The following is a 62,305-nucleotide window of genomic DNA, read 5'->3' as shown; positions in this document are numbered from 1 at the left end:
CTGTAGTTTCAAAGTACACGGTTTTATTACATAAATATCAGGAGTCATCATACAACATTCCACTTTAAAACAGTTGTGTGTGTATTGCACACATACACACATACAAATATATTTTAAAGTTTCCAATAAGTGACTTCTGCTTTTTGTATGTAAAACATACTCCACACCAATTTCACATTTATTTCCTAATTTAGTATCACATTACGTTTCCTCAAGGGTAGGTATGTGCTAAAACTATGATATAGGCACTAATGTTTTTGATTCCTTATTTGTTGTCAAAATTAAAATTTCATTTACTTGCATAATTTTTTAACTTCTCCATTTCTCTCAAGAATAAATCACTCTAATTTGAGTCAAGAAAACACTGGGTTGAAATAATTACAGTTAAAGATGTGTTCAGATTGATTACATACATACTGTAAACTATTTAGATAACTGAAGGGATTGCATCTCTTTTTAACTGTGTTTCAAAGCACTGATAGCCTCCTTTTGTCTTTTAATCTGTGCTTTTAAAAATAAATTCAAAAGGCATTAAATGTGTCAATGTATTTTAATTCTGTATTTTACAACATGTCTACAGAGAAATGCCACCAAAAATTTGAGTCAGTGGTTTCTTCTTTGACAATGAAGCTACTTCCTGCATTAATTTGTTACAACTGTATGTACACGAGATTTCTACATTTTACAGTTTAGATATTTAGTGGCAAATATCATGCCTATGTGTGGCATGAGTGAATAGTGATGATGCTTATTCATTATTTGAGATTGAATCTATGGACACTACTTGTAATATATCAGACAATGAAGTATTCAAACAAGTGGAGAAGGGTCAAAACTTATACCAAAACCAAGTAGGGGCCAGCTATTTCTGTTCAGCCATAATTTTCTAAGGAGTTTATCTCAGCAGATTGAATGATGACTTTGTCAAAGGCTCGTGGTACCCTTAGGCCAAATTATTGCTGTTTTGTTAGCACAATGAAAAATGTCTTGCTTGTGATTATAATGTGTTCTCATACTGAGCACTAAAGATATTAATTTACCTGTGATTGAATAACTCATAAAAATGACTTGAAATTTTTTTTAGTTTTGGGAAGTAATAAAAATATATAATATAGTGTTACTTATTTAAAATATTACTTTATATGTTGTCAGAGATTAATTTTCAGAAATATCTCAAAGTCCATGCTATTTACTCATTTATACATATTGTTAGCTTCTATTTTAATATTCCATTGTGGAAGAGACGGATTGAATCTAGCTATATGAATGTCAGCTTATCTTTCAATTTCTTCTACTGAGAACTCCTTCAGATGTTTTGAATATATACTTTCCCAAACATGACCATTCTGTATTATTTCATGTTAATCATTAAAGGACATAAGACATTGAAATAAAATATAGCAAAGCTATTGATAATTTCACTTAGAGTGGTATGTAGTTGGAGAGCTTCTCTTCAGCCCCTGCCAAGCCCTGTTAGTCCAACAACCCACTTATAAAATAAACACACAGACATTCATATTATTTAAACTGCTTGGCCATTAGTTCAGGCCTACCATTGTCTAGCTCTTACTCTTCTATTTAGCCCATTCTTATTAATCTATACTTTGCCACATGGCTCGTGGCTTACCATTACCTTACATCTTTCTTGTCATGGCGGCGGCTGGCAGTCTCTCTGCCCCAGCCTTCACTTCCTGCCTGGCCATTGGCCAAAAAGCATTTTATTTATACAGAGCGATATCCACAGCAGTGGTAAATCATCTTCCTTTCTATACAATTTAATTTGGATGAAAGTTATTTGAAATAATCATATCCAGAATAATCCTAAATAATATTTTTTGTTTATAGAGACTTACATGACTGAAGTGATATTTATAAATCAATATTAACAATTACTTTTACAAAAATAGCATAATCACAGTAAAATACCCAACAACTAAATAATTTATATTTATACTTCAGTATTCATGACACTTGGTTCTATACATGTAAGTCATAATACTATCTACACACAATAGATTTAAGAAAAAAGAAGGAAATGGACAGATAGAATAGAAATTAACTATGTGACTTTGTAGGCTTAGAAATCTTTGAGCAATGGCCTTCCCATAACTGATAGAATACCCATACCATCATAATTTTTTCCTATTATCTACTTACATTCATGTAGCTATAAATATATGCTGTGTGTATTTTCTATATACAGTATATATACATCTATGTATAAACACATACTTTATTCTTAGATTCATTCATGGACATGCAGATCAATCTGCACAGCATAATGAAAACATTTATTTTCCTTACATAATATCACTTATAATTTTTCACTTGTGGAAAAGTGCAAAAATATCATACAGAATCATATTTTTCACTAAAAAATCACATTTGATGATGCATTTTGTAATTTACAAATAAACTATGAAATATAGTTCATTCACAAATTGAAATTAATTGCAATGTTGTTACAAGGCATTACTGAGGTTTTGATTTTTAGCATACTTGAAGTCATTTGTCTTTCAAAAAAAGACATCGATATGTTATTGTTAGCTTTTGATGTGTTTACCTTTGAACTATTAATTAAATATGCAATTACAATTCTAAAGTTCATGCTAGTCAAATGTTGTTTGTATACAGTATTTATCACTGCTATTCTTTATTGTTCTGAAAGAGTTTTCTTTAGAAAAATGTTTCAGTCTGCTAAGAAGACTAACCTATGATGTTCCTGGAAAGTTTTCACCCTATAGAAAAGGCTGGAGGATAAATGAGGCAAAAATTGAGAAGGGAAAATTTTAGTGGATTCTCAGGAGAAATAACAGCAAATCCAAGAAACATTTTAACTGCAGCTCTCAGGCCTTCAGCCTCTCCTGCCCCATAAACAACCTGAAAAATGTTCAGTTCTTTAAAACATTGATTGTACTCTTCCATTAATTATCAGCTGTGGTCCTCCATTGCTCATGTTGTCTGTCATTTCCTGTTATCAAAATAATATGAATTAATTAAAACTCACTTTCAGAATAAGACATTGATATGCTTCCATAGAAAAACAGAGATTACAAGCCATTGAAGAACATTTTGGGGTAAAGGACAGCGATTGATACTGTGGCTGTGATTTAGGAAATGAAATTTCATAGCATTTTGAATCACATGAAAATGTTGAAGTGGCAGCCCAGGATTCCATATACAAATCAGTTCACTCTCTTTCCACATGCCCAAATTTCCCCCTTTTTCTTCAACTCATTTTTGGAAGGAACTAACCTAGAAAGAAGATACCTAAGTGACCAGGTTTTGCCAATATACAGCTCTTCTGCCAAGAACATCAACAAAATGCCAACATATTCTACAGATGTTTACAGAAAAATGAAAAATGTGTGGCCTTTTACTTATGAATTTAAAATGTTCACAGTGAGAAAGATATCTGTTGTGTTTAGGTTTTATTTTGTTTTGAAAAGGACTTGGAAATGTAGCCCGGACTCACATACAACTCAAGTGTAGCTCAGAGTTACTTCAAACTTGCAGTCCTTCTGCCCAGCCTTCTGAGTGTTGAGATTCTAGGTGTAAACCATCATGCTTAGCTAGGAAAATTTTTTATAGTAACACTATCATTTAGTCAGTAAAAAAGCAGCTGGGGCAATGAAAACTTGGGGCATATTTTTAACATATTCATTACTAAGAAAGGACCAGGGAATTATGCTTATAAAGACATGAATATAGATACATGAAAAATAGAGCGACATAAAGACTTGCAATTGTAGAAAATATTTACATAAATTTTAGATAATTTGAATTCACATTGTTTATTGACTGCTTTTTGTTTGTTTGTTATGTTGGTTGGTTCATTTTGAGACAAGGTGTCATGTAGCCCAGGCTTGCTAGACATTACTCTGTACCTGGGGATGGCCTTGATCTTCTAACCTATTGTTTCCACCTTTGGAGTTGTAGAAACCCAGGCATATGTCACTTGCCTGGTCTACAACATGCTCGAGATGCTAGGCAACCACTCAACAGCTAGGCCTCGTTCCCAGCCCCTGTTTATTAGCTGTTAAGCCTTACCATTACACGACAAGAAGTCACGAGATCAGAGGCCCATTCTCATTTATCATAGTGCACTGCACAGTATTATATATAAATATAATGTATTAGTAAAATTGTTTATTATCTAAGATTGACAATTCTATACTTCAACAAGGTGACTTTCTTAAGGGCAGCAAAACCATTTCAAGAGAAAACTACTGTTTTTGTAGTCTTCTGCTTGCTACCCATTTCTATTATGTTTCTTTTGGAGAGGCTTATAAGGATGAGTACAGTGAAAGCAGGTCTGGAAATGTGGGGGTCATTGGGCTGGTGTTAAGTTTATGATGATGAAAACTGATTAATGGAAAGATTAATCAAACTCAATTCCCAAAGTTATCATTATAAAACGAAGCACATTTTCTTCTCTGCTAGAAGAGAAAGAAAACTTCCTAGTAAATGCATAGACATAAGAATTTCAGCTGCATTTCCCATTCCCTAAAAAGATTTCAAATTAAAAACAAAACAAAATAAAAACAACAAAAATTTCCTAAATCCCATAAAATTAGAGTATCAATCTTTTAGTATAAGATTTAAAAAATTTTCTGAAATCTTATAAATTCAAGAATTTTTTTAACTAAAGCCACTCAAAATTCAGACACAGTAAAATTACTGATAGAAGGTAATAGTGAAAGTTAGTTTTAAATGTATGAGTCTAATCATTTCATTTGCAATTTGGTATTTCCAATTTAATAAGACCACACTCCTAATTTAGGCAAGAACAGACTTGATATTTATAAATAAATGTACTTCCTTCTAAAGGACTGCAAATGTAACTTTCTGCATTTCCAGTTAGGCTCTTTGGCCAAACCAGAGTCTTGACTATTATTAATAACTGGAAATATGATAAATGTTGTATATCAGAAAATTTTACCAATAGAAACACTACATGTAAACATTTTACTATATTAATATCAAACTTTGGTTATCTGTTCATGCGATTTTGTCATGACAGAAATATACAGTTTGTCTTTATCCAGACTCACTTATCTACTATTAAAGCAAACGTCTCATCTGTGAATTATGATACTGAGTCAGAATTGTGATGCAGCAGAGAATAAAGGGCATTATGAATCATCCAAGCAGAACTGTTCTTGGATGCTTAGAGGCAGGCTGAATATTTGAAATACTTAACCAACTCTGAAGCTGTAAGGTTCTGCCATGTAGGTAATGTCTGTTCCTCAGAGTAGTCCTTCTAAAAGTGATACTTTGAGGAACATACAGCATCAGTCCAGACTGATCTACTGACATCATGGCTTTCTAATAGAGCAACATTACAACATGGTAACTCCCTAGAGTCAGCGTACCTTGTAGGTAACTCTGGTGTCAGGGGCACCACCGGGCAGCTGGGCAAGTCGGTTATTTCAATAGCCCTCAATCTCTAATGTAAATATAACAATTATACAATAAATATTGAACAAACATATACAAAGAAAAGCTAAATAACACTAGCATAAAATAGAGCATAAAGGAGACACTATCACAATATGAAATTACTTTAAAGACCTATTTTAAAGTGAATCAGTTCTATTTATAATGTCAACGTTTTTTTTATTTTAAATGACATGTACAGGTATGTCTACAATTACTTCCTAGGGACAGTTAATGAGGATCTATTCTCCTTATGTATAAGTAGTATATGGAATGAAGACAGATAAACTACAAAATAAATATTTCTTAACGTTAACATTATGAAGAAATATGCATAACTCTTGCTACTATTTCTTTTATGCTACAATTGTATAATTTTATTTTCAAAAAACAAATCAAAATATAATTTGTCCATTATCTTTGTGAGTTGATTTTTACAGATGTTTATCTTTTCCTCAATAGATGAAGTAACAGGAATGGAATTTAGAAATGTATATCAAATGTAATTGGAACACACACAGCTCTTTCTATATTTGTTCCTTAATGCAACTAATATAACTTTCTGTTTGAATAGCCTTCATAAAACAATTATACAAGCAGTATTGTGTAAAATACAGGCAAAGCTAGCCAAATATGCATGAAGTTTAAATGAGTACTCAGTGAAACTTTATATGGATTGCAATATCTGCACTGATAGGCAAGGCTTTTTGTCGCCTTACTAAAGAGCCTCTTTTATGCTTGAGGATCAAATTTACATAATCAAATGCATCTACTTATAAGCACAAAGGATATACTGGAAAAGGGAATTCATGTGATTTCTAAAGATGGCATTATTAAGTAGAGGCTGTATTTAGTTTGTTTTTCCTCACTATAATACATGAAAATCCATATTTATAAGGTGATTAATATTTTATGAAAAGCTATTTTGGGAGCTATGGTTTCGAATAGACAGAGGCTACAAAATTCTGCTGAAAATGGCTGTGCTTATGAATTGCCAAGAAAAACTAATTAAAAAAACCTTTTATTAATCTAATAGGGTCAAACTTACAAAATGTGATTTCCAAATTGCCATCTAAGTATGTAAATTGATTCACCTAGATTGTACTGATCAACCCATGGCAGCAGTGTGAGGCAAAATGACAAAACTCACTTTCTCAGCCATTTCATGAGAGTGGTGCAGGGAATGTTCCCTTTCCGAGAACATTCTCCTTTGCTCATAGCTGGCTAGACGACAAGTTAGCCAGGAGGACAAAGTACAGCCCCCAATGCCAATACACGCCAAAGACATGGAAGCAAGGTGCAGTGGGTACATGGATGAGGTCTTCTTTGTGACTGCCCGAAGAAACTGAAAATTCAGGATGCCTCCAATGAGTCCACAGATACAACAGGCTGAAAAGAGGATCATCTGAGAAAAACAAAGAAGGTATTAAAGTTGACATGGCTGAGATTTCCAGAACATAGAGCCTCATGATGCTGCAGGCCAAGGATGGTAAACCTACAGTGAAGAGGATGTGTTTTTATTTTATTTTTTTATTTTTTATCTTTTTTATTATGAGAAGGTAGGATAGGTATGCCTGTCAGTGGAAACTCCACTCAGTCTGACTCACTGCAGAGGAAGTATATCATAGAACTTCTAAAATGGAATCAATGATATATATTTTATGAAAATCTGAAGGAAACCAAATTTAGTTTTTGGCTAGATCCAGATGAAAATAATAATCATCTCTGATATGCACGCTTTTGTGCAAGGAATGGATGTCACCTGCCTGATTCCTCCCAGAGGTCCTCTGCAAGAAACACTCATACAATTTAGAAGAATGAATGGTGATCAGGTCAGATTTTCTAACTTAAATTCAGTTTCATTCTGTTGTCTTCTCTAAGTATCCAAGTATCTATAATTTTCTATTTAGATGAACTTAGGGAATTTAGCTCAGTCTTCTTTTTTTATCATTACTTTATTGTATGTTTCCCCAAGTGAGTTTTTTTTTATTATTATTATTTTATTTGTTTCCCCAAATGAGGTTCTTAGGGACTTGCCTATACCTGGCCCAGCATCATTCAAATCTTTTGTTGACCTGTGGCACCAAAGTGAACTATTACAGAGCAGCTGTTTCAAAAGTGTTGTTTGATGGTTTTGAAGGAACATGTAGTGTGACTTTTTTTGTTGATCTTACTACTGGCTTAACATGGGTCTCTATTCATAGGGATAAGATGTTAACTCAATCTAAAGCAGACCCTTGGGAGCAGTAAGTAATGTGCTTTCTGTGTAGTAAATATTCTGTGAATACTTAATAAATTTAATTGACTCTTTAAAGAACATAATAACTATATTTGCTTTGGGGAACTCATCTAAATTACCCTATGGGGTTTAATGGATCTTTTGTAGGGTGATACTAACTTATTATCCATTCATATTTCCATTTTCTGGAACACAGTATCCAATTACACTTTTCTCCCTAGTTCTTAGGACCAAACAGGACCTCTCATATGCTAGGCAATCACTCTACAACTGTGCTATACCCACAACAAACTTTTATTGCCCATTGAGATGCCACGCACATTTCATAACAAGGAGATTTATAGTTTCCTGGAAATAATTTTGCTTTTTCTTGGATACCTAGTAAAAAAAAATCTTAACTTTTACAGAAGTCCTTTCTGGACATTACTGATCTCATCTGTTGTGTTAATTCTTTATTACAAATAGCTTTATAACTTACTTTAGTGTTTATTTTTACATTATAAGATATTGTATGCTGTCAACAGTTAGCTGAGCTCAACAAGTATTTTTTGAGTAATGGCCATCAGTGAGGCAGCTTTTGGCATTAGAAGGAATTGTTCATTAATACCCTTGAGTATCATGAGGTTTAACATATTAAGCATGGTATGGTCAATATAAGAGAGAGAGAGAGAGAGAGAGAGAGAGAGAGAGAGAGACAGAGAGAGAGACAGAGAGAGAGACAGAGAGAGAGACAGAGAGAGAGACAGAGAGAGAGACAGAGAGAGAGACAGAGAGACAGAGAGAGAGACAGAGAGAGACAGAGAGACAGAGACAGAGACAGAGAGAGGAGAGTAACAATACTCTAAAAAGTTCTTATTAATAAAAAACCTGGAGACAGATATTGGAGTGAAAGTTTAAAGATCAGAGGAATAGAACAAGCCAGCCACAAGTTCTTACCACTAGGAAATCCTCAGCCCAAGAGAGAAAGCTACTTCCTGTATACTCATGCTTTATATACCTTTCTGTGCCCTGCCATCTTACTTCCTCTCTCTGCCCAGTCTATCACTTCCTGTCTGTCTGTACAGACCTGTAGACCTCTATGGTTAACTAGTGTTGAAATTAAAGGTTTGTGCCATCATGCCTAGCTCTATTTCTAGTTTGGCCTTGAACTCACAGAGATCTGGATGAATCTCTGCCTCCTGAATGCTAGGATTAAAGGCGTGTGCTACCACTGCCTGACCTCTATGTTTAATATAGTGGCTGGCTTTGTCCTCTGATCCCCAGGCAAGCTTTATTTGTTAGAGCAAATAAAAATCAGTGAGTGAGTTAGAGGGAGAGAAAAAGAGAGAGAGAGAGAGAGAGAGAGAGAGAGAGAGAGAGAGAGAGAGAGAGAAAATTTATCAAAGTAGTATTGTAAGCAATTTCCTTGAATGAAGTTCCAAGAGAGGGCCCGGTCATTAATGTGTGAAACATTACTAACAAAAGGCTGACAGGCAAAGATTTCTACTACTCCAATCATTTGCTTCATTTCTCCAACTTAATTCTGCCTTACTTATTGTGCTTATGTCAGGATTCTTATCAATGGTGAAATAATTAAATCTTTGTATATCTGACTGAATATAATGTTGAAGATTGATATTAAATAACAAATTATTCCATTTAGTTGCAATGTGTATTTTAAAACTTAAGTAGACTCAACCAGCTACATCCTATTTTAAATGATACTCACTTGCCTTGCAGTTTCTTGAGTATATATTTTGGTGTTTACTCATTCACAGACAATATTAAATGATCATACATTCTAGCCTTTGACTAGTGAATTAGTACTATTTTTAAAAATAGATGAAATATTTATTTTTTACAGGAACATCTATGTGTCTGCTATTGTTATTCTCATTGTCTTTAATAGTTAATGATACTGTATTGATATGCATTGGCAGAATATTGTTACCTATGAATTAAAGTATTAGAATTAATGCCCAGGTTGTTAATCATATACTATTTCAAACCCCATTAGGCAAGTGATTCTATACTGAAGAGATATTAGTAAAGGAGACATATTGTAAAACATTTATTGTACAACTGGAGATCCTTGGGGCTACCTGTTACTTACAGATTTCAGAAAATACAGGAAGATAATACACTGTCTAATTATAACTACACATACCATTTACATGGTACTTTGCAAAAACTTTACCTTTATAAATTATGAGAGAATTAGAAAGACAATGAAGACACACAGCTCCTTTAAAATTTATCTTTTTTTTTCAAGAGCTGAGGACCAAACCCAGGCCCTTGCGCTTTCCAGGCAAGTGCTCTACCACTGAGCTAAATCCCAAACCCCTAAATTTATCAATTAGTAAAAGTTTGTGATCTTTTATATAGTACTAGTAGAATAAATCATTCCATTTCCTTCTTTTCAGCTCTCATAAAATGTCACAAGGGCAGAGGGGAATCCACACTTCAGCATGCAGGGCTCCCTTACAGCCAATATCAGAGTCAACAGGGAGCATATTGCTTATCCCAGAACCCTTTGATAATACAATAAAATATCCGAAAATGACTACATGTACTCATAGTCATAAAAATGAATTAAATAAATCTTAAAAAAGAATTAACTGCAATCATAGCACCACATCTGTCTCGGTGCTTTGTAAAATTAGCCTCATGGTTAAAAAAAAAAAGTAACTAATCCTTAGGCCCAGATCTGTATTTAACCAGTTCAATTTCCCACAGAATAAGTTTTACACTTATTAGCTCCGTGGAGGACCCAGGTGATTGCTTGGGAATCTGTAAGTGGAAAAATATAGACTCTCCTGTATAGAAAAAAAATTAAAGTTTGAATATTCAAGTATTTAAAGGGTATATCAGAGCTTCTCAGGGACTTTGATATTTTTCTTGTCTCTTACATTCTTGATAGTTTTCTTTGAAACAATAAGCCAAACATTTGCTTGTCAGTTTTCCTTTAATCCTTAATTAGCAACATTAAGTAGACAAAAGTTCTTTAGTCATCGTTTCTGTTTTGAATGCCTAAATTTCAAACCCTTCAATATAGGATACAAACAAGGGAAAAACTTACAACAAGTCCTGATTTTTTTTTGGCGCACAGTATTCCACATATGCCACAAAGAAGAAACTGCAAAAGAAAAGAAGAATTATTGCATTTACATAGAAAGGAAAAGCTTAGATTTTTAACTTATTATAATACATTCATGACACTTGCTACCAGGAAGCTTACGTGTTTCAGATTTCCATCAACCCCCCCCCCCAACAAAAAAAAAAACCTTGTTGTAGAATATCAAAGGCTAAAATTTGTTTATTTTTTGTAATAGCTAATTTTGAGACCTAAGCAAAACTTAAGTCAGTTTGTCATTAGGAAAAAAAAATGTGAAGTAAAGAAACTAGAATTTTGTTCCTCCTGCTTTATTCCACTGTCTTTTCCTTTTTCACTTTCTCAGAGATGAACATGTTATACTGAATTCACTTGCAGTAAGCACTTAGACCTCAATGGGTTATTATATGGATAGGGAAGATAACCCAGATAAAAAGATAAGACTTCAAAAAAGGAGATCATCCTCCATATAGACAATATTTGTACTTCTCATTTTGGAACAATGACTACATCATTCTGACAGGAAGATTGTCTCTCTGAGCATGTCTAAAGAACCCAAACAGACCAAGCAATTGATGGCATACAATTTCATATAAATATAAACTGGTTACAAAGCTGCTTTGCAGAACCAACTATATTAAGTCAAGTACTCATGATAAAGATATTTTGTGTCATAAAATAGTCAAGTGTTTAATTTATATAGAAATATTTAGGACTGTTTGAATGCAAATTTGTTCATAGTTGAGTTGGCCTAATCTGTAGTTAAAATAATAATTAATAAATAAATAATAAGAAAGTTAATGGCTTTCAGATTTGCTAACAAACCTGCTTCCATTTGATTTTTAATTTTTTTGGTTTTTGTTGTAGTGCAGTGAGTAAGGTTCTTGCCACCAAATCTGATAACCTGAGTTCAATTCCTGTGACTCACATAGTGGAAGGAAAAACCCAACTCTTGCAGGTTGTTTTCTGATGTCCACATGTGTAAACACATGTACACACACACACACACACACACACAAATAATTTCATAAATAAATGTAATAAAAATTTCAAAGGATCTCAAGTCATAGGTAATAATTTAACTAGTTTTAACTAAGTATTTTGTATCTGGATATATTTTTATAAAATATATACCAAAGTATTCTAATACTTCTCTGAAATAATATGCTATGGTGATATTGTGTTCCCCAATATATTGTGAACACTAATAAACTTATCTGGGGTCAGAGAACAGAACAGCCACTAGATATAGAGGCCAGAAAATGGTGGCACACACACCTTTAATCCCAGCATTGCAAAGGCTGGATCTCTGTGAGTTCAAAGCCACAATGGAAATAGCCAGGCATAGTGACACACACCTTTAATCTAGGAAGTGATGGCAGGAAGCAGAAAGGCATACAAGGTGTGAAAGCAAGGAACTAGATCCTGGTTAAGCTTTTAGGCTTTTAGCAGCAGTTCAGCTGAGATTCATTCTAGATGAGGACTCAGAGGTTTCTAGTTTGAGGAAACAGAATTAGCTGAGAAGTTGGCAAGGTGAGGTTAGCTCTATGGCCTGTTCTGTTTCTCTGATCTTTCAGTGTTCACCTCAATACCTGGATCCGGGTTTGTTTTTATTAATAAGATCTTCTAACAATTTGTGCTACAATATGCATGTGAGGAATATATTGAAAAACAATGGGTAAGGGAAGCTGCTGTGAAGGGACTCTCCCATAAAGAACATGACAGTTATAAACCAGATAGTATGTAGCAAGAGAAGTTAGCAAAGGATACACAAAAACTTGGTAAAGACATTAGACAACCTTTCAAATTACTGAGGAAATTACAAGAATTGATAAATGGTCTTATTAATAAAAACCCAGAGCCAGATATTGGGGTAAAAAGCTGAGAGACCAGAAAAGCAGAAAGAAGCCAGCCACATTCTTACCACTTGGAGATCCTCTGCCAAAGAGACCTACTTCCTGTATACCTATGTCTATATACCTTTCTGTTCTGCCATCTCATTTCCTCTCTCTGCCCAGCTACATCACTTCCTCTTCCTGCCCAGCTCTGTCACTGTCTGTACAGACCTCCAGACCTTTAATGGTTAGTGCTAGGATTAAAGGTATGTACCACCACAACTGGCTCTGTTCTCAGTGTGGCCTTGACCTCACGGAGACCTTGACAGATCTCTGCCTTCTAAGTGATAGGATTAAAGGTGTGTGCTACCATTACCTGACCTCTATGTTTACTATAGAGGCTGGCTTTTTCCTCTGATCCTCAGATAAACTTTATTGGTGTACACAGATAAAATATCACCACAGATTAGTTATTTCATCAAAGAATTTAACTAACATCCAAACATCATATAGGAAAATTAACATGGAGTACTTTGAATGTTTATATGTACAAATTTTTGCAAATGCCATAGAAGAAAACAATTTAGCATATTTGCATAAATTCAGATAAGTAAGAAATATTTTCTAAGTATAAAACCAATGTTATGGACCAAAATATAGATCAAACTTTTGTAGAGTCTTTTGTATTGTTTCTATCTCACAGGTTTCCAGACTGTGCTCAAGCAATTCCAGTTTGGATAAATTATGTTCCTTTCAGCTCCACAAGCTTTAGATCAAAGCCTAAGCTTGCCCTTCTCTTCAAATTTCACTAACTAATCTCTTATTCAATGTGAAAGTCAATACATCCAAATTTATTTTCAAATAATTTTGTAGCAGCACACTTTTTTGTTCTTTCATTTGTCTTGAAATCTATATATACTGCCATTATTTATTTACAGCAAAACTCCAAGGGCCAGAACAACACAAGCAGAATTCTCCATTCCAGCCACTTGGTTGAGACACCTAGAGGTGAGGAAATGTCTCCATCCTACTGTGCCACTTCACGTGGATGGAGCTAAGGACTTGGGGAAGGGGAATGTATAGTAGGAGAGAAGTTAGGTGACGTTTTTCAATTGACCTTCAGTTGAGTATTTAAAAAACCTTCTGTAATAGTTATTTTAGTTAGGGTATTTAAAATAATGGAAATATGAAGTACAGTTGAAGAGCTTTTGGCTTAAAGTTAGCCATCATAATTTATGGAGAAGAGTAGCACCCCAACAAAGTAGTCAACCTACCTTTTATTCTATTGTTTATCTTTATTTACAGCAAGCCATGGCACTGAAAAGGTACTTCACAGGTGGTCTAATTTAATTAGTGTTGGTACTTTACATATAGGGGCCTGGAGAACTAGAAGCCCAGACAAGTTTATTAACTTACTAAAGATCACACATGGAAGTTATCAATCACACATATAATTGAAGTCTTTATTAAGTGTCTGTTAATTTGTTTATAATTATTTATTGGAAATAATTTTCAAAAGGAGTTTTTAGTGTGACCACAGTATGCATTACACTAACAAAATACCTGCTCACATACAAGGACACTCTTTGACCTTATCAGTGTTAACATTTGATGTAATAAAATAAATGGAAAGTTAGTAATTGTACTATAGTCTAAACTTCAATCTCTTTATAAGGGCATTTGCTAATTTGAAGTATTTTTTGTAAGTACTTTATCCAAGATGCAAAATACTTGCCCTCATCATAGAAATTATTTAAGTAAAAAGCTGATGGTGGTCAGGTGTGTGCATGTGTGTGCATTTGTATGCATGTGTGTGTGTGTGTGTGTGTGTGTGTGTGTGTGTGTGTATGTGTGTGTGGTGTTTGTGTGTACACTTGTGTAAACAGCTTGAATAAAATACATGATTTTACATGAGAAATATTAAGTGAATGGAGGGTTTTTATTTTTGCTATGAAAAGGAAGTGATATAGTAAAACAATGATAAGTCATCAAGTGCTATACTACAAAATTAAGTGAATTAGAGGCATCCAAGGTCAGCAAACAAAGTGAAGCTATTGTGAAATTAGCACTCTATATTTTAAGTGAGTGAAACTTTTTATGAAAAGACCATAGAGATTATTGTTTTTGTTTTTGGGATAGAAACAAACAATGATATAATTTCTACTCCAAAATGCAGAATGATAACTTTTCTAGAGCCAAATTAAGAAGTAAGATTCTAAAATAATAAAAACATTTTGATCAAAGGATAAGCAAAGTCCTCCAAAGAAAGTCTGGAAAGTCAGACTGTCACCTGTTGCAGAATACGGGAGAGATAAAAATCACAGGTATCTACTGTATATGTGTATGTGTGTGTGTGTGTAAAACCCTATTCCTTTCTTAGTCATCATCTTCAAAGAAACAATATCTATAGGCACTAGAAGAAAGCTAGCAAAGTGTTATGGAATATTATTTTAAGGTCTATTACTTTTGTTTATGTTGCATTTGTTTAACTCTGTGAAGCTGTGTTACTGTGCCTGTGTAAAACACCTGATGGTCTAATAAAGAACTGAACAATCAATGGCATGGCAGGAGAAAGGAGAACGGATGGGGAGTTTGGCAGGCCGAAAGAATATACAGAAGGAGAAATCTGGGAGGAAAAAGAGAAGTAACCAGAGAAGGAGGAGGACTTCAGGGGCCAGCTACCCAGCTACCTAGCAAGCCACAGAGTAAGAGATTTACAGAAGATTTACAGAAGTAAGAGAACAGGAAAAGCCCAGAGGCAAAAGACAGACAGGTTAAATTTAAGTTAAATAAACAAGCTGGCTAGAAATAAGCCAAGCTAAGGCCATGCATTCATAACTAAGAATAAGCCCCTGCATGTGATTTATTTGGGAGCTGGGTGGTGGGCCCCTCAAAAGAGCATAAGCAAACAACATTTTGGTGTACCAATGTGGTGCTCGAATTTCTATAGTGCCTGAGAAAGCTTTAAAAAAAAATATGACTTCTTTAAGAGTTTCTGCCGGACAGTTTCTACAGGAACATTGAGCCCTTGAGCAGCTAGTATGTTAAGTAGGAACAAAAAACTAAGTTAAAATGCCTGCGACAGTGCAAGCTTGGCCTTCTAGTGCTCTAGGCAGAACTTGCTGTCACAAGAAGGAGGGTGCATAATATTGAAAACTTATCAACCCTGAGGCCAGATGCCTATAGTAACAAAGAACCCTTTCCATCATCTACCTGCCTTACACTGTAAGCCTGGCCAATGTGAATAACAACCACTAAATTCTAACCTGAGGAACAGATAATGACATTGAAGAAGAACTTGTATGTGGAGGTGAGTAAAGCTGAGGATAGGCCACTGACCTTGGAGATTAATCGTAGTACTGGGTTACTTACTATGTAGAGTATGAGCCAACCAAAGGTAATGAGTAACAGAATTTGAACACTATGGCATCTCAAAGATAATCATAAGAAGATCAAAATGTCATTTCTCACTAGAATGATTCTTGTCACATTGAAAATTTAAATTAACAAATTAAATAAAATACACAATTTTTATTCTGAATATAAAGAAGATCTTAAATTTTGGGCCAAAGCATCCAGCAAAACTCATATTGAAACATAAGATTCTGAGAATGACATCACATTTGGCCAAGGGCATGGTAGTAGATCAAATTATAGAGATGATGAGCCAGTCTAGTCTTTTTGTTTGTTTGTTTGTTTTTTCGCAACAGGGTTTCTCTGTGTAGCTTTGTGCCTTTCATGGAACTAGCTTTGTAGACAAGGCTGGCCTCAAACTCACAGAGATCCGCCTGGCTCTGCCTCCCGAGTGCTGGGATTAAAGGCGGGCTTAGCAGTCTAGTCTTAAGACAGACTGTTAAAATTACTTCTCACTCTACATTAATTGCTTCAGATAAACAGATTTGCACCAAAGTTAAACAGAAGATGTGTTGATCCGAAAGCAGAAGAAGTCTTACTTTTCTTCCCCCAATTTACTGCACTGCAAACTGAACTAAATACTTCAACAATTACTACTATTTTACATTGTTTTATAAAAATCAGTTCATTTATATCAGTACAGAAATATTATCAAGAAAACCACAAATGTTAAAAGCTGTAAAATTGATTAAACATGGTCCAGTGCTGGTTAGGAGCTACGTTTATTCTGTAGCTGGGTTGAAAATTGTATAAATTGGCCACTGTCAGCTCTTAAATTTTTTTAACCACACTCCAATCATTTCTCAGTTAAAAATGATCACTATTAACTTTCTCAAAATGATTACTTTGAAGGTTTACACATAAAATGCACATTGTAACAGTTTTCTTTCTTGATATTGTCCTGATATGATTAGCCATAAACTCTGGCTAGACACAGACCAATGATTCTATGTCCCGGAGCTTCTTCCTTTGGGATTGCATTTCCTTAATAATTCCTGTAAAAACTATTTGTGTAAAATGTACATCAATTTGGAAAACCTTTCCAGAGACAATGGTTCTCAAGATTGGCAGCAGCTCAATTAAAATAGACTGGGAATTAATCATTGGAATGTTAAGTGGAATCAGGTGTCAGCACTTTTCAATCTTCCCAGGTGATTCCTGAGTACAGTATGGGTCCAAGAATCACATGACCTAAGATTCACATGCATAACTAACTGTGCCTTTCTTACCAGTAAACAAACTCACTTCAGCTTGTACAGTAGCAATGGTTTCATGATTACTTTCAGAGAGATGTGGAAAAGCATGAAGGCCAAATTAAGGGCTCTTCACTGGAGAGATATTGTCTAAGTTCATAACAGAAGTTCAATAAGTCAGGATTGTTTGATCTCTAATAGCTTTTAAAAATAGGCAGTTATTTCATCCCCTTGTAATTTAAGCCCAACCTGGCCTTTCATCATCGTTAATAGACTTTCCCTCTAAACCTCTGATATTTCCTAAATTTTCTCCAAATATTTTTATGCTTAAAGTTAATTAGATCTATAATCAACCATGACATGGGATGATCTGAGTAATTGTATGTTAACAATTGAGAAAATGGGCATGAGAAAGACATATATACAAGTAATCACAGAAAAACTATTAAAAGGAAGGAGACAGAATTAGGTGAGATCAACCATAAAATAGAAACTGAATTAAAATATGGGTAAAAGCCTGAATATTCCTTTTTATTTATAGAATACAATGACTCAGACAGAGTTCCAAATCCAAACTCCAAATGACAAAGGCAGGGGGAAACTGTCAGAACTGAAACAAAGTCACAGCTCACTCAAGGGCAGACTCCATCTTTTTGTTTCTTTGTGGGCTTTTTATTTCATTTTGGTCATTTTTTTGTTACTTTTTTTTGTTCTTTTCATTTGGTTTTCTTTTTTCTTTTCTTTTTTTTTTGGAAACAGAGAAAGAGGAGAGAGAGGAAGGAACAGAGAACATGAAGTTAGGTGGGTAGGGAGGTGGGTAGGATCTGGGAAGAGTTTGGGGAAGGGAAAACAAGAGCAACATAAATTATATGGAAATATGTTTTTTTAAAATAAAACTTCATTAATAACTTTAAATTTAACCAGTGTAGATGTCAACTTGCTGATAATTAGGAGTTTCAATATTTAGAGAAAAAAAGTTGCCCTTTATAATCTCACATTAGAGAAGAGGAAGCCTAAAGTCAAGGTTGGCCAGAGGGCAGAAGAAATTTACAACATGAGAGAATATAATGCATCAGTGATGGTTGGAAACCACATCTTGATATGCAGATCTCTGGCCTTCTACTCTTTCCAATATACAGTGTGGCCTCTTCTTTTGTCCTGTTTCTTATAGAAAAAAGAAAGGAAAAGGAAAATATCCATTGAGACACCTCAGGGAAGAAGATATATTTGGTGAAGAAGGAAGAAGGAAAAAGGAAGGAAGGAAGGAGGGGAAGGAGGCAGAAGAAGAAGAAAGAGGGGGAGAAAAAGGAGGAGGAGGAAGGAGGAGGAAGGAGGAGGAGGAGGAGGAGGAGGAGAAGAAGAAGAAGGAGGAGGAGGAGGAGGAGGAGGAGGAGGAGGAAGAAGAGGAGGAGGAGGAGAGGCTAACATGTGAAACAAGTACCAGAGAAAGCCCTTAGTGAGAGAAATTACTAATGACCTAGAGCAACAATAATTCTCTTGGGTGGCTTGGGAAAATGGTAATACTATAGCTGCTTAGCAGAACATTGCAGTAGTTCCAACATAGCTAAGAGCATAGTCTTTCATATACCTTGACTGTTCTTTCAAGTATTTACCTTACTAACGTGAAACCTTCTGTAGGCTTTATCAATCACTAAAAAACAAAATTGGAAAACAATCACTGAGAAGATAAACTGTGATGAACCATATCTAGAATCTAGATAACTGGTAACATATGGCTTATAGATGATAGCTTGAGAGGCATTTAGGAGCAATAATCAACATTTCATACATAAAGCACATATATTCACACATATGTGTACATCTCCTTTGCCAAAAGTCTTATATTTGAGAATTTATTCAAAGCTACAAGTGAGCAAGATATGTGTGTGCTGGTTTGTTTCAGATTGCTACTAACATCATAAGAGGGACAATCCCAAGTGTCATTCAGCAGAGAACTGACTAATTCAGTTAAAATCTCTGAACCAATGATAGAATGTTAGAAACACAACTATATTGTGATTCAGAAAGTTCATGTACACTTATGCAAAAAAGAAAAGTATAAAAACATGTATTTTAAGGTACTTTTTGCACAAGAAGAAAATATAATACAACTTACAGAAAACTTTGTATACATATGTAGACAAATTCTGGAAAAACAGAAAAGAAACAAATAGTTATTATTACCTGAGCTAGAAGTGTGAATGCAAAATAATGAAGGGAAAGATTTTTCTTCTTTTGAACTGACACATTTTTGCATCATATGCAAGTGTTGATTATTCAAAAGGTTTAAAAAGTTCCTATTTTCACAAAGTACAAATATTATGTAGGTAGTCCACTGAGATTCATCTGTGCTAATGAACTACTCAGTTTCATGCTCCATGTATTTTAAAAAGTCCATTAACAAACTTGCTCTGGTTTCCTTTCTGTTTCTGTGATAAAACATGTTGACTAAAGACATCATAAAGGAGTGTGGTAGTTTGAATGTAATTGATCCCCATAAGCTCATAAGAAGTGACACTATTAGAAGGTGTAGCTTTGTTTGAGTAGGTATAGCCTTGTTGTAGGAAGTGTGTCACTGTGGAGGTGGGATTTGAGGTGTCATATATGTTCAAGCTACCCCCAGTGTCTCAGTTCACTTCCTGTTGCCTGCAAGATGTAGAACTCTCAGCTCCAGCACCAGTCTGCCTGCCTATCCCTCCATGATGATAATGGATTGAACCTCTGAACTGTAAGCAAGTCACAATAATTAAATGTTTTTCTCTATAAGAGATGCCATAGTCATGATGTCTCTTCACAGCAATAGAAACCATAATTACAGGGAGCAAAGGATTTATTAGGTTTACATTTCCAAGTTACAATCCATCATTATGGGAAGTCAGAGCAGGAACTTGAAGCAGAAACCAAGAAAAAACTGCTTGCTGGCTCACCTACTCCTAGGCTCATGCTTAACTAATATTCTTGTATAGCCCAGGACCACATGGCCAAAGAATGGTATTGCCCAGAGTGGGCAATGTCCTTATACATCATTTAATCAATACAATCTCCCACAGGCATGCCCCATAGGATCTAGGCTATCCCTAAATTAAGATACTCTCTTCAGAAGGTTCTAGATTGTGTCAATTTGACAATTAAAGCTAACTGGAAGAATTCTTTGAGAAGTCAACCCATATTTTGGCATTTAAGAACTCTGCTAGAGTGTCTTTAATTAGAACCCCAAGGTTGCTTACCCATATAAAAGACTGGGTTTTATGATGAATTGACTAGAATTCAGATAATACTAGGATTAGATTTTCCAGGCACAAATCTAAAGTACCAAAGAATAGCTTTTAAGAATTGAGATCAGTCTTGCTTGAAGAAAATGAAGCATATCATGAAGCTACATGAAGCTCACCAAGAAGTTTACTTTCTTCTCAGTCAAATATGCTCCAGTTAAAGTGGAAAGTTACACCTTCAGTGACTATCATAAGTGATTTTTAGATTAGAAGGATTGTGTAGCCTCAAAATTCATGATAATAGCTAAAATAAAGTTTTTCAAAGTATTTTGACAGCTTTTTAACACTCTAGAAAAATGTGTTAGAATTTTTTTTTGCTTCATGATAGGCAAGTTAATATAAAAATTACAGAATCTGTATTGAACTTGATATGAACTCCATATATAAGTGGAATTTAATGTATTGTTTTATATTCCACTGCTGCCATTGTTCAAATGACAGATCATTTGTTTACTGCCTTCTACTCTACCATAGCATACCTACTGGCTCTTGATTTTGGAATAAAATTTTGACATGATATACTGTAACTTCAAAGTGAATGAACAAAAATAAGCCAAAGTGAATCCATTTCAATCAGTTCTAAAACACAGCTGGAATATCATCCTTTTTACAGAGTCAAATTTAGTTAACTACTCTTTTTGCCAAAAATATTTATAATTGGTCAGATGATTAATTCTGTCCTCAGTGAAACAATTTGGATGGTGTTGCCTTTGTTGTTTTTAGTCAACTCTTTCTGAATCTTCAGATGCTTCTGATGTGGTAACATATGTAGGTAGGCTAGATCAAAGTCAGTGGAAAGGATTTTACTTTAGCCCTGAGTTATGAATGGAAAAGCTTCTTGTTTTGGAGATAAAAATTGATTTCTCTGTCTCAAAAAAGGTTGTATTTTTATGTGAGACAGAAAATGAGTCAGAAGAGTTACCTATGACTATATATCCAAGACTATAATTGATTAAATCAATGTCAGAGAGTGAGTTTTGCCTTAAGAACAGGCACAGAATAGCTTACCTGCCTTGGTGAAAGTAAAAAGGTGGTGGTGTCTCAATATCCTCATTTGAATGCTAATGCTTACTCATAGCTTCCATATTGCTAGAAATGATAAAGTTCAATATCATCTTTATCTCATCTTAAGGCCTTGAAACCTACTCTGTGATGATTGATCTTGTTTGTAAACTTGACACATCTGGGAAGAGGGTAGTTCAGTTGAAGGACTGCTTCTGTCAGACTGACCTGTGGGTATGTCTGTGAGGCATTTTCTTGATTGCTAATTTAAATAGGAGGGTTCAGCTCTTTTGGGAGTGCCATTCCTGGGTAGGCAGGCCTGGTCTGTATGTGCAGGGTAGATAAGCATAAGCCTAGAAGTGACCTAATAATTAGTCTTCTTCCATGGCTTCTGCTTCAGTTCCTGCTTCCAGATTACTGCCTTGAGCTCCCGCCATAGCTTCCTTGGGAGATGGACTCTCATCTGTAAGCAGAAATATACCCCTCTCTTCCAAAATTGCTTTTGATCATGGTATTTACCACAGCAATAGAAAGCAAACTAAAATATACACTGTCTTAAGTCACATTGCAATATTTACTCCTGGAGAAAATATAGATAATATTCATTCAGTTTGGATGAAATAATTTTGAAACAACCAAAAGGGAAGAGTAAAAACTGGGGTATTAAGACATTAGATTATTTTTAAAATGGATTCATTTGCTTTGCTATTTTGTAGAGTTTTATTGTTGTTGTTTGGTTGGTTGGCTGGTTTGGGTTTTTGATTGTTGTTGTTTTTATAAGCCATCAGCTATCATTCCTGGTAAGTCGTGTCAGTTTACAAACAAAGGAGGGTGTAGTATAGCATGTTTTAAGATCAATGGCCTTTTTTAGAAGGGCTATGACAAAAGCTGGGTTATTGCCATCTTTGTTGAGTTTTTATTCTAGGAAAAAATATTACTTGAAACAAAGAATACAGGGCTCCTAAGGATAAGTTCAAAAAGCCTTAGAGTTTTGTCACATTAGTGAAAATCTTGACTTAATGTTCTCAATTTGAAATCTTTTATGAGATTTCACTCAGCCTGATGAAATCTCTCAATTTCAGAACTAATCTTTGCATAATAATTTTGTGAGAATATATAACAATCCACTACAGGGTATGCAGCAGCACTCTGAGATTTAGGTAGTGTAAACACTCTGTGCCTTTTCACCAAAGGCAGTGTTTAAAGACCTTCTTCTGGTTATCTTGAAAAATGGACCTTCTTTTGCCCAAATGGCCTGAGTTGCAAAGCACAGGGAGAATGTTTTCCAAGTATGATTTTGTAGGTCATTTCAATATTCGTCAAAATAACATGGAAATATTCATTAGAAATACACTCTAGTGGGCCTCTTTTAATCCAAATTTTGGTGAGCAAAAACTAAACATTTACACATTAGATTAACATCAAGGTAATTTGTATGCTCCCTGTAGTTGAAGAATATTAGCTGTGAACTCAGAGCACTTATTTAGTTATCTGTTTTGGCCTAGATGGGCTAATCCTACTATGAACTAACCAGGTTTGGAAACCGAGACATCCTGTAGGGTAGCTAGGGAATAGCCCTAAAGGAAACAGTGATTGGTGTCTAATATCAGATCACAAAGACAACCAGATGAATCAATGTCCTATTTTCTGAAAGGTCTCAGTCTTCACACATAACATTCATTCCTTTATTCCCAGGTGTTAAGCTACTTTTCAAATAACTCTAGCAGGAGTTATGTTTTCTCATTCTTATTTTAATCAACCATATGAGGGAGAAGTTAATGCTTCTCTTTCTAGATGCTATTTTAGGCATTTTATGCCTTTGTTTTACAACTTAGATGTGGTTTAACTTTTTATTGTCTTATATTGGGTATGAATTTAACAAACTTTTTTTTTTTATGTTAGCAGTAATTGTGGAGGTGGAGAGAATTGTTTTTCTCTCCAGATACACAGGGAGAACCATCAATAGTGTGGTGGAAATTATGGCCCTTTCTAAGGCCATGGTTCTTGAGGCCTGTAGAGATGATGCCAGTCAGTGCATCTCTCACAATTGTGGACTGGTTTAGTGATCCATGATGCATAATGATTTTTTTTTCAGATAGCTTTATGGAATGAACCAATGAGGATAACCTCAACAAATTTTTATTTGGAGTCTTTACCAGTAATAATCTACAACCCACCAAACCTCACAGAGCTCTCTCCTCTGCAATAGATTAAAGGCTTTGGGTTAGCTGGTTGGCAACAATCTTTAGCTCATTGCCAACACTGAAGACAGGCTTGCCATCAGTTGTACCCTTTTGAACTGGGAGTTAGCAGCCATTGGGACACATATGGGTCATATATATGACACAATCTTGCTTTGTCTTGGACTGTAGCCTGAGCGCTTTATCCTGCCAGGCCTGGTTGGGGTCCAGTGGAGTGCAGAGAGTTGGCAGTACTGCTAGTAATGAAGCCTCAAGGAAAGCACAGCATGTGATAGTTTCTTTCCCCACAGCTCTTTTCTATGTGGTCTGTCTTTTACAGCTGACTTCCTCCATCAAAGAACTGATGGCATTGTTGGTCTCTTAAATTCTTTTATGCTTCATCTGCTGCTCGATTTCCTGTGAAGTTGAATCATTTTTGAGGTTCAGGATATCAATATTGAAAAAAATGGGGCCCAATATTCCAGAGAGAGAGAGAGAGAGAGAGAATTGCTTTTTAAAGAGAATCAACAGAGGAGAATTTCTTTTTACCCAAATTTTTCTGTCTCTATCATTCTCTACCTCCCTCTCTTAAGTGTCATTGAAACAGATGATTAGAGGCATGTGAAATAATTATGTGCAAGTTTCAAGTTATAATCCTTCAAGTTGTTTCAATTTTATAATACATATTTTGCATGGGAGATAGGATTGTAATTTTTTTTTTCCTGTATGTATTTATACAGAATTCATTACCATAGAAAAATAGACTAGGAAAACTAAGGGACTGGCAAAATAAAAGAGATATTTCCAAATTCCAGGGAAATATAGAGAGTTGCAGAGCACTGTTAATAAAACATTCTTGGAGTTTCCCAAAGGGAAAGTGTCTCTTCATTCTATATATCTATCAAATTCTATATATCATATCAAATTTATTTCATAAGACAACAAAGTGGAGTGAGGGTGAGCATCTCAAAGGGGAAGGGAACATTAGAGTACAATAGGGAATTACAAAATTGAAAAGAGATTAAAATTTTCTTTAAGAAATTACAATTTTCTGATTGCTACAACAATTCTAAAATAGGATCTTACAAAAACATGATTCAAGTTGTTCAAGTTAGTAGATTTTGGGATATGAATCAAGAGAGTGAAGATTTACAAAAGGGATTCTGGAAGGAAATGGTTTAATTGAAGCATAGTAAAGGCAGATGATATATGAAGTTAAGGATACAGCAAGATTGCTGAATTTCTGAGCTGTTTCAGAATAGCTCTGAATGGTGGTTTCTGAGCTTCATTGATTTATGTCATTAATGTGATTGCTTATAACTTCCTCTGGATGAAGAACATTGCAAAACCTGAACCCTTCTTCCAGCCTTGCATCAGGGCCTTTCTTCATGACTCAGCGATTTTGTCATTTCAGTGAAGTTATAGAGGTCTCTCCATTTGTCACCCTGTAGTATTATGAGAAGATACTACAGTCAGGCAAAAATAGCTCACAGTCGAAACAAGCCAGATAATAGGTACTGGCTCACAAAAACCAAAAAGATTTAGCTGGCCAGGTTTCCTATTTCCTGGAGTTGAGTTGTGCATTTACTGAAAAACCCACAAAGGTTGCAGGAAGAAATAACAATGTAGTAATCTATTTAAATGAGGTTATAATAAAGAATGTGGCTTATGGCTTTGGAAAGAAAACTAAACACTGCATTCTCCATTACTATCCTCTAGCTATTATTAGCCTTGTGAAAAGAAAATTTACAAGATGTCTTAGAAGATAGACCTTTATCCTCAACATCCAGTCCTTTCATTAATAATACCTGTTAAAACATTCCAAAAAGTAATAGTTTTGTTTCTCTATTTAAAAGAATTCTCCACTTTCCATATTTTGGGTTTTCAAAGTTTACAAAACTGACTAGCTGAGTTCTCATTCCAACAACTACAGAAAAACTATGAAAGCACATTTTTACTATTTTCATGTTGTGGGTAGAGAAGTGAAGATGTTAAATATCACATTGCAACCCAGCGTCAAACATTTAATGGAGCTGAAGTTTGGGATTTCCACATTATCACTCATTGTGCCCTTGCTCCATTTCATGTTACCTCTGAACAACCCAGGGATAATATGAAAATGATCTTGTCAAAAGGTTTTCCTTGACAAAGTACATAATGTATATTTGGTATAAAACTTGAAGAGGTATTTCTCCTGCTCTCTCCTCACATTCAATATCATATTTAGGTTTTAGCTTCTTGCTGTATCTCTTGGCTATTTTTGTGTGAATTGAACCTTAAATAAATACCATTCCATTGATCCCTTAATAAATTACTTTAAAAGGACTATGATTACAAAAAAAGAGGATGCAAAACAAAACTAAAGTTAAGAGACTATAGACCTATCTTCACTGGGTGGTGGTGGCACATGCCTTTAATCCCAGCACTCAGGAGGCAGAGGCAGGCCGATCTTTGTGAGTTCGAGGCCAGCCTGGTCTACAGAGTAAGATCCAGGACAGGCACCAAAGCTACACAGAGAAACCCTGTCTCAAAAAACCAAAAAAAAAAAAAAAATCTATCTCCTTTCTGTTACACATTCATTTAATATCCAGGTCCTGTTCCCACCTCACATCCTGCAAATGAGACCCAGTAAGGAGGATTCCAAGAGGTTATCAATCTTAAGAGACAAAGGGCTAGAGGTCACTGATGTGCTATACCTTGTGGTTTACTTTAACACAAGGATGATTCTTTTACATTTCATTCTGATTTTTATATGGATTTGTTGGTTTTTTTTTCAGACTCAGGATATCTGTATTAAAAAAAGAAAGCTAAAGTCCTAGAGAAATTAAATACTTATGAATGATAGTCTATGTCAAAATTATACATTTTTTTGATGTTAAATAAAGCTAGTTCCACCCAAAATTCTATTGGTCAACCTACATAGGAATTAGAGGTGGTGTAGAATGTCACCTGTTGTTTCTGTATCTTGATACTGTATCTAACAGCAATGGAGAAGAGTTGCACATAGGGGGATTTCAACTCATTTCTAGTATATTCTAATGACTAGATTTGGTCACACTGTAGCTTGGACTCCCTCTTATAGTAAATCAGTTTCATTTTACTGGGAATGTTTAAGGAAAGTATAAATGGTCACTTGTTAGGGTATAGAAGATAAGGCTGGGATAATTCTGACATGGAGCTGGAACTGAATCCTATGAGATATACTGATGTTCTATTTGTTAAGAATTTGCTCCATGAATGGATGTTCAATTTTCAAAGAATTAGAATTCAGAAATCTACATGTGGTACTGTGTAATTTATATCTGATGAAACAAAAGGTACTGTTGTAGCATGAATCTTAAAGAGTCCTATTAATAAAAACAAACCTGGGCCAGGTATTGGGGTAAATGCTGGAAGATCAGAGAAGCAGAACAAACCATAGCTACCTCACCTTGCCAATTTCTCAGCTGATCCTGTTTCCTCAGACTTGAAGTCTCTGAATCCTCATCCAGAATGAATCTCAGCTGAACTGTGTTGCTCAAAAGCCTAAAACCTTAACCAGCCAAAAGCTTCTAGTTTCTGGAATTCACACCTTATATATCTTTCTGCTTTCTGACATCACTCCCTGGAATTAAAGGCTCACTTTCTGGGATTAAAGGCATGAGTCACCATGCTGTATCCTTGAACACACAGAGATCCAGGTAGATCTCTGCCTCTGGAATGCTAGGATTAAAGGCATGTGCTACCACTGCCTATCCTCTATATTTAATATTTTGGCCATCCTGTTCTCTGACCCCAGATAAGTTTATTAGCATGCACAATATTTCAGGGAACACAATACCACCACATACTTTAGGTCCTGCACTGTGCTGGGACAGGTATTGTTATGATCATAAAATTGAGACTTCTTACTATCTAATGTCAGATTTAGCAAAACTGAGGACTGTAGTGGATAGCCATCCCAGCATTGGCCGGGAAGTTCCAACCCCCATTGAGGCTTCGGTAGTGGTTGCACCCACAAGGCAGGGCAGAGAAGGAAACGGAAGACAGAGGATTGGAAGGGGAGGCGCGCTTGAGTCCGGGACCCTGGACTCTGGGGGGAGACGGAGCAGGGTTCTCCAGAGAACACCGCCGGATTGCACTGTACCTTTGCCAGACCCTGCAACCTACCCCTTCATTGTAAGTTACCCCACAAAATAAACCTCCCTTTTAACTACGTGGAGTGGCCTAAATAATTTCACCAATAGAGGACCATAACATTATTTGAAATTGAATAATTAAATTAACTTAAAATTATTTAGTAAGAATAATTCTTATATTTCCTATTGTATATGATTGCATAATTTGCATCCACATATAGATTTCATATTTTAGACAGTATCCAACAAATATTAATTGATATTCTTTACAATATAGTTACAAAAACTAAAAGTAGGTTCAATTGCCTTGTTTGGGGGCTTATCAGAGAGAAGTCTTAGTGGCCCAACACAGACTTAGAACCTAAAATATTTAAATTCTGTCTGCCCACTGTGTGTTTATTTTTGGGTCTAGGAAAATCATAAAATGTCTTTGTTGTTATGGTTTATATGAGAAATGTTCCTCAGAATCTCAAATATTTAAATATTTGGTCTCATGTTGGTGGCGCTTTCTAGAAGAGATAGTGGAGTACATTACTGGGTGTGGGCTTTGAGGAATTATAACCTCACCCCTACATCCCTTGCTCACTCTCTGCTTTCTGAGTGTTGTTGAGATGTGATTTTGCAGATTCCTCCTCCAGTTGTTTACTGCCATTGAGGACATTTAGCTCTTTGGGATTACCATCCAAAATAGACTATTCCTTAAATTGCTATTTGTCATGGCATTTTGTTACAACAAAAGAAAAATAACTAAAACATTTGTCATAGGTAACAGAGTTTGTAAATTTGCTTGTATCTCTTTGTGAGTTGGGTTGATATATCAGCAATAATTGTAATGACAATAAGTTCTTATTTCAATGAAAGAAATGGAAATACATTGAAATAGGTCTCAAAATAATAAAAGATTAGTCTTGCTTCTACTGAGCACCTACAGGCTCTTGCTAACCCTTATACACATGTTATCTAATTACTTCTCCATATTTTAGCTGAGGAATGTAAGTCTCAGATAATTTTCATTCAAATTAACAAACAAGTAAGTGGCAGTGCCAATATCTATACACCAGCCATTTGAAGTCTATGACTGAAGTAATTTAGAATTTTATGGTTTTGTCTCAACCATGTCAGTATTCAATCATTGTACCCTTTACTTTTGTATTAGAGGACCCTCCTGGGAAAGACATTGGCAGTCTTAAGTCCCATTTGTAGCAGAATTTGAAGGTGATGTGGTTTTAGAAACCAAAGACACTAGCATTTTGTGAAGATAATATCCTGGATGTTTATGGACCAATAGGACGGGAAGAAACACAGCTCACTTCATTTTCCTCTAAAGCCTATTGGGCTCATCTCTGAAGAAGTATTTTGTTAACACTTGGTGGCAGTAGCTACCAACTAATTTACAACACTGAGTCTCAATTTATAACTAAAATACTGGTCTTTCTCTCTAGCTGGGAATGACTTTTGAAAAGCTAGATTTGCTTTATCAATGATTAGCCTTTTCAGAAAATTCAGGTTTTTCATAGATATAGATCATAATTATTTACAACCTATTATTGTCTGGAGCACCAGTGTCTTCCTAGAAATCATCAATGTTCTACCCTTCTCAGTATACTTGTATTTTCCTATATAATAAAAACCTTATATGAAATTTCTTTTATTAATCCTTTTATATTTAGAGATGTTCATCATATGGGTAAAGACCAAAGCCAGGTAGTGATGTGAACTGGAAAGAATGAAGGCTTCTAAAACTAGACATTGTAATCAAACATGAAATTGTTACTGTCTCAGTCCACATTTTAGGAAGAAACAGATACAGAAAAACTTAAGAAATTTTGGTCTGAAATAAGCCTGAAAATTTGTTTAGCTAATGCATGACAAAATTAGGATTTGATTCTAGGACTATCTGACTTAAAGCATCTGTATTCTATGTTATCTCATGCTACCTGTATGAATATGGTTATTACTGTGCTTGAACACTTACAGATCCAGGAAATGATTCTAATCTTCATGTTCAAAGGGGCTAAAAATGGTCAGGGTGATTTACTGTAAATGTAGAAATAAGTAGAAGGAGTGAATTTGTAAAGAATATGTTTTATTTAGCTTTTAAGACAAATGGATAGTTGGAGATTTTTAAAACTAGCTAAGAAAATCTTTTTTATTTTTAAATGAGGTATAGATATGTTTATCTTAATTAGAACCACCTATGACTCCAGTATTCTGAGCTGCAATGAACAAGACTTCAAGACTGAGTGGACTACCTTTAAGAAAATAATGAACTCTAAAAATTTGTCTTTGAAGCACTGAAAATTGTCTAAATGTTGTCAATAATTCTTACCTCCAAATATAAGTTTTCAAATTAAATGTCATATCTAAAATATGTCTATGCTTTAAGAGACAGAATGACAGAGCATGCTGGTCACTGTGACAGCTTCATCTATTTTTACTTCAGCCTACAATCATTTTTGCAGTTCATTGTGTGCACAGCCAGATGTAAGGCAATCAATGAAAGAGATCCAGCAGGGATATTTTCAGCTTTAAAATCTCTCAAAATGAGTCTCAATTCTATTCCCATTCAATCCTTTCCTATGCTCATCACTCTAATGTCCTCTCTCAAAATTTGGAGACACTATTGACTTTTCCTTCTTCTTATATCATTTCTATTGAATTATTTACTGTATGCCATTCATTCCACATATACAGCAGTCCTCATTTTATTTAGTGCCTTAGTGGCTAGTACCTGGATTATGTAGGAACCCACAAAAGGGTTTCATTTCTTGTGTTTCTCAAATAGCATTCTAATTCCATTTTAAGTATAAGTTTCAGCATCTGGAGCTTTCACTCTGACTTTTTTGCAATGGCTTTTTTGACATCCTGGCCTGCCAGCAGAACTCAGCTGTATTCCCTCTCAGTTTGCCAAAGGGTCCACTGAAGCTTACCTTCTATTGTTAGACTTAATTTAAGTAATCCCATGCACACTGGATGTATCATCTTTGCTCATTTGTCTTAGGTACTTGTAAAATTTTATTCATGTTCTTACTCTGTTCTGATTGGTTTTCATTGACAACATAAACCCAGATATCTGGGAAGAGGGAGTCTTAATTGAGAAAATTTCTCTCTATATAAGTCTTTGGAATATTTTCTTGATTAATGATTGATGTGGGAGGGCACAGCTCATTGTAGGCCTTGCTACCCCTGAACAATTGGTTCTGAGTTATAACAGAAAGCAGGCTGAGCGAGTCTAAGAAGCCAACTAGTAAGCAGTATTCCTCCATGGTCTCTGCTTATATTCTTGCCTGGTTCTTACACTGAGTTTCTTCCCAGACTTGTATCAGTGATGGAATATGACCTGAGGGTTGGAAGATGAAATAAACCCTTTCCTCCCCAAGTTGTTTTTGGTCATGAGCTTTTATCACAGCAATATAAATCCTAAGACATACCTACCTATTCTTCAGGGTGCACTTCAAATTATCTCATCAGATTTTTTTTCTTTATTTTCCCAGTACCTCTTTGAGGGTAGTATTACATTTGACTCATTCATTTAGTGTCCATATCAATAGAGGAAGAAAACATGGTTTATCCATCTCCACAATTACCATCATCCCTGTACTCTATCCCGAGTTGGAATATTCTATGTGTTTACTAGTTTAGAGCAGGCACTTGCTAAAATGAAGGAATGGAAAGGTAAGTCCTTGGTTATATTTCTAAGCTAGTCTTAGCTTCTTAATGCTTATTTGCTAAGCTTGTTTAATTACCATATTTCACTTAAAGTATACTTTTAAAGATAATTAATGACCTTTTTTCTTCCCTACTCTCCTTGGTCTCCTTTATTGGACTCTTTCCTCTGCTCATCCTTTTGGATTTTGTAATCTGAGAGCTCTTCTTACTACATGTAGTTGGAGCTTCAGCTTTTACTTCTCTCCCAACAACTTTTCATATCTATATCTCAAGCTCTGTCCTGCTTTGAACCCAGACAGTTCCACGTATTTCTTCTAGTGTTAGGCTTATGTATTAATTATACACTTTAAAAACCTTTAATATATACTTTAATGGTATCAGCTACTCTGTATAGTGGCAGAAAGCTGCTATTTTGTTTTGTTCACTATTTACTTATTAGTCTCTTGATAATTATGCTTTATTTTTGTGCTGAAGAAGTCACGTAGCTCTTACCATTGATTGCATGCTTTCCATTCCCCACAGCTCTGTGAACCAGGCTAAATTTATTATGATAGTTTGTCTCTGATCTTAGTAATTTTTTCAAATAGAGTCACACAACAAAGTAAGGTAAGAGGAAAAGAGAATGAATATTAGAAATTTTGTTTCTTTAGTCAGTTTCTGCTGGTGCTAGGTATGACAGGGACATCAGGCCTGCTAGTAGACATAGCAAGGAAAGCAAGAATAAGACCAAGGCACCGAGCTGCCTCATAAACCTCCTTTATTTTCTGGGTGTCCCAACTGCTATCATCTTCCTACTAGAAAACTTTTCCCCTCTAGTGTTTCTCACTTCTGTGAGTAGCACAGAGATCTATTCTGTTCTCATCCTAATTCCCAGAAGTCTTTACTAATGTCTCCTTTGTACACTCATGTGGTACATTCAGTGAAACACATGGTGTAGTTCCTATGATCTTAAGAAAACTCATAGTTCCTATGATTTCTGGAAATTTTCCAAAACCTTTGTACATGTCTTCCCTCCATTGTTCAGTGTGAGTCTTAGGCACCAGAATTTCTCATCAATGCTACAGTGAAGGTTTCACATTAGTCTTTCATTGTTTTCATCAAATAAATTTTCTTTTGAAATTTATACTTCCTTTTTTAAAAAAATATTTCAAAGATATCCCAAACCTGTATGTGGTACATCATGAGATACCTTTTCTCTAGCCTTATCCTTTATAGACTTTTCCTGTTGTTTTTTCAAACTTACCAAATTTTTCCTCCTACAAGGACCTGGTATATGATGTTTCATTTTCTTGAAATCTCTTTATTCTTCTCTATTTGGATGATGCCCATTCATGACTCAGCTTTCTGCTTGAATACTGGTTGTCGCTTCCTGGAAGTCCTCAGCAACTTTCTGAAGCGAGTCATGCTATCCTCACATTTTTCTTATTGCATTTTAATTAAACAAATAATACTAATCTACTTCCATAAAATAAACATCTGGAAAGAGAGGTGTTGCATTATTGTGGAATGTTTTTCTGATTCTGTAGTACAATAAAGCATAGCATAACATTTGGTATATAATTAAAGTGTGGATACTTCATGAAAACATGTACCATATAGATTCATTATCCTGGCACTCTCAAAGGGGCCTTCAGTTTTGTTTTCCTGATTCAGCTCATCAATTTCTATAACCCAGACAGAATATGAGTCTCAATTTCCATATTCTTCTATCAGCATCTTCCAACAGCATCTTCCACAGCCTGATGCCCATTGCATTTTTGAAGACTCTGCCTCTATGAGGTTTCTCAAAGGAGTCATTTTTACTGCCATTCTCACTGCCATTTCCTCCATTCTGATAATTTTAGTATTAAAGTTGTGAATAATATCTTTGGTTCTAATTCTTCACACTTAATTGGGTGGTTACTCATAGAATAGTTTAATCATATCAGTTTTATCCTAGGAATCTTTAAACTACTTTAATACCCATTCCTTATGAAAATGTATATAATTCAAATATCATCATATGGCTATAGTTAACATTGTTAGATCAAGACTATTTTTGATTTTCTGTGCATTCTATGCTCTAGCACTAACATTCTCTTTGCTATTCTCAAATTTTCATGGGCCATGCCTCCACCAACCTGATGTGACATACCGTCCTCATCTTTCTTGCAATTTCCCATGCTTGCTGGCAGGAACACATCCTTCCCTTTTCATGTTATTTTATGTATCAGATTTGCATGCTTTCATTCAGCACTAAACTTTACTTATTTGTGTTTAGTAGGAGGCAGTCTAATTTAGTGGTTAAGAGTGACTTTTCTGGAGGTGGATTAGGAGGTTTGAATCATGGCCATGTAGATTTGAAAAGTTACTTAAATTGTTTTCTCAATAACCAGATGCATGAGTGTTTAACTTATATAATTATTAAAAATATTAAATAAAATAGTAGGCACCAATCACTTAGATGATCCCTAGTGCTGAATACTTATCATTTCTTGCATGTATTTTTGCACCACCAATCTGGATGCCGAATCCAGTATGTTATCTATCTTCAAGTTCTCAATGAAATACTCTTGCAGTTGTCAAATTGGTTTTTCTGGGGAATTACAGTCCCCTGCATGCATTAAAACTTTGCTTTGTTTTTGTTTCATTGTTGTTTATTTTGTTTTGTTTTTGAGACACGATTTCTCTGTGTAACCTTGGCTGTACTAGAACTAGCTCTATAGACCAGGCTGGCCCGGAACTCAAAGGGATCTGCCTGCCTCTACCTCCTGAATGCTGTGATTAAAGGCTGTTCTAGAAATCTATCAGCCTAAGATGGTTGATGAAACACAGTAGCAACATCAATAGAGTTATATCTCTTTCTCCAAAATAGCTTTGAGGAAACCTTTTAATTGTAACTGACATAAAAAGGTGATGAATAATTCTTTTCTCTCATAATGATATTTTAATGTTTTACCTCCAAACTAGAAAACGATGCTCACCCTACAGTGATTACCATGATCTAAAATAAACTTTACCTACGTCTTAATGTGAAACTAATAAAAAGCATTACCTTCTAAAATAATTTTCTAAAATAATTTCCCCCTAAGCATCTAGGACAAATCATGTAGTAAACATTAATTTTCATTGCTTCATATTTGAATAAAAAAGAGAGTACACAGCAAATATTAATGTCAGTAGAACTTTGACACTTCCAGTCCAATGTCTTTGAATGTTCTCAGCTTGACAAATGATCTCTGGAATTTTAAAGCCTTTCTGAAAGCCATTCATTTACTTGCTAAACTGATCAATAGTTCTAGTGGATTTCACAATTGTAGCTAACCACTAAAAATCAGCTTCTGTTTTCTACTTGGTTTAGAATGCCACTCTGGAGGGCATGCCAAAATTTCTATAGAAAGTTTTTTTTCTGTGCAACTTCCAGATAGCTGGAGCCTCCTGAAATCTGTTGAAATATGTATTATATTACATCATAGTTTAACTGTGCCAGCAATTAGGGATCATTCCCATTTCATTTTGAGTAGGAGCCAGCACCTCTCTTGTGATTGAGAGACTATTTTAGGATACTCTCTATATTGAGATAGCTGTGGAAACAGTGTTAGACTAAGAGTTACATGATTTGGACCTCTAGGTCAGTAGTCAGTAGGTTATTTATCTATACAATAATGGATTTAAAAATATTTTATAATTGATTTAGAATAAGTTATTTTTAATTCTCTATCCAGGTAATAGTGTGTGACTTAATTATAGTTATTATCCATCAGGAAAATAAAGCAGTTAATATATTCTGTGTAGCTCATACTAAAATCCTATCCTTTGACTTCTGGAAAGTAACTGTTATCTCTGACAGAATTAAAAACCACAGCTTTCATGCTGGCATTCAAAAGTATTTCCAAATTTTCCTTCAGGGTAAAAATCCAAGTATCTTTATGTCAACAGCTCTTTCTCTACACTGACCAACTTCCTTCCCTCAGGGTGGATACTTACTATTTTTCCATTGCTGCTTCCTCCCCCCGACATCAGTTAACTTTAGATTGCTTATATTCTTTTTTTTTCCTCATGTACTTTTGATAAGTCAACACTGACCACCACATCAGTCCTCTTACAAAGAAAGCTCCTCTGGGCTTCTCTCACACCATGTTTTTGAGGACTTCATCATGTTTTCCTGACCACAACTTCTCAGTCTTTCTGTTCTTACTCCTTATTATTATTATTAAGCTTGTGATTAGTCTGATAATGAAGAGCTTTGCTTGGGTGGTCTCAACTAATTTTATAGCTTTGATGCCTCACATTTACAGATTATTTCTATATTAGCACAACTATCTCTTCTGACCTTTACAATTAATTAACCGTCTTTATGATCTCCCCATATTGAAATTTCATAGGTATTTCTACCTAACAAGTAGATTCTTCATCTCTCTCTCTCTCTCTTAGTTTTTTGAGACAGGGTTTCTCTGTGTAGCTTTGTGCCTTTCCTGGAACTCACTTGGTAGCCCAGGCTGGCCTGGAACTCACAGAGATCCACCTGGCTCTGCCTCCCGAGTGCTGGGATTAAAGGCGTGTGCCACCACTGCCTGGCTCTTCATCTCTCTTAACACACACACACACACACACACACACACACACACACACACACAGAGAGAGAGAGAGAGAGAGAGAGAGAGAGAGAGAGAGAGAGAGAGAGAGAGAATTTTTCTAACACTATACATGTCAAATACAACATAGGGAATCTATGCATAATCAAATGTTGATCTCACAGCATAGGGTTCATGCTTTAAGACTTCATTTATGAAAGCTTATAATGAAGCACAAAATATGGCCACTTTATGTCTTAGATACTTGTGCTGCTTCTATTTTTCTTATTTCCACAGTTAATCCCAGTATCCATTACAGGAGCTATACTGTGAGCCTTCTATATAGAATTGTGGCTTAACTTGTTGGACTCCAGTGTTTTCCTAACTGTATTGCAACTATAATTTTGTTCACTTTCCTCTTTAAAGCTTCTGTTGACTTCTCTTAAAAATTAGAGCAAAATCAGGTTAGATGTGGTGATGCATGTCTGTGGTGATTTGAATGAGCATGGCCCCTATAGGCTCATATGTTTGAATGTTTGGGGAATAGGAGGTGTAGCCTTGTTGGAGTAGATGTGGCTTTGTTGAAAGTAGGCTTTGAGGTTTTAAAAACCCACCTCATGCCAAGTCTCTATTCTCCCTCTCTCTTTTCAACTCCTACACTAGAACCATGCCTACCTGTTTCCTGCCATGGTGATCATGGAGTAAACCTCTAAAACTGTAAGGAAGCCCCCAGTTAAATGCTTTCTCTTTGTTAAGATTTGCCTTGATTATGGTGTCTCTTCAAAGCAATAGAATACTAAGAAAAATGTCAGTACCAGGGACTAGGGTATTATTGTGATGGCCTGATTATGCTGTTTGGAAGACTTTGGGAATTTGGACTAGAAAAGTGGTGGAACTTTGTAAAGTAGTGCTTAAAAGGCCCACAAGTAGGACCACAGAAGATAGTAGTGCTGAGGACAATGTGGACTGGAGGGACTCAGCTCAAGAGATTTCAGAAGGGAACAATATTACCTGGGCTAGAGAAAATTCCTGTGATATTTTGGCCAAGAATTGGCTGACTTTCAGCCCTGTACAAAAAACATGCTGAAGGTGGAATTGAAGAATTTTGAACTAATGTTGCTGGTACAGGAGATTTTCAAGGTTGCTTAGTATTGACTGTGTCCAGTGATTATTAGTGATCCATCTTATGTAGAACTATGATTAGAAGGAGCAAACCAGTAAGCAGCAACCCCCCATGGTCTTTGCATCAGTTTCCCCTTCAGGTTTTTGGCCAGTTTGAGTTTCTCTTAGTGGACTGTGACTTGGGATATGTAAACCAAATAAACCTTTTCCTCCCCAAGTTCCTTTTTTTTTTTTTTAATCATGATGTTCTATCACAGCAGTAGTAATCTTAACTCAAGACAATTCTCTATAATCCCTGACCTAGGAAGGCTAAGTCAGGAGGAATTTATAATAATACCCTATTTCAAAACAAAACAAAAAGACAACAAAAACAAACAAAAATTGCAGTGAAATCGAGTCAGCATGATGCAGCATGATACTAGGCAACCTTGAAAAGTTGCTGCTTACTGGCTTGCTCCTTCTAATCATAGTTCTGCATAAGATGGATCACTAATAATCACTGGACACAGTCAATACTAGGCAACCTTGAAAAGTGAGTTTTAGTCATTTTTGCCTCTGCTTTTCCTCTTGCTATCACTTCTTTCTGCTCATTGATGACTGTCATGCTCCAGTAATCCTAACCTATTGTTTCTGAAGCACAGCAAATGTAGTTTACTTCAAGACCTTCACCCATATTGATTTCCAGCTTGAAGCAGTATTGTCCCTCACAGTTAAAGAAGCATCTTCACATTATCATTCAGAAAATAAATGCTGTTTCTTTACAGATGCATTTCCTCATTTCCTTGCAGTCAATAGGATTCTTTTATATTATCCATAAATATATAACTTTCCCTGTTTCACAAGGAACAATGTGTCATTTGAATGTATGCATTATTCAATGATTATTTACACTAGCTTTTAAATTAAGCCTCAGAAGATCAGGCACTATTATGCTTCTCATATTCACTCTAGATCTAAATAGAATGTGTTAGCTCTGGAATGAATACTTACTGGCCAAACTGGATAAGAAAGAAAACTGAGTAGAGTGAGTGGCTAACTCATGGGAATGGAAACAGGAATGACCCCTTCTGGCCTCCCTCTGTTCTTCCTCCATATTCCTGTTACTGCTATTATTTTTTTCTCTCACTTCAGGTCAGCCTAGGTCACAGATCTCAGGCCCATCAAATATCATTGCTACTTGTTGCAACAGTAGCTTGTACCATCTCTGTAAGCCTACACTGGAGGACCCAGCCCTATGCTGTGTTCTCTCACAGTTTACTAACATGGGCTCTTATTATTGGATCCACTGATATCCAGGATGTCCTTTATTTTACCCATTCCCAACTTTTCTGTGTATTCGTTAGTGTTCATCTTTAAGAGGAGCCACTTTTCTGCTTTCCTATTTATATTCCCTACTTTTCTCAGTCCATGGAAAAATCTTACTAATTATGCAGTGTTCTTTTTTACTCTAAAGCTTAAACTAATTTTTTATTTTCCACCACAGAATGATGCACTGACAGCTCAGTATAGCTTGTTTCTTTCAGTCCAAAAAAATTTTCATAATAGATAGAACTGGAAAAGGGTCAATATATGTATTTATCCATAGAGCCAAGATTTCTCACAAATATAGTTAATTGTACTGAAAAAATAGAATATTAAGATGATAACAGACCATGTTTTGGTTTAACTGATTGGGTAAGATAATAGCTACCCAAGCAAATATGGAAATTAATAACAAACCTGGGGGAGAGAGAGAGAGAGAGAGAGAGAGAGAGAGAGAGAGAGAGATATCAGTGTTAAATATGGATGCATAACAGATATTAAGAAAATGCTTTTGGAGATGGTGTGGCAACTTAATGAAAGATGAACATATACGCATACAAACTGAAAATCATCCGACATAGCACAGAACCAAATACTTCTGAATAAAACCACATCTAAAATCATTGCTGAAACTTCCCATTGTACCAGGTCCCAGATCTTTTGGTTCACAACTAAAGTGATTCTTGATTCTCTGAATGACATTTCTTCACTTCTCCTACCTCATTATTTATATAATGTCACATTTTTGTGTCTAAATAATGTGGTATTTCTTTTTTTAAGGTATTATGCATCCCATTCTGTTCCAATTTTGTTTTGTGTTCATTTTTCTTAAAAAATAATCTAGTGAATATTTTGAGCATGCTAAGTAAACAAGGCATTTTGGTTTGGAGGCTGTTGCTGTTCTAAAAGTGGTAAGGGAAATTATAACTAAACTGATGAATTTTTCATAAGAATAACTTTGAGTTTGTGATATATTTACATGTCAATTACTCAAATAAATCTTACAGTCACTTTCACATAAGTATGCACAAAAACAAAACCTGTTTCAGCAGATGCAAAATAGGAAATAGTCTGATTCTAAACTTTTATCTTTTTAGCTAAATACCAAATATGTATTATTTTAAAAATTAAATAATATGAACATTTAAGATAATGATGACCTCTGGGGGGAAGTGAGAGGGCATGTGATCAATACTAGTTATCAGATATAGATATTGTAACATTCAATTTATTAAGGTAGATTAAACTTTTTAAGTATTATATAGAACTTCCACATTATCTAAATCATAATAGCACTTTAAGAAGTATATTTATAAGTAACTTAAGTGTTAATGTAGATTATCCTGATTTACTTGATTTTTGTTTATATTTAATATTTAAGAGTCATTTGCCAATCTTACCAAAAGCAATCTATAGATTCAACGCAATTCCAATCAAATTACCAACACAATTCTTCACAGATCTGGAAAGAATAATACTCAACTTCATATGGAAAAACAAAAAACCCAGGATAGCCAAAAGAATCCTGTACAATAAAACAACCTCTGGAGGCATCACAATCCCTGACCTCAAGCTCTACTATAGAGCTACTGTAATAAAAACAGCTTGGTACTGGCATAAAAACAGACATGTGGACCAATGGAATTGAATTGAAGACCCTGACATTAACACACACACCTATGAACATATAATTTTTGACAAAGAAGCCAAAACTGTACAATGGAAAAAAGAAAGCATCTTCAACAAATGGTGCTGGCATAACTGGATGTCAATGTGTAGAAGGCTGCAAATAGATCCATATCTGTCACCGTGCATAAAACTTAAATCCAAGTGGACCAAGACCTCAACATAAATCCAGTTACTCTGAACCTGATAGTAGAGAAAGTAGGAAGTACTCTTGAACGCATTGGCACCGGAGATCACTTTCTAAATATAACACCAATAGCACAGACACTGAGAGAAAAAAAATCAATCAATGGGACCTGTTGAAACTGAGAAGCTTTTGTAGAGCAAAGGACATGGTCAACAAGACAAAGAGACAGCCTACAGAATGGGAAAATGTCTTTACCAACCCAACCTCTGACAGAGGGCTGATATCCAGAATATATAAAGAACTCAAGAAATTAGACATCAAAATGCCCAACAGTCCAATTAAGAAATGGGCTATAGAACTAAACAGAGAATTCTCCACAGAGGAAGTTCAAATGGCTGAAAGACATTTAAGGAATTGCTCAACATCCCTAATTATCCAGGAAATGCAAATCAAAATGACTCTGAGATACCACCTTATACCTGTCAGAATGGCTAAGATCAAAAGCACAGAAGACAGCTTATGCTGGAGAGGATGTGGAACAAGGGGAACTCTCCTCCACTGCTGGTGGGAATGCAAGCTTGTACAGCCACTTTGGAAATCAATATGGTGCTTCCTTAGAAAATTGGGAATCCATCTCCCCCAAGACCCAGCTATAGCACTCTTGGGCATATACCCAAGGAATGCTCAATCATACCCCAAGGACATTTGCTCAGCTATGTTGGTATCAGCTATATTTGTAATAGCTAGAACCTGGAAACAACCTACATGCCCTTCAACTGAAGAATGGATAAAGAAAATATGGTACATATACACAATGGAGTACTACTCAGCAGAGAAAAACAATGACATCATGAGGTTTGCAGGCAAATGGATGGATCTACAAAAAATCATCCTGAGTCAGGTAACCCAGACTCAGAAGGACAAACATGGTATGTACTCACTCATAGTAGGATACTAGATGTAAAACAAAGATGACTAGACTGCTACACAACTCCAGGGAGGCTACCTAGAAAACGGGAACCTAGGAAAGACCCAAGGATCACCCAATGACAGAGAAATGGATGAGATCTACATGAACAACCTGGATGACAGTGGGAGTAATGAAGGGCAAGATTTGAGGGAAAGAAAGCTTAGGGGATCAGGAGATCCCAGCTGGTTCAAGAACAGAAAGGGAGAATGAGGTATAACAGACCATGATAAATGAAGACCACATGAGAACAGGAATAGTCAGAGTGCTGGAGAGGTCCCCAGAAATCCACAATGATATATCCTCTCTAGACTGCTGGCAATGGTCTAGAGAAAGCCTGATCTGACCTAGTCTGGTGATCAGATGGCCAAACACCCTAACAGTCATCTTGGAACTCTCATCCAATAACTGATGGAAGTGGATGCAGAGATCCTCAGCCAGGCCCCAGGTGGAGCTCCAGGTGTCCAACTGTCAAGAAAGAGGAGGGTCTGCAAGAGCGTGAATTGTTGAATCCAAGATTGCAAAAAGCACAGGGACAAATAGCCAATCGAATGGAAGCACATGAATTATAAACCAATGGCTGTGGAGCACTCAGCTGGATCAGGCCCTCTGGATAAGTGAGACCATTGACTAGCTTGATCTGTTTGGGAGGCATCCAGTTTGTGGGACCAGGATCTGTCCTTAGTGCATGAGCTGGCTGTTTGAAACCTTAGGCTTACACAGGGACACTGTGCTCAGCCTGGAAGGAGGTGACAGGACCTGCCTGTACTGAATCTACCAGGTTTAAATGAATCCCCAGGGGTGCCTTGATCCTGGAGGACATGGGAATGGAGAGGAGGGGCTGGGGGGAAGGTGGGGGTGGGGGCAGAAGGGGGGAGGGCAGGGGAACCCATGGCTGATGTCTAAAATTTAAAACACATAATAATAAAGAAAAAATTATTTATTAAAAAAGAGTCATTTGCCAGATATCAGTAACATTAAATTAGAAACCAGACTCTTTTAGAAAGACAATCAAATATAAGACCCACACTTTGATACACAAGGGAACTCTAAAAGATTTCAAATTGTAGAGGATGGACTTATTGATGAGGAAAGAAAATAATTACTTCCTTAGCTACATTCCAGTTTGGAGTCTGATTTGTGACTTGTTCTGTTATAGTTGAAAACAGCCAGTGACCCGAGGGAAGAAGGGAGTGGAAATTATGCTTTTTCTATGGATAGCCAACACAACAGATGGATGACCATCTAGCATGTGTAGCAGTTCCTGAAATCTGGCCAGGTATGGAAATTGAGTACAGCTGCAACAGAGGACCACATTTTGAACTTGTCCCCTGGCAGGGCACGAGCAACCTAAGTGCAGCATATAATTGTCCATATAAAAGACAATTATCACCTTCTTCAAAGAATTACTTATCTATCACTTGTCTCATGTCAATGTGTGCATACTTCACCCATGCATATTTCCTTCTTTAAGACTTTTATCATACTTCTTTAGACTTTTATTTCCTCTCATTAGTCATTTCATTAACTGTTCTTAAATCACTGAATTCTAAAGATCTCAGATGATCCCATTGTCATCACCTACATGAAGAATTTTGTTTGGTGAGATAAATAGTAGAATACAGTACCAATTCTTAGGCAATGTAGAATATTATATATATATATAAATTTCCATTTATCTTAATAATAATGTTATCATTTTTTATTTCACCAGAAAAGGTCATGTAGGAAAATGATTAGTAAGAGCCAAGTAGAGAAATGATCTAATATTTCCAACAGCCAAAGTAAAATGGAAGGGAAAAATCAACCATATATCTATTTAGTAGATCAAACATAAAGTATACCTCTTTAGCTCAATATTTACCTAAAATAATTGTTCTGATATTCTGGAACATGTGCATTAAATCACAACCATTACTTCTGGTCCAAAATTGGCCATCAAGGTAACAAACTTTCTAAAATGGGTAATACAACCTAAATGTTAGCACATGTAGAGTCCATGCTCAATGCTACCAATGGGATTATAATAAAATCATCTCTAGAAATATCTATAGCATACAAAAATCAAATGCAGAATATGGATTTTGTAGACAAATGAAAAGCACACATAGCTATTGTTGTGGGTCAGACATGATTGTTGAATACCTAAAATATATATTTAATAGTTTTGTATAAATATCTTTTCAAACTCTAGGTGGGCTCTTTTCCTGTCTAAACTTTATAAAATAATAGTTGTGATGATTATAAATTTCAGTGTCTATGGTCATACCTGGACATGAGAAATTCCTAATAATAAGCCATGCCACTGCTATTTCTACCAACAAAATAAAACACAGTACTCTGCCTTTCAATATAATATTTGACTCCTAATACTCCCTTGGACTTTGATCATGCCATTTTGTTCAGTGTTTAACAATAGATCATAAACTAATGGAATGTGTTTGCTTTCCAATTGTCCCAATAGTGACTAAAAAGTAATAGGACTAATGAAGATTGTAGTGCTTCTTGTAGAGATCTAGACAGATAAACAACACACCTGTAAATGATACAAATTTGTTAGCTGCTTTAAGAGTTGCTTGGAGACTTAAGTAAAACTATACAGATTTCCAAAACATGAAGTATCTTTGATAGAGATATTAATATGTATGTTTGTTTTGATCTTGTGAGAAGTATTTAAGTCTTTAAATATTTTGTAAGAACTTTGTTTTGTAATACAGATAGCAGTCACCATATCCCTACTATTTGGCTTGCTTAATTTATCTAATTATCTAATATGTTTTATTACTGAACATTTTTATTGTAGTTTTGACTACTTTAGCCTATTTAAAGAGAAAAACAAAGAGAGGGGTATATTATACCAATTGCTACTTTTCTCATTTGCCTCTAGACTGAATACTTACATAACTGTTTTCTTATAGACATTTTGGCATATTCTTCTAGTTGCTAATGTACATATCTCAATTAAATCAAAACCTAACAAAACACATTATACACAAAGAACACAAAGAATAGTCAAATTATGGTTGACTAAGAATGTTGGGGATATGTTATGAGCCAAGGCGCCACTTGTGAACTGAGAGACTCCAACAGTCTCCACTGCAGAAGGTTAGCAGATGGACAGTAGCAACAGATATGCATGGGGCACCTGCACTGTACAAGGCTCTGGATGAAAGCTTATTTAGTGTTATTGAGATGTCAGACTCTAGTCTTATTATCACTCAGTTTGAATGAAGTATCTATAGATTAGATCTGCATTCGTGAGAAAGAATGCATAGTTTTGATCCTTGCAGAGGAAAGTGGCTACACAGCTCATTTTGCATCATCCTTTCTAAAAATATGCTCATTGTGGTACTCTACTTATAGTCACCTAGTTATTTGGGCATTATCATCTTTGAATGTGGAAACATCTAACTGTACACTGGCCATGAGATGGTTTCATTGTTACTCAAGTAATAAAGTCAGATATTTTTGATCAACTTTAGGCCTAGTGATCTCGGTATAAACATACTATCTGTAAACTGTGTGTGTGTGTGGTATGTACCCACCCACAAGATGTGCACTCTGACACTAAGCCATATCACAAGCTCCTTGTTTTTTAAATTCAGTAATAAAACAAAATTCTGAAATCTGAACTTATCTAAATATAAAATTATTTGAGTGCTAACATAATACTGTAAATAGAAAATTACAGAGCTGACCTCATGTAATGCTTCAGAGCCAAAAGGCAGATTCACTAAAATATTGTGTAAAATTGCCTGCAGCCTATGTATATGAGGTATATATATAAAGCATAAGTCACTTTCATTTTAAAAATGGAGTCCCATGCTCCAAATTACTCACTATATATATATATATACAACTATTCAAAAATCTGACACAATAAAAAATCTGAGACATTTCTAGTCTGCTGTGTGTGTGCATGTGCATGCACATGTGCAAGTATATGCATACATGCTTGATATTTTTGTGTGTAAGTGTGGTATGGGGGATGAAACCCATGGCCTTGAACATACTAGGAAATTTCTCTACCTCTAATCTATATCACAAGACTTCTGCTTTTTAAATGAAGTAAAACAATAACTTGTAGATTTCATGACTCAAAAGGAATTTCTGACAAAATATTAACTGGTAATTAAACTGCCAAAGTGTCTCCTCCTTTGGTTATGTGTATGTATGCTGTGTATGCACATGTGCAAGTGTATATGTATATACCAAAAGTACATGGTAGCTGTTATTGAGGAGGAAAACAAACACTTATGATTAGATGGTTGGGGCATGCCTCAAAGATAAATAGAATTAATTGTTTTACAAAGAGTATGTAATTATACACAAATTTTTTTTTATCTCTTGACTGGCTTATAACTGAGTCCCTACAAAAAATCAACTCAACTATTTTAGTCAAAAGCATCCAAATTAATAGATGTGATTTTGTTCAGATCATGTTTACATAAAGTGAATTACTAACAAATATTTCCATTCCCTATTGTTCCTAAACAAAGAAATCAAGGCAAGTTACACCTTAGAATCAATCACAGACTAGATGAAAACTCTAACAGATACCATTTACCCATGAACACTATTTAGATGTAAGAACATCTCATAAGATAATAGTCAGAACACCATTTTCTTCCATCATCCCACTATCACTCAGTATTAGAAGTGACATATACTTATGTTTCTTTTGATGCATGATATAGTTCCTTGAATAATAGTCACATTCTCTAGACGTTTAACACACCTTTTCAGATTTCCTAATACCAGTAAATACTCAGTCACATTTGAAAATGAGAATGTGAGTCATCTAAGAGTCTCTGCCTGGGCCTTAACAGAATTCATGAATTCTTCATTATACCTAGAAACTCTACCACAGCTGTGTTCTATTACCTAAACATGGGTATTTATTTAAGGAGAAATGTCCCTGAGGTTTTAATATGATAGTGGTGACTAATATTGATGAGGAATAAGAAAAATAACTTTGGTTATCTTTAAATCAACATCTTAAAGGAATATTTTTATGATAACTTACATAATTAAATTAGTTTAAAAGCAGAATATATATATATATATATATATATATATATATATATATATATATATATATATATATATATATATGGAAGGGATTTACATTCAATGATAAGGAATTTTGTCACTGCAGAAAAATAACAACTCAGCTTAAAAGTTGTATATATTTAAAGTCACTAAGGAGTTTAAAATGTTCTGTTTTTCAGCCAGGCGGTGGTGGCGCACGCCTTTAATCCCAGCACCTGGGAGGCAGAGCCAGGTGGATCTCTGTGAGTTCAAGGCCAGCCTGGGCTACCAAGTGAGTCCCAGGAAAGGTGCAAAGCTACACAGAGAAACCCTGTCTCGAAAAAAAAAATAAATAAAAATAAATAAAATGTTATGTTTTTCATCAAATAATCCTGACATATTTAAAAATTAAAATTAATACTCTGATGCAATTATCACTTACATACTACATCTTATTTTTGAAATGAAATGTAAAAAAGTCATAGTTGGCTGAAATAAAGTGTAAAAAGTCTTATAGCTGGCTGAGTTGTTGCCACGGTGAGTTAAGAGTCTATAGGACAGGTATCTGTGTTTATTATGTGTTATTATGCTACACATCTCATCCAGGCTAAATATCAAAGTTATTAAGCAGATAAAGCTAAAATATAATACCAAGTATGCTTCAGAAAAATAAGAAATGAACTTACTCAAACTTAATGATTTATATAAGGGAAGTATTAAAAATTTCAAAAGAAATTGCCTTATAGTTTACATGTGGGAGAATCAAGAATAGAAAATTTAAGAAAATAAACCTCACAAAATGAGTATCAAATAAAGATGGCTGGAATTACAGCATGAGATCAATCAAATACAATTCAGACTTAGACTATTCTGAACACTACCATTTGAGTCTCTAGACTTCTAAATACCAAGTTAGACTAACAACATAGAGTAAGTGGTTCAGTGTCCTGCATGCTACTGATCCATCCCCATTGTCAAGGATGCTCTCTGTAGGCTAAGATTAGTTACACACACACAGCAATTTGGAAACAACCATGTCAATTAATTCCATTCAATAAGTCTTTCAAATTGATTCTGCCTCACATGTCTGTCTTTTCCAAAGCAACTTACTCAATGGTTTATTCACTGTTACCTCACAGTTATGCATTCTTGGTTTTTGGTTTAATTATGAATTTCTGAGCTATGATGAAGTGTCAAGGAAAAGATACTATGGAAATCTATACTCTTCTTTCCCTATGAAATGAAATGAAAAGATTCTTTTCCTTCTAATTGTACTTATCTTTAGGATTGATCATAGAATGTCCTTTTTATGATTGTGAAATAGTGCCTGAAAATCATTTCTGTAACATGTATATTACATACTCAAAGCCATTTACCTTTGTATTACTTCAGTTTAAGCCATTAAAAATTAGCATATTTGAAGTCAAATAATCATACAGTTTACTAAAACTTCCATTATTTCAGTCTCTCTCTATAAAAAAATCCTCCACACTGCAACCTTTATTACTACTGACTATAAATTTAATTCAGAAATCTGTAATAATGATATTAATATTTTGAAGTAAAATTTCATGCACTTATCAAAACACAGTCTTATTTAGACTCTAAATTCTGACAGGTTAATTATTGTGTGTCTCATTTGTATTCATAAATATAGACTTTTGATTCATAAATTCCCAGAGGAAATTAATGGTTTTTATATTCAGTATCCCTCTATCTTCCTGGAGTCTCTTTGGGATGTAAGAATTACTATTATAATGATGATTATTACAAACATGAGAAAATCTATTGCTTCATCTGGAACACAGCATGTCATGGTCTTGCCACCATCACTCTTTCTGTCTTTATCTTTTTCTCATACACCTAAACCTTATAAAAACAAAGGAGTTTTGACATCCTATTCCATCCTAATTCATTGCTTCCATCCACACTGCCCCAGAGGTTCTCGTTTCTTGCACCCACCTCTGCAATCTTGGGTATCCAGGACTGGTTGCTCACATTTACTTCATGCTTGTGACACACTTATCTAAATGATTGTTCATTATCCATTAACTGATACATGTGCCAACCCTCTTTTTTTTTTTTTTTTTTCATGAGATAACTTGTTAGTTACCCAACTACATAATGGTAGTTCTGGGATTTACATCCAGTTAGTTTTCCTTAAGACCTTATCTCATGAGATATTAACACTTTGAAATACTGATTTCAACTCCAGGAAACCTTAAAGGCCATTAGTACTTCTATGGGTATTTAACTGTCCATGCCAACTTTTCTCTTCCTCTTTTACCCCCTATCTTTCTGAGGTCATACTTTAACTTTTTACCTCTACCAGTGCTAGTGATATACCACTTTGTTTCCTTTGCCAGGTGATACCATTTGAAAACTGTTTCTGACTCATCTTTTATAGCTTCTGTAGTAGTAAAATGCCATTCACATATTGAGCTCTCTACAGATATTGGTTATATGCATTTACCAGAGAAGGAATGAAAAGATAGTCCAAAATATATCACAAAAGAATTTGAAACCATTTCAATAATATGCTTAGCAAATCTATAACTTGAAAAACCATGATTACCCAACTGGGAATTTATTTCTTTACAAATTTAAATTTTTGTGTGTTTTGAATTTACAAAATCCAGAGTAATTATTTGAACATTTCAGTTTCAAAATAATTCCTTCAGTTGACTGAATCTTTTTATTTTTACCAAACCACATTACAATATTAAAAATTATACTTCCAGGAATATTGGTGAATTGTGCTTACTGTAAAAAACAAATTAAAGTATAAATTATTGTTTATAGTAATGACTATATCAATATAAATGACTTGTTTTCTCTTTTCTGAGCAAAAATTTTTTGCACATGTGCATATGTTAGCTCATTTATACAATATCTGCTTGGGAAGGAGGAAAGATTAATTATGGTTTAAAAATAACAAGCTAACAGTTACTTAAAAGATATTAAAGATAAAATAATTTTAAGATATCATTTAGAGACAGCTTACTTTAATTCAGTCAATTTCTTGTGTTTAAAGAATGGGGAGACACTTGCTTATATGAGGCTTTTCTTTCTTTAGCCATCAGGAGATCACATTTCTCCCTCTTTCTTTACATGTTGGCATTGTACTTTATTTTGACAGTTGTCCAGTAGAAATTTTAAAAATTATAACAAACACAACTCTTAAATATTTATAGCAACACATTAGATGTGAAATTTAAGATGTGCCTCTTATTCTTTCAAACTCAAACTTATTAGCTACATCAGCAACATTCCCATATTAAAGAACAAGGTAGTTAATGTGAGTTAATACAAATTTATGGAATTAAGAAAAAGGATTCTTGGGAGAATTCAGTTTTAGAATTGCATTTTAAAAAAATCTTTTAAGTTCTGCAATGTATAAACATGTATCTCACTTGGGGGAGTATAAAAGCTAATTACCCATTTTAAAATTTCACAGCACTCAGAGGACCAGAACACCTTTTATGAATGACTTTGGAATGGGTTTTCTAGAATTCCTAAATGGTTTTTCTCTTAGTAATGTAGTGATGAAATTGTGAATGTTAAATACAGCATGGATTGTTAACAACAGGAATAGACTCCTAATGAATTATGCAGAACATACAATCGAGCTAGTGACCTGTATGGGAATGGCAGCTTTGAGGAGATAGGCGAGAGAGGAAGGAAGGGAAGGGAGATGGGACAGACAGACAGACACACACACACACACACACACACACACACACACACACAGAGAGAGAGAGAGAGAGAGAGAGAGAGAGAGAGAGAGAGAGAGATGCACAGACACGCACTCGTGCACACACACACAAAGAAGGTTTTTTTTTTTTTTTTTAATGATCAGGTAGTTATTTTATTGATTCTTGGTGGCAGTAAAGGGTAAATGACCAAACAAGATGCTTTTAGGTCTGCCCCTGACCTGAAGAAAACAACATTGTTTTCTGAACAGGTAGGCACTCTTTAAAGTGAGTTATTCTACAATTAGAATGACATTACATTCCTTACCTTTGTTTGTTTAACTGATGGCCTAGAACAACAGAATATTCAGAGGTAAGTATCAGGAAGGTGGCAAGCTAAATCCAAAATAGTGCTTTCTGGAATGGTGCTCACCCCTTCTCAGACCTTTCAGTCTCAGCTCTCTTTCCCCTTTGGTCATATCATTGTTGCATCAGTGCATCTTGATCATACTGCCCAGAGATAAACAGATAACTACCCCTGCCTGCTCTTGGTACAATAAAATGATATAACATTTTCAGTAAAAGACATAAACAAGTGAGTTTGCCCTTGGCAGGTGTGACCCTGTAATGATTAACACTGGTCAGTCTTTTGCAGAATCAGCCAGTGGAGACTGACCCTCCCCTCAAGTTTAAAGCCAACCATTCATTTGGGTCTTAAGCCCGGGTAAGAGGAATAAAGCTTCCCCCAATACATAAAAGGATAATATAAGGCAGCCGAGCCTGTCAATGTGAAACTACAGGCAGAGGAGAATTATAATTTTGTTTCCCCAGGAGACAGTGACTAAGGCAGGCACACTGATCATCCCGAAAAGAGGTAAAGAGAGTGAAATGGCTCAACGTACACACACCCCGCTCCATACCGGGGACGAGTCTCCGAGCTGCGGTGTGTGCTCTCGGAGGGCCAGGCTGAAGCTGACTGCCCCCACAGCCACGCTGGACACCCCGAGCCCTATCTCCAGCACAGAGAGCACCAAGAGGCTCCCAATAATCTGGCTGCTGGTGCACATCCTCCTTGAGTCATCATTCCTTCCAGCTCAGAGAAGGAAGCCAATCATCCACCTTCTTTCTTCCAAAGTCCTCCTTAGCCCCTTCCACCCCCTACCACAGTCCAAATCCTCAAACTTTTCTCTCTTCACCAACAAAACATTATCCAAAATGTCTGGATTTCCAGAACCAGAGAACCATTTCCGTGGCCAGGCCAGAGGAGAAAGGGCTGGCACTTTCACACAGGAACCGCCGGCGGTGGGTGGGAGTCCAGAAGCCAGCACAGGGGAGCCGGTCACTGAAGAGCAGACTGGATGTGAGCCCTAGCAGCTTCAAGGCGCTGTCCAGAGTTCTGCTGCGTCTGTGTTCTGCGCTCCCAGGAGCTTCCTAAACCTCTCAGGCTCCCTCCTCTTTCCCAGTGGAGGAACAGAGCTTGGCTTCCTAGAGATAAAGGGGGACTGCTCACAACTCCTCTCCGTCAGACCTCTTGTCTCCCCTCCTTTGTTTTCCTGGCATCGCAAAGTGCTTCTGTGAATCCCTAGGTCTCCAGGCAGAGCAGGTAGATGGTGCTAAGCACCACATTTCTTGCACTTGCTGTATCGCCAGAAAACGCGACCTTGTCTGATGGCCTCTTTCCGTCTGGGTTTTTTTTCTCCGTCCTCCTCCTCTTCCTCCCCCTCTCTCTTGATCTGATTCTCTCTCATCGCTATGACCTCATTGGGGTTTAGGAAGCTGACGGAGGAGGGAAAATCCTGATGTATTTGTGGGTCTTGGACCAATACTCTTGGCTGACCCCTTATTTGCCCCGCCCCTGGACCTAACCCCAGGATCTCAAACTCTCTACCTCTGCATTTCCCCTACTTTGTCCCTCCTGGGCTTCTACCAATTCAGGAGGGGTGGCTATGCCTGATGCCTACGTCAACGTGGGCTCATTCTATGCAAAACTTTCCTCCACGTGTACTTTTCTCTGCTTGGGAAACAAAGAGCAAAGGAAGGCCGAGTGCACCAGAGTGGAGAGAAACCAGACCCCTGATTACACAAAAATTCCAGAGGACCCTTATTGAAAAACTCCTCTGTCCCAGTGAGCTGGAGCTTCCTCATTAAGAGAGAGGGTCCATTCTCTGCCATCACTTCCTGGCACCATTTTGTTCTGCGGGGAAGAAGCAGTCAGGTGGAGCCACACTTCTCTCGCTAGCCATGTGCCCACACATCCAGAGATACATAGTCAGACCCAGCAAGATAGAGAACCTGTGTTCTTATCTTAAAAAGTTAAAACTGAGAAGTTGAGATACACATACTTAAGCACTACACCAAAACAAGCATTACTTATAAATGAAGAAAATGTTTGATCTAGTACATAACTGGTTTTGGTCATCTTCAATTTCTCTGAATCATTATGGCAGGGGCTTGTGTAATTTTGTTGCTTTCTCTGATGCCTTTTGGGAGCCTAGACATAGGGAAATTGCTATGCATGGATCAGTTTTATAATCTCTGATTTTGTTCCAGGAAACATCTCAAGGTGTTGCATCAAAGATATTCAGAATGGAGAGGGATCTGAGGTATGGATCCATCAATCATCTTTCTCAAGAACTGGTTCTTTTTTTTTTAATTATTATGTGTTTTAATTTTATTCATCAGCCATGGGTTCCCCTGTCCTCCCTCCTCTTGCCCCCCCCCCCACCTTCCCCCCCAGCCCCTCCCCTCCATTCCCATGTCCTCTAGGACCAAGACACCCCTGGGGACTCATTTAAACCTGGTGGATTCAGTACAGGCAGGTCCTGTCCCCTCCTTCCAGGCTGAGCATGTGTCCCTGTGTAAGCCCAAGGTTCCAAACAGCCAGCTCATGCACTAAGGACAGGTCCTGGTCCCACAGCCTGGGTGCCTCCCAAACAGATCAAGCTATTCAATTGTCTTACTTATCCAGAGGGCCTGATCCAGCTGGGGGCTCCACAGCTGTTGGTTCATAATTCATGTGCTTCCTTTCAAATGGCTATTTGTCCCTGTGCTTTTTGCAATCTTGGATTCAACAATTCACACTCTTGCAGTCCCTCCTCTTTCTTGACAGTTGGACACCTGGAGCTCCACCTGGGGCCTGGCTGAGTAACTGGTTCTTAAGTTAGAGATGCATTGAAGGAAAATGTAGACAAAGGGGGTCCAGTTATAACCCACAATTTGAGGGCATCTTGGCCTCTTCCAAACATGCCATATATTCTTTTTTTTCAAGTTCAATGTTGTGGAAACAGAAGCCCTAATTCTGGAGAAGTGTCAGTTTCACCTTTAAATGTTTCATTCAGGACTTGCTTCACAGCTTAACTTCTACACTCTCATTTATGATATGTTTACTCTACAAGTTTTTAAACTTGAGTCATGTGCCTCAAAATTAACAAAAAAATCAAAGAAGAAGGATTGCAAGTTATTAAACATTAAGAAATATAGCTATTTTAATACTTAGAGCACAACTTACATATTTATGTTGACTGATAATTAGTGAAGTCATGTTCCTTTCCACTTCTCAAAACATTTCCCCTCAGATGTCCAGTTGCCAGAATTTCTCAAGTAGTTTATGGATTTAAAATAGCAACATTTATGTTATTTAAATATTGTATAAACAAACATAAGCAGAAATATTGAGACAACTATGCTGCCTCGCCACTGCTTTTTGTCTTTCCATTTTTTCTTCTTTTGGAAGAAGAAAACAAGTTGTGATTATCAAAATCTATTAGTGCAGTTTTGTGGGAAAAGATAATACTGGGAGAGAATTGTAGTGAACATTCCAAGATGTTAACCATATAGGAGTTTCAGAGGTACAAAGAAAAAACCATCATGTATTAAGTTTGATTGTTCATTTCTGACAAAGGTGATCATTTGGAACCAGCTACTTCAGTATCTGAAAGTGTAACATGTGCTCAACTATAACCACACTTTATTGGTTCTGGGTCATTGGAACAGATCACAAAGCATCTGAAAACACAATTACACAGAACAGATTAAATCCATCTTCACTTCTGAGTAACTACATATGAATCAAAAGCAAATATTTTAGGAGTAATATATTAAGAAATCATGATCCACAGAGGAAATTAACTCCCCTGTTTTAAAACATGACCACCAACATCACAACTGCAAGACTTTTATAACACCCTTTCTTTGGCACAAAGTATTTTGCATACCTTTTCAATTGATGTAAAGAGTTTCCTAATGTGATCCTAAATACTTCTTAAATTACTTCATATTCACAGAAATCAAGAACACAAAATGAGTTCAAGCTGAAAAATTATTTATCATTGTTATTATTTCTAGAAATTATGTAAGAAAAAGAATTATAGTATGAATTATGTACTATAAGAATTATAGTATAAGCTATAAATCAAGAGAACTCTTATAAAACCCATTCTGTCCAAACCCTAGCACTTTCACAATCCAGGATTTAATTTTTCTTATATCATGGTACATCAAAAGTGTTACTCATGAGATCCATTGAGATGGTTCAACTCTTCTCCATAAGAGCAACACACAAGCTTGCTACCTGTTGACTTGTGTATGACAAAAATGAATGACAAAAATAGTTCTAAAGCTCCTTAACCAACAAATATATTCTTCATGTTTTTCCCTTTAAGTATCTTAAAATTGAAAATAAGTATTCAAAAATTGTGAGATCTTTACACACTCATTTTTCCAAATTAGATTTAGAAAAATTTTAATATTCTGTTAAAGAAATACCCAAGTATTAGTAAATAAATCCCTTCTGCTGGCTATGGTATGAATGATGACCCCCAAAGTCTCAAGCAGTAAAAGTTTGCTCCTCAACCTGTGACAAGAAGGAAAGAGAGTTAGATCATTAGTAGTATTACACTGAATGGGATGTTGGGGTCCAGTCCTTTCTCTTTCTTTCCCTTCCCTTTTGCTGGCTGTCACATGGTAAACAAGTCACCCTGCCAATATCCTGGCTGCCACAATGATCCACCTCACCACAGGCTAAAAATCGGTATGGCTGACCAGCCATGGTTAGGTCCTCTAAAACCATGAGATGAAACAAACTCCTTCCTTTCAAGTTGATTGACTCAGATAATTTGTTATTATAACAGAAAAACTGGTCAATATATATTCCCATTTAATATACTTTCACTTAATGATACACATTGGCAAAATGACATAGTAGTCACTAATGCAGGGTAGATTATTAAAAAGTCCCCATGCTGATTAGTCTTTGTCAACTTAACACAAACTAGAGTCACTAGAAAATTCCTTTTATCAGGTTAACCTGTAGGCATAGTCTGTCGGGGGGATTTTCTTGATTAGTGATTCATGTGGAAGGGCCTAGAACACTGGGGAAGTGCCATTCCAGAGCAGGTAGTCCTGGACTATATAAATCAAATTTCTAGAATCCAGTGGTAAGTATTAAAACTTTAAAAAAACCAGATAAAATGGGGCATATTACATGGGAATAAAGGCATGAATTCCAGACTTTTCATTTAATGCTGAAACTATTACAGGGAGAAGGCAAATCAAATGCACTACATTGATTAAATTTAAAAATAATCCAAAAATAGTGTAGAATTCTCTATTCAGAAGCATATAATAAAAAATAAAAGGGAAACAGATTTTTTTAAAAGAAATTATTGAGCATTATAAAAGTGGTTATATAAGTGTGAAAACAATACCTTTTCTCAGTTATGGTGTTTTAAAAGGAAAAAACAATATATTTTGCAGTTTATGGTATTATATATGAATAAAATATGTGAAAGCCAAAGTATAGCATAGCTATTGTAAGACTAGAATGGACCCAGACTTTAGTCAGTCCTGACATTATTCATGAAGTAGTCTCATCGTGGTGAAAGTAGTTTTCAATAATTTAGAGGTGTGATTATAAGCTTTAACCTAAAGCAACTACTAAGCAATAATGATAAAAAGCAACATAGAAAACAAGCCAAAGAAAGGTTAATATTAAACTTTATTATATTGACCTAAAAGAAGGAAAGAGAGGTAACCAGAAGGAACAAAGTAGTAGGACAATTAGAAGTATAACAAGATGGAACCATAAACTCCTACCCGTATAATTACTTAGATGTTCTGATTACTCTAATTAAAAGTCACTGGTATAAATGCTGAATAATGATAAAATGATTTAAGTTACATGCCACTGGTAGGAAAACTTGTTTAAATATAAAGTCAGATAAAAGGATATGAATTCATTCTCAGAAGACACAAGATTAGTATCTTTTTAGTTGAACATACTTAAAAAAGAAAAGAAAAAAGAAACCATAAAATGTGGACACACTGAAAAAAGCTATCTAATAAGAGTTTGATGAACAGAAGCTGGAAGGCTACAGTAGTTAATGCATGCATACTTAAAAAAGGCAAGGGAAGGGCTCATACTAAGTTTCTATCTCTGTAGCTTTAAGCTTAGGTCAAGGTGTAAGCTGTGTGATACATCAAGCAATGGCACAGGGCACCATTCACAGATCTGTGGTCTGTAACAGGAAACTTAAAGAGTCTTATTAATAAAACTCAAACCCGAGGCCAGTTATTGGGGTGAATGCTGGAAGATCAGAGAAGCAGAACAAGCCACAGCTATCTCACCTTGCTAGTTCCTCAGGTGATCCTGTTGCCTCAGGCTGGAAGCTTCTGAGTCCTCCTCCACATGAATCTCAGCTGAACTGTGTTGCTCCAAAGCCTGAACACTTAACCAACCAGATGCTTAACTAACTACATGCTTTACTCTAATTGCTCTGGTTTCTGGTCTTCATGCCTTATATATCTTTCTCTTTCTGCTGTCACTGCCTGGGATTAAAGATTGGGTTTCTGGGATTAAAGGCGTGGGTCACCATGCTTAGCTGTTTCTAAAGTGGCCTTGAACTCAGAGATCCGGCTAGCTCTGCCTCCCAACTGCTGGGATTAAAGGTGTGTACCACCACTGCCCAACTTCTGCTTTGGTTTACGCTTCCCATTTTCTGCCACCATTTTTGGCTTTGTTCTAGTGGCTGTCTGTTCTCTGACCCCAGATATGTTTATTTCGGGGAACACAGAATATTTCGGGGAACACAATACCCACCACAGTGGTCCTTTGGCATGAACAAGAGAAAGTTATCATGCCACTTTGAATAGGGAATACCTAGAGGTTAAAAACAGAACAGAGTTAATAGAGTCATAGTTTTTTTTTTTTTAAATACCAGAACATAATTGTGTAAAATAGCCTCAAAGATATGTATTAAACCCAGAGCTTTCCTGTGAGAGAGTTTATGGCTCTAGAATAATCAGAAATATTAATAGTTAAAAGAGGAATCCTGCTTGTTAAAGAAAAAGGATAGAATCAAGGATTCTCACAACTTAATATGTATAATGTTGTAGATATTGCTGAATGTATGAAGAACCAACATAATAAACAGTGTACTCAAGAAAGGAAGACATATCAAAAGTCTAATTATAAAATAAATCAGGTTCTGGAACCAAATGATAAAGATTTTAAGACAGTAGTTACAGCTATCATTGATTAAATAAAACAATTTTTTTCCAGTCAATGAATATTTCAGCAGAGAAATGATAAATTATACTGAGATAAAATACTACAATAAAACAAAATAGAAATTGAAAAGTTAAAAATACAATATTGAAAATTAAAAAGAATGCACCATAAGGACTTGAGAGGCAAACTCACAAAAGAATTTAACTTGAAGATAAATCAATAGAAACAAATTCACCATGTAATAAGCAAGATAGACTTTCTAATTGATTAATTTTATTATTTGACAATTTCATAAACATATATAATATATTCTGACTACTCTGTCCCTTATTTTCTATCATCTCCTTCCAATATTTATCAAACAAAAAGAATGGGGCCCCAGTAACCTTTTAAATCATACCAAATAGACAAATGTAAGTATAATTGAAATAGACAAAGAATTGGGAGAGAATTTCAAAAAATAATTGACAATAAAATGTGCAGATATTTTTGTCATTTGATTTAAGGGGGGAAAAAGCTCAAATTTTTGAGATCATAAATGACCAACAGCCATGTATGCCTAAATCTACAGAACCCAAAGGCATAACAAGGCAGATCAACTACTGAAATCTAATAATGGTGCATATGTTTTAAAACAAGAGAATTATTTACTAGTAGAAATCAATTCTTTCAAAGCCAGGGAAGGAAAAAAAAAGTGGAATGAGATATTTTAAGTGTTTAAAGTTTTTAAAAAAGTCAACAAAGATTTCTATATAGAGCTTAAATACCATTCAAGAAGAAAAGCTAAGTAAAGACATTTTCAAATAAAAGATGGAAAATTTTGGTCTGTTAATGATACCTGAGTTACAATAGATCACTAGTGGTGCAAAATGAGGAAAATACTACCTAGAACCTAAGGAAAGAATCAAAAGCATCAGAAATAGACAGATAAATGCAGATTAATGAAAAAGAATTTATTTTATTTTTAATTTTTCTCTGGAAGTCTTTTTTTTTTTTTTTGAGCTGAGGACCAAACCCAGGGCCTTGCGCTTGCTAGGCAAGTACTCTACCACTGAGCTAATCCCCAGCCCCTTTCTGAAAGTTTTATAAACCCTAGATCACTATTTAAACAAACAAAAAAATCATAGCTGTAATAAAGAGTAGGAAATGATTCCATGTGTTTGTAGGATTCAATGTTTATATAAAAGAGTATGCCAGGCTGTGGTGGTGTTTAATCTCAGCACTCGGGAGGCAGAGCCAGGCAGATCTCTGTGAGTCTGAGATCCAGAACAGGAATCAAAGGTACAGAGAAACCCTGTCTTAGCTGGGCAGTGGTGGTGCACGCCTGTAATCCCAGCACTCAGGAGGCAGAGGCAGGAGGATCTCTGTGAATTTGAGGCCAGCCTGGGCTGTCAACTGAGTTCCAGGAAAGACACAAAGCTGCACCAAGAAACCCTGCCTCGAAAAAACAAAACAAAACAACCCTGTCTTGACAAACCAAAAAAAAAAAAAAAAAAAAAAGGATATAATTAACTAGAAGCGTACTCTATTATAATTATTAATGTAACTAAATAAAAAGTCAAAACCAAAAAAGAAACATGGAAATGGAAATATAGCTAAGAGGCTAATGCCAAATAGTAAAACTCTAAAAAGTATTTGAAATTCAAACAAAATGCAGAAAAAGTACAAAACAAGATGTATGGACATGTAGGAACCAAGAAATCAAGTAATGTGTTTGTTGCATATGTGCACAGTACTTGTATGGTGGTGCTGATGCATAGTGCCTGTGTGATGGTATGTGGGTGCCAGAGGTCAACATTTAATGTCTTTCTCTAAAGCTCCACATCTTGGGGTTTTTCTGTTGCTTTTTGTTGTTTTGTTTTGTGATAGGGTTTCTCACTGAACCTGGAGCTTGTCATTTCAGCTAGACAGGGTGGCCAATGAGTCCACTGGATCTGTCTGTCTCCACTTGCCATGCTTCTACCTGTGCCACTGACATACCTAGGCTTGATGTGTGTGCTGGAGATCTGAGCTACCTCCTCAGTCCTGGACATACAATGATATTAATAACTGCATTAAATATATTAAAATAATGAAATAAACATTACAAATAACCAGCAGAAATTATCAGAAAGAACAAACAGGGGAAAGACTCAATTACATGTTTTCTGAAGAATACACACTTTAAATATAAATTAAATATGTTAAAAGTGAATAGAAGAGAAACAATGATTATGTTATCAATAGATAAAATATAATTCAAAACCAAATTATTTCTAGAGACAGACAAAGATAAGAGATAAAAGATTAGCTGATCAGGTAGATGGCAGTTGCTTCCTCTTGACCTATCCTTGCAATGATTTCTGCCTCTTAGAATTAAAATCCTGGCATTTGGCCAAGACCCCAGCCACTTCCTGAGAATCAGAGACCAGCCCCCAGCTTCCATCCTGCCCTGGAACTCCCACCTGGACCAGAGGTGAGTGACTGGGGTCACACCCAGAGAGGCCTGCACCTGGATCACAGCCCAGGGCACCAGCCAATCCAGGGAAGACCTGCCCAACTGGGCCCCAGGTTCTGGCCATAGGGCAGGACCCCCCATCCCCACCAGGAAGGTTCCCCCTCTCCAAGACCCTCTGGTGAACACTACAAAATCCACACCCTGCCCCCACACCCATCTGCCAGAGACCCGAGCCACTTCCTAAGACTTAGAAACCAGCCCCCAGCTTCCATCCTGCCCACAAACTCCCATCTGAACCAGAGGTGAGTGCATGGGGTTGTAATCAGAGAGGCAACCACCTCTGGGTCCCACTCCTGGGCACCAGCCATCCTGGCAGGACCTGCCCAATTTGGCCCCAGTTTCAGGCCATTCTGCCGACCCTGAGAGAAGGCTCCCCTTTTCCAAGACTGCAGGCAGATCCTGCAGTCTCCACACCCTGCCCCAACACCCATTTGCCCGAGACCCCAGCCACTTCCTGAGACTCAGAGACCAGCCCCCAGCTCCCATCCGCCCCCAAACTCCCATCTAGATCAGACAGCCCCCAGCTAACATCTGCTCCGGAACTCCCATCTGGACCAGAGCTTCCATCCTGTCCTGGAACTCCCATCTGGACAAGAGGAGCTGCCTTCTGGACAAGATAAGGAGACTCCAGGGACTTCCTGAGACTCAGAGTCCAGCCACCCCAGCTCCTATCTGGCCAGCACTCTCATCTGGACCAGAGCTCCCATCTGGCCCAGAGCTTCCATCTGGACTAGAAAGAGGCTCCCTAAATCTATCAGCTCTGTCTGGACCAAGTACACTCTTAAGACCAAGAATGAACCCACAAGGAGATGGGCAGACGTCAAGATAGAAGTACATACAACAAAATAAAGAGCAATACAGCATCACCAGAACCTAGCCCTTCTCCAACAGCTAGACCTGAACATCATGGAATGGAAGAAGAAGAAGAAAACAGCCTTATAAGTAACATCATGAAGAGACTAGAACCTTATATAGAAGAAATCAAAAATAAAGTGGAGGAACAATCAAACAAAAAATGGGAAGAATGCTATAAAAAACTAGAGGAAAGGACAATTAAAGCAGAAGAAAGAAAATCATGAAAAAGCAAGGGAAACAGTCCAAGACCTGAAGAGGGACAGATTGGCAAAATTGAAACTTAACAGAGAAATAATGGAATTAACTGATGTTATGACTCAAATGTACTTAATCAATATCTACAAAACATTCCACCCAAACAAAAAAGAATATACCTTCTTCTCAGCACCTCATGGAACCTTCTCTAAAATCAACCACATACTTGGCTACAAAGCAAATTTCAACAGATACAAAACAATTGGAATAACCTCCTGTGTTCTATTGGACCACCATGGTTTAAAGTTAGATGTCAACAACAACAAAAAACCTACAGAAATCCTACAATCTCATGGAAACTGAATAATGCTCAACTGAATCACCAATGGGTTAAGGAAGAAATAAAGAAAGAAATTAAAGACTTCCTAGAGATCAATGAAAATGAATACACCGCATACCCAAACTTATGGGATACTATGAAAGCAGTGCTAAGAGGGAAATTCATAGTACTAAATGCCCACATAAAGAAGCTGGAGAAATCTCATGCTAGTGACTTGACAGCACACCTGAAAGCCCTTGAACAGGAAGAAGCAAAGTCTCCCAGGAGGAACAGACACCAGGAAATTATCAAATTGAGAGCTGAAATCAATAAAATAGACATAAAAAGAACAATACAAAGGATTAATGAAACAAAGAGTTGGTTCTTTGAGAAGATCAACAAGTTAGACAAGCCCTTATCTAAACTAACCAAAAGACAGAGAGAGAGCATTCAAATTAACAAAATCAGAAATGAAAAGGGGGACATAACAACAGACAATGAGGAAATCCAGAGAATCATCAGGTCATACTTCAAAAACCTCTATTCCACAAATCTGAAAAATCTAAAAGAAATGGATAATTTTCTGGATAGATACCACATACCTAAGTTAAATCAAGACCAGATAAACCATTTAAATAATCCAATAACACCTAAGGAAATAGAATCAGTCATTAAAAGTCTCCCAATCAAAAAAAGCCCAGGACCAGATGGTTTCACTGCAGAATTCTACCAGATCTTCAAAGAAGACTTAATACCAATACTCTTCAAATTGTTCCACACAATAGAAGCAGAAGGAATATTACCAAACTCCTTCTATGAGGCTACAATTACCCTGATTCCTAAACCAAACAAAGATGCAACAAAGAAAGAGAACTACAGACCGATCTCGCTCATGAACATTGATGCAAAAATACTCAATAAAATACTGGCAAACAGACTCCAAGAACACATCAAAACAATTATCCACCATGGTCAAGTAGTCTTCATTCCAGGGATGCAA

At 35.9% G+C, this 62,305-nt stretch overlaps 1 protein-coding gene across 6 annotated transcripts; it reads right to left on the bottom strand.

Annotated features, from left to right (window-relative positions):
• Window positions 1–1,699: 1,699 nt before the first annotated feature.
• Window positions 1,700–51,798, bottom strand: Tmem196 (transmembrane protein 196). Of its 6 annotated transcripts, XM_036206434.1 has the most exons (6): window positions 50,853–50,896; window positions 50,261–50,282; window positions 10,737–10,793; window positions 6,590–6,844; window positions 5,376–5,449; window positions 2,904–2,971 (listed from the first exon to the last, which is right to left on the bottom strand). In XM_036206434.1, exons 4-6 carry the CDS (start codon window positions 6,842–6,844, stop codon window positions 2,965–2,967), a joined length of 336 nt encoding a protein of 111 aa, XP_036062327.1. In that variant the 5' UTR covers window positions 10,737–10,793; window positions 50,261–50,282; window positions 50,853–50,896; the 3' UTR covers window positions 2,904–2,964. The 6 variants fall into 6 exon arrangements, with proteins under 6 accessions (XP_036062322.1, XP_036062325.1, XP_036062327.1 ...); XM_036206428.1 differs by lacking the exon at window positions 50,261–50,282 and having other exon boundaries at window positions 50,835–51,798; XM_036206430.1 differs by lacking the exon at window positions 50,261–50,282 and having other exon boundaries at window positions 50,853–51,798.
• Window positions 51,799–62,305: the final 10,507 nt, after the last annotated feature.

Source organism: Onychomys torridus, chromosome 14 (genome assembly GCF_903995425.1).
Source record: "Onychomys torridus chromosome 14, mOncTor1.1, whole genome shotgun sequence".
NCBI classification, from domain to species: Eukaryota; Metazoa; Chordata; class Mammalia; order Rodentia; family Cricetidae; genus Onychomys; species Onychomys torridus.
This window is presented reverse-complemented; position numbering and strand designations above follow the sequence as displayed.

Coding starts and splice junctions, on each gene's coding strand:
- Tmem196 (XM_036206428.1), bottom strand. CDS start 50,999: ATGTGCACCAGCAGCCAGATTATTGGGAGCCTCTTGGTGCTCTCTGTG. Junction 6,845..10,736: donor AAAAAAAATCAGGACTTGTT/GTAAGTTTTTCC, acceptor TGTTTTTCTCAG/ATGATCCTCTTTTCAGCCTG. Junction 5,450..6,589: donor CTCATGAAATGGCTGAGAAA/GTGAGTTTTGTC, acceptor TATTTACATTAG/AGATTGAGGGCTATTGAAAT.